The sequence below is a fragment of the Trachinotus anak genome, unplaced genomic scaffold (assembly GCF_046630095.1).
Source record: "Trachinotus anak isolate AG129_WGS33_773 ecotype Australia unplaced genomic scaffold, CSIRO_AGI_Tana_v1 ptg000015l, whole genome shotgun sequence".
NCBI classification, from domain to species: Eukaryota; Metazoa; Chordata; class Actinopteri; order Carangiformes; family Carangidae; genus Trachinotus; species Trachinotus anak.
In genome coordinates, this window is record NW_027273866.1 from 5,926,044 (window position 1) to 5,998,132 (window position 72,089).

The 72,089-nt window shown below is 39.3% G+C and overlaps 1 protein-coding gene and 1 long non-coding RNA gene across 7 annotated transcripts; one reads left to right on the forward strand and one right to left on the reverse strand.

The window, feature by feature from the left end:
• The first annotated feature begins 13,962 nt into the window (after positions 1–13,962).
• On the forward strand, positions 13,963–36,628 carry ppp2r5ca (protein phosphatase 2, regulatory subunit B', gamma a). 6 transcript variants are annotated; one of them, XM_071498988.1, is made up of 16 exons: positions 13,963–14,148; positions 14,221–14,286; positions 15,522–15,672; positions 26,381–26,580; positions 28,913–29,023; positions 29,311–29,403; positions 29,514–29,644; positions 29,736–29,795; positions 29,993–30,101; positions 30,412–30,465; positions 30,712–30,882; positions 30,982–31,109; positions 31,635–31,736; positions 31,923–31,995; positions 33,043–33,124; positions 33,984–34,123. In XM_071498988.1, exons 1-15 carry the CDS (start codon positions 14,122–14,124, stop codon positions 33,106–33,108), a joined length of 1,542 nt encoding a protein of 513 aa, XP_071355089.1. In that variant the 5' UTR covers positions 13,963–14,121; the 3' UTR covers positions 33,109–33,124; positions 33,984–34,123. The 6 variants fall into 6 exon arrangements, with proteins under 6 accessions (XP_071355089.1, XP_071355090.1, XP_071355086.1 ...); XM_071498985.1 differs by having other exon boundaries at positions 13,964–14,148; positions 33,008–33,124; positions 33,984–36,628; XM_071498989.1 differs by lacking the exons at positions 33,043–33,124; positions 33,984–34,123 and adding an exon at positions 32,379–33,001.
• An 8,921-nt stretch (positions 36,629–45,549) lies between these two features.
• LOC139633364 (uncharacterized) lies at positions 45,550–51,004 on the reverse strand. The gene is made up of 3 exons (XR_011693731.1): positions 46,417–51,004; positions 45,826–45,912; positions 45,550–45,727 (listed from the first exon to the last, which is right to left on the reverse strand). It is a non-coding gene; the product is annotated as an uncharacterized lncRNA (long non-coding RNA).
• Between the last annotated feature and the right edge of the window lie 21,085 nt (positions 51,005–72,089).

A 72,089-nucleotide genomic window follows, 5' to 3' on the forward strand; every position in this document is an offset into this window, starting at 1 on the left:
CATGGAGTGGTTACGGGATGGAAAAGTGTGCTGGCTTCAATTAAATTGCAATCAAAGTTATAATAGTGATATAACACTAAGACTACTGCAAAAGAAAAATCCTTTTTTCATACAGAAACAGAAATATTTTACTCCGGGGAGACGATGAGAATAAATAAAACCGCCCACACAACATAAACTGAAATAATCAGTCACTAGCGAATTCAATGCATCTCCTGAACTAACAGGAAATCTGTGATTCTTGTGTGATCTGAGATTAAAACAAAAAATTCACTAAAACGAGCCAATAGATCAGTGTCACCTGTGTATACTCATATCTTTTGTGTAGTACAATTCAAAATACAAATGAATAAGTAATGCTGAGAGATTGTTTCAAAGATTACTTTGTTCTTTTCTCTCTCCCGTGTGTGCACACACACAGCCAACAGTTTTTCCACACAAACCGAGAATTCATGTTTCATTTATAGAACCAGAGCAGCAGGAGTCCATAAAAACATTTGTTTAAAACATGTATGAGCTCCAGATACATTTCTTTAGACCTCTTGTCATTTGCTACAAGTTCAGTTTTTTCAAGGTGTCATGGTTTATCTCAACGTCTACAACATGCACAAGGCCATCGCTACTGTTAGTTCACCAGAAACCTTTCCGCCACTTATGCAGCCCCGACTGAGACTTTGATTCTGTCAGGATGACGGGGCAGGATATTGAGAGAAAGAGTTCAAATCAGGCAGTGCAGGGAAAGCACTGAGTATTTGCTGATTCCTCAAGAAGCTGCAGATTGGACTGGAAGGTTATCCAAGCAAGAAAATGGACTCTGGAGCGACGTGGTTGGCAGACTGAAAGACTGAAAACATGATAAATTGCTGTAGGGACAGAATTTGGAGCTGAGTAAATCAGTGTACAAATGCATACAACTTAACCATCTCTTCCTTTAGTTCAAATGGTAAATGGACTGCATCGTTTCTAGTCTTATTGGCCACTCAATGCGTCACATTCACTCACTGATACAGTGAATGTTACAGTGCAAATGTTAATATCATAACTGTCAATGATGTATCAGAGATACTTTAGCCTACAGTGGGAGTGTTACACTGTCAGTGCAACACAGGACGATACTAGACAGTGATCTGTGTTAAGACCCTGAAGCCGCAGTCGCAATTTTCCAACAACTACTGTAATATACGTATATTTTAAAGGTCTATCATTTTACAGACAGTTAGTTTCAAGTTGCAAATAAATCCATTTAAACACAACTGAGCTTCCCAAACCTGAATCTATAGTCCAGTTGCACTGCATAATGTCATACTTGTAGTTTTACACTGCCGTGACACAATTAGCCTTTGACATTCTCTTCTTTGGGCAACAGTGAGGTGCTGGACAGGAAAAAGGTCAGGATATTAAAGGTGACTAAAGGTCCCCATAACATTTTGGTCACTGAGGCTTCAGCAATTAGCAAACACATGGCAGGTAGAGCCTTTCATAAAGGAAATGGGCAGTCACTATGGATGAGCAGATTAACCTTATAAACCCCTTTAGTAAATATACCCACCTGTTTACTCAGTGAGAGCAGGTAGGGGATTGGTTTGGGAAAAAAAATGCTCAAGAGTAATGTCAGCTACCATAACAACAGAGAAAGACACTGAAACTGAATATTCCTGTTTACCTGCATGCACAGAGAGAACATGAGCTGCATGCACAGGTCACAGATACAGACACACAAAGACAGATCATTGCACAAACATGAGCAGAAATAACAATTCCACAGTGACAGTGTTAGTGCTCACAACAATGTTAATCATGCTGAAGAGAACCTGGCGGAGAAAATGTGAGGTTTTAAGGTGAGAGGAGAAGAGAGGTAAACTGGAGGGGGGAGGGTGAAGGAAAGACACACATAAACACAGACAGACAGACACACACAGACACAGCTCAGAGGTTGTCTGTTCCAGTCAGCGATCTATCTACTTTAGAGCAGTTGAACCAGAGATGAACTCAAATGGAATGAGGCATTGCAATCATCTTTATTTAATGAAGTACTCCTTGTTCAAATTATTTAAAGCAGAAAAGAAAAAGTCTATGGACACAGAGTTGGGAAATGAAACAAATTATAAAATCTTCCAATTCTTTTTTTTTAGACATTATTCTTTAATAATCAGTTTTTTGATAGTTTGTTTGTTTTTTGACTGCAGAGGTAAAATATCAATTTTTATTATGACCTCTAGGTGTATCACAATTTGCCAACATTGGACCTGTCTTTTATTTCAGGTTGGTGACATATATCATAATATATAGGATTGGATTAGCTTTCATTTACTGCTCTCAGACCAGCTGTAAAACACACACACACACACACACACATCAGAGACCACAACTAAACAAGTGTATAATTGCCTTCATGTTTTCTTGTAACTCATGAGCAGCAACTGAAATAAGGAGACATCGACCCTATGATCCTTATCTCATAACCGCAAGAAAAGATTCTGTAATAAAGAGAAAATGTTTCATGAATTATTCAGAAGCAATTTAATCATAGACAGATCATTTCTCACCAACTCAAAATATGTCTGTATCATGACAAACTGCCTTGACATAACATGACAATAAACCTCCCACCAAAATCTGGCAATCTTTTTAGGGATAATTAATTAATAATGCCTATATTATAGTGATATTAATTTAATTAAACCCTGTTTTAACACTGGTTTCCTTGTTTGGAGATTGTGGAAGGCTTATGTTTTTGGCATTCCAGTAAATCTTTACAAGTGAGTACTAGTTTTTACGGGCAGTGGCAAAAGTTGCCTCATTTAATGCTGGAATTCATTTACACAGGATATAATGCATTGGTGGTTGGCTGAGACTGCACTGCTGAGAGGACAACCCAACCACAGTGATCCTCCTACGCTGTCCAGTCACAGCTCCAATAAATACTTCATAGCTCATACTCCTCTGGAAAGCTTTTCCAGGGATTAAACAAATGTCTTGCTCTTCAGACCTTCACTGCAGCAGTTTTGTCAAGTGAAATTCACTACACCTAAAGAAAGTTTTGTTTCTATTTTAACAGTAAGCAGATTAGCTATCATTCAGGCTACTGCACAGTAAGCAGCTGTATGTAGTAAGGAGTGTTAAAAGCACGGGAGAAATCACTTTTACTGTATTAATTTCACATATATATCTGGATGAAACATAAAAGAGTTATTTTTAAACAATGCTGTTCCTACATAGCCAACATTAGCATTAACAGCATTCAAGTGTGGTGTGCCTCAGGGGTCAGTTCTGGGACCAGTTTTCTCTTCTCTTTATACATGCCTCCCCTTGGGCACATTATCCAACATGGTGTGTCTTTTCACTTTTATGCTGATGATATGTAATTGTACCTTCCAGTTAGATCCGCTGACCCTGGAATGCTGAGCTCTCAGAATGACTTCCTGTGTGAGTTTGAAAACTGGATGCAAAATAATTTTATTTAATTGAACTCAAACAAAACTGAGGTCCATGTTATTGGGTCCCAGACCATAATAAAACTAATTCTGCCATCTGTTTGTTCATCAGATCTTATCAAGCCTGTTGCAAAAAATCTTTGCCTCTTGTTTGACAGTAAGTATGTTTTGAGCAGCACACCACAAAGCTTGTATAATTGTGTTTCTATCGTCTTAGAAATATCTCTAAAATATGATCTTTTTTAACTTTTAAAGACACAGAGACTATTTTACAAGCCTTCATCTCATAATACCTGGATTACTGCAACCATCTTTTTACTTCTCTCACCCAAAAATCTATTGATCGTCTCCAGAAAGTACAAAACTCTGCTGCCAGGCTTTTAACTAGGACCAAGAGACATGACCACATCATTCCTGTTTTAGCCTCTCGACACAGACTCCCAGTACATTTTTGAATAGATTTTAAGATTTTATTGATTACTTTTAAAGCTCTCTGTGGTCTCTCTCCCAGCTATATTTTCGACCTCTTAGCTCTTAGCTCTCTTAGACCAGTACGCACCTTGGGACCTTCTGGCAAAGGTCTCCTGTCTGTTCCAGAGGCCTGGATGAAAACAAAAGGGGACAGAGCATTTGCAGTCAGGCCCCAAGGCTCTGGAACAATCTGCTCAAGGAAATCAGGAATTCATTTTCTTCATTCTGAACTTCATTTCTTTACTCACCAAGAGCTTTCTACAGAGGTGGAAAGCAACGCCAATGTTAACCGTTGTCTTGATTACATCTTTTCCTCTACTTAAGTTAGCACGCTAACCAGCCGGTCAACTCACTGTAGCCGCCAATCTGCTCTTAAGAGGGCACTGCTCAGAGGGCGTATTACAACCTCTTGTACTGTAAACGTAAAGACGAATGAAGCTCTAGTCAAGCGACAATCACCACCATCTGCTCCTGATACGACACATGTTCGATGGCAGAGAAAACGTACAAATATCCCATTTAAAAGAGACTAAGAGTCTCCAGCCACGCTGGCGGCTCTGTGAGACTGTGCTTAGAAAAAGTCATCCTCTGGAAACCATGAATATTTTGTATCAATCCATTCAATAGATGTTGAGATATTTCACCAGGTAAGTGAAAACTTTGACTTCCTGGTGTAGCTTTAGAAAAGTCAGGAAGTCACAAAAATAATTATGATTAAGCTCTGGACATCATGAATGTCTGTATAAAATGTCAATCAAATTGTTGTGTAGAGAGGTCAGTCTGGCTCAAACAGGTGGACGAATGGAGAGACCAGCACTGCCATCCATATACATGCACAAGCTACGCAGGCAATATAAATGATAATATATATATAAGAATACATATACTGTTATTATTCAAGCAAATTTTCTTTTTCCACCTTTTTCTGCCTCCAGCAACTTTTAGGACAGAAATATTCAGAGCAATCCTGAAGATCTGGTGATCCCTTCCAGCCAAATTGTACACACACACACACACACACACACTGGCAGCCATCACAACAACTGCTCTACCTAAAGGGCAGAATTCCTCCAAGAATTTTCTCACTTCTTAACTTTGCCAGAAGCATAATTTCATCTCAATTTCCTATCTCAGTAAAGTGCTGCCATACAACAATGGGCTGAGATAAAATAGTTGACTCATTTCCATAATGGCTGCAAGTAACAGTGGGACTAATTAGTGATGAATGGCAAAACAAAAAGTCTGGTTTTCTGCACATTTTTGAAATACCCTAGTAATGGCTAATTATGTGAATCCATACCTGGCAGGAATCATATTTTACATTTTTGAACCTGTGCCTTGAGCTGAGACGCAGAGCCTAAAAAATTTCATTGCAGAGATAAAAAAAAAAAAAAAAGGTTTAAAGCATGAATTAGCAAACCCCCCATTAGCAATCTACAACTCCCACACATACAGTAACATGCAATTATGTAATTACCCTCTCAAAAAGCTGTTTATTTACAAGGAGATGATTGAAGTAAAAATGCTTCACTGTTCCCCTGTTGCCGGTTTATTTCATTTAATCCTCAAAAAAACAGCCAATTCAAAGCATCATCGTTTCCATCACTCTGAGGTCCGAATGTTGAAATTTAAATTTCTACCTCTTCAGGGGGATTTGGACTTCATATCTGGAGATGGTGCCTCTCCAGACATGAATCTGCGTTTCTTTTTCTGTGCCCAGGCGAGTACATTTATAGGTCAAGTTGGCTGATATCTGATTTGAGACACGAGCCCAGCCTTTTATCAAAGTGGAAAAGCTGGCCTTTCTGTCAACCTCTGTCTCGGTCTCCAGCCGCCTGTATTCTCCAGATTAGCCCGGGCAGCTGGCTCATTTTCTGACCTGAGCAACTCACCAGCAGAGAGGAACTGAGCTGAGGCTGAGAGTGAACGCAGAGTGAGGAGGAGATAGGTTGAAGAAATGTGAATAGGACAGAGCGAGAGAAAAGACGGTGTGAGATAGTCAGCGGTGCAGAGGAGCGGAGTAAGAGCGACCACTGACCGACAGAAGGACAGAGCCTTTACTTTATCTGTCATGAAATGTGGTGATGAAAGTGAGGACGAAACACCGGAAAACCTTCTTTAAATCCACTATTGTCTCATGGTAGTGTACATCCCGCCATGTTCTCAGCAGCGTTCAAATCCATTTCTAAAACCCACAAACTTTCCTACTATTCCTACCACCTATTACAGGTGAAATATAAGGCTCTTGATCACTTGGGGCAATTAATCAGACTTAATGCAGGTTCCTCTAAAGCCACTAAAAGCTTTATACAACTTTTTTCACATCTGTACTCCCCAACACCTGTAAACAGACTTTAATGTGTAAGGTTGGCGGCGTTCCCCTTTAAGAACCTTAAAGGCAACAGTATACTTCAAACAAAGGGCTTGTCAGATGGTTGGACAGCCTGGGAAACCCCTCCCCTGACACCTCTCTGATGCAACTTTCCAAACCTGACACTCTGACAAGTAAATTTGCTTCACAGATTATCCTGCCCCTCGCTATGACAGTGAGCTTTTCACACCACCATTGATTCTGGACATAGTGTAAAGCAAAAAAAAAAAAATTAAATCAGTATCATACTATACCCACATATTTGTGAATCTTTTGGTGCAATACACATCTGGGCCTTCAGCCAGTGTGGCCAATATACAGCATGATTGTAAAGAAAAAGGACGAGGAGTGCTACACTGGCTCCAACAGCTGTAATTTTGGTAATGAATTTTGTTTAAAAAAAAAAATCAGGTGCTCTTCAAGGCAAGTGGTTGAGTGAAAATGAAAAGAAAAATACAGACTTTCCAGCTTACTCGCTGAAGAAAATCCATGGTGTTGGTTAGAGGACTGTTTGAGTTGTAACATAATACAGCATGATTGTCAGATGCCAACAGCGAAGATCATTGTTACAAACCCAGTGCAAATATGTTTCTTGGCTATGTTACCATGGAGATGCTCACCATGTTACTCTCATCCTGCAAACTAGCCTTTGGTCAGCACATCAGAGAACTATCAAACATCTAAAATAACTTTATCCAGCCAACACTTACAAACCAACACAAAGGTAGCTTGCACAGTGTGTCAGTAAGCATACAACAAATTGCCACCAAGAAAAGCACAACAATTCATTACAGCTCTGCACAGTATGAATGAATGGATGACGGCTCCTGGTCATTGCATTCGTGTAATCAATCATCAGTGACTCCAACACTGCTGTAGATTTAAATCCCTGATCCAGCTCCATGAAGAGAAACCTGCACTCACCCATTAGATGTTCACCCGCCGGGCCTAGCGCTCAGCAAAGTCATAAAAACCACTGCTCAAGTCCAGATTCCTGCTCTGCTGTTTTCTACTGAGAGTAACCAAGCCTACTATCGTTAGCCTTTGTCGTCAGTTCAGCAGTAAACTCCTCCTGTTCCCTTCTATCCTTCCTCTTTTCCTCTTCTTTCTTGCTTGTTTGTTTGGGCTTGTTAAACATTATTCTGCAAACTAACAAAAATCGACGTCCACTCACGCAAATGATCAGAAACGACCTAACGACAGGGAGCGAGTTCATTGGTCAGATTAGGATTTCCCAGCAGGCCCTACATCATAACTTTTGAGAAGAAAATTACCAAATTAGATAAATAGTAGGTAGAAATAATATATAGTTTTCATCAAACATGCAGTTTTGGAAAATTTCAATAGGAAGAATAAAAATATAAAAGACTATGACTGAAAATCATAAGTGTTGATGGCCCTCTTATAGCTACTGGTCTCCTAATTACAGTGTCTTTCCAAAATGTATGTACATGTACATTACTTCTGGTTTGATAATTAAACTTGTTGCCATGGAGGTAACAATTTCGTAGGCAGCCATACTAAATTAAAGGAGCTTTTTTTTAAAAAAAAGAACTTTGCATTGTCTTCTTGCACTGATTGGACACTGTCCGGTTAGTCTGCTTTCCACAATGGGAATAACTTGAAGTGGTGCTCTCAGAGTTTACACAAATTAGCCAACCTGTCTACCCATGCATGTAAGACAAACTTCCAGTCAGTGAACAAGCAACAACAAATTGTATATGTGGGACTGAAATATTGAGTTATCTGTGGGGCGCCAGCCAATCAATTACAGCCACTGCTGGTGGAAAGCAAAGACAAAGCAATGAAGAGTTTTACATGACACTGGCAATATTTTTTTGTAATGTGAATTTATTTACTTTTGTGTTTAAAGTCTAAATTAAAATGAATCAAACTGGGAATGCATCTTTACTTTGTTTGCAGCTAAATCTGATTATTAATTTAGAGCCTCTGAGTGTAAGACAGTCCCTCCTTCTTTCTTTCACTTTACTCCTCCACTGACAGCTGCAGCTGTGGCTGGCTTTTTTATTCCCCTTTCCTAGTTTTTTTTTTAATCATAGATAAAGGGAGGTGAAGAGAAAAAAAATAAATAAATAAAAGAAAGACCTGACCCTCACACAGAGGGGATTCAGTTACTTTGTTGACATGCCCCCCATAGCACTAGAAGGGCCTGCAGATTTCAAACTGGCTGATAAGAGCGATCCCTTCTCTTGGCGCAAACAGCAGAAGAAATATGTCTGACACAGGAACCCAGAGGTACCTGAGCCTGTGTCTTTACAACTGACAAACCAGTGTTAGAGCAAACATCACAATGAGATGACAGCTGTAGATGCTGTCTGGACTGTCGGTCTCTTCCAGCAGAAAGAGCCAGTCAAAAACAGATGACGGCAGAGAGGAGGGTTTACCCTGACCCTGTACATAAGTGTACTCAGTGCTACAGGGAAGAAGCTGGCATCTCAGGTTGCTTCATGAGGACTCTGACGCAGCCAAAGTACACTACTGTATTTGCAACAGTATCAAGCCAGTACTGTCCTGATTCTTAACTTAACTTAAAATTGTGAGTGTCTTAAAAATGTACTGTAGCTGCACATTTGTATGCATGTGTTTGCTTTCAAGGAAACAGATGCATGCTTACATGTATTGAAGGCCTAGTCCGCACATATGTGGGTATTGATTAAAATAGGGGTTTTCTTCAATTCGGCCCCCTTTTTTTAAATTCCATCCCCATGAAAATGCAAAAACTTGCTGTTAAGCGCTGGTAAGAGCATGCCAAACAACAGGCGGCATTATGACCCTAACTGTAAAGCCATGGTGGCCAGTCTGAAGCCTGAAAAAAAAGTTCTTACCAGCTCCAGGTGGGTTAACAACAATGACGTCAAAAACTCTCTTTTCCCTGTGTACACATCAACACTGAAAACAGAGTTTCTGAATATCTTCACCCTGGAAAGAGTTTAAAAGTTGTTCATGTGGACTAGGCTTATGTTTGTTGAAAGCTGAAGATCTCTACATTTGTGGTTGTCACAGAAAACCTTTTCATTACCTGAATGTGTTTGTTTGTGTTACTTTAAAACTCAATGTCCTGCCTGTGTATTGCCATTTATTGCTTTGGATGAAACCACAAATGCAGGAATGTTTTGAATAAGCAGACCTTTTGGTGAAATTTTATCTGCTTTGCATAACCAGACCTTCAAAAAACATTTAAAAAACCTGTAGCCCATACACCTTGTAAATGCTGGTCTCTTTAACTTTTCCTAATGCAGAAATAAATGAGGAGGTCAGATACTGGCACCAAAGGGGAGTGTGCGATCTGATTCTGAAAACGCCTGCAATCGCTACAGCCAAACGGAGGTGAGTATGGTGGTACGAGTCCACTGAAACAAAGTGTAACAAATCAGTGACTTGTCTGGCATCAACCAGAATGATGTGCAATGGATGGAAGATAATAAACAAACTTTGACTGTAATTTCTTTTATGTATTCTGTCTCTGAATTTCTAGCACTATACAGGGATCTATGTAAAATGAAGAAAGATAAAAAGTTTGTGTATAACCCATCTTTGTTGTCTTTTTGTAGAGACATTTATCTTGTTGTATTTCCAATGCTTAAAGGCCTTAGAGTCGTATTAACATACATTAACAAGCATTTTGTATCTTTCTTAAATGATCATAATTTAAAATATTGGTGTGTGTTATTTGAGTGAATACAAACATTACTGGTGTCAACGCTGCATTCAAAGAGTATGAGAAGAGTGTGAGTGAGAAAACACATCCTCTCTTTTGATTCTGTTATTAGTGTTAGTGTCAATATTTCAAATTTAGGCTTTAGAAAGAACTCCAAGATGTGTTTTTTAAGCTGAATGTACTTAGATGGACAGTCAGCCCACATTTTTTCGGGCTGAATGATAAAAGGTTTCTGAAAGTACAACATCTCTGTAAAAGGAAGAAACCAGGCTGCAGCACAAATGCAGAGGTTAGAGCCCAGGGAAGAGCTATCTGGGGAGTGCTCCAATACCCTAGGGAAAGTAAAAGAGGTTGAAGCTGGTGCAGCTTGAACTTTAGGTTGCAGAACACGAGGTGAGATCCACAACGGTTGGCATGAAACAGCAAGGTGACTGCAGAAAGTAGCTACAGGCAGAAAGAATACAAGGTCACCTTGGAGAAACTGGAAAGTTGAATCCCAGAGGAGGATGTTCCTGAAGCAAGCGATGCATGATGTTCTTCCAAGCCCATCAAACAAGCCATCTGCTGGGGCAAGGTGAGAGCACCAAGATGCTATCTCTGCGCTCCATCATGCTAAATATAAGCATGTCAACATCCAATTGTTGCTAATGTGCATGTTGACATGCTAATGGTAGCTTTTCCTCTAGCCAAAGGCCATGTTACATTTTTGCACCAATACCACCAATTTATTTAGTAAATGCATTATACTAAATATTTAGAATAATAATTTTAATTTAATCTGATGACGAGGATCATTTGATATAGTATAAATATCCAGAACAGCTACTAAATAGATGTTATTGCCAGACTGACTGGTGTTTCCAGGGGCAAAAATGAACATTGAAAAAAAAAAATAAAAACTCCTTCAAGTGCTTTTAAGATATGGGTAGAGATTTAGAGTTCTGGAACCAGGCTTTAAGGATGGTAAAATGATGTGGATTGAATCAAGAAACATAAGCTTAATACTGGCATAATGGACACCTCCAATATCACTAAACTCTAAACATGAATTTTCATTAGTTTTAGACATATCCTGTCATGAAATGAATTGCTAGACAGGTGGAAATTTGGTAGCACTTCATAAGAAGTTCAGTTTCATAATTTTTAAAAACATGGTATAGTTTTTAAATCACTCTCCCAGGCAATGGCAGTTCCCCTTCACAATAAAAGCAGGTAAACAAATGTGTAACTGTGAGGGTGAGTGTGACAATCAATACACATTTATGTGTTATCACTGGGGATCGTGCACCTGTGATACAACACAATGATTTCAGTCAACCAAGCCAGTCCCCCCCCACCAGTTCTCCTTTGTTCTCTCTGCCATTTTTTTTCCATTATAACAACCTGTCCATTACTCTCTCCCTTTACCCCTTTCTATTTCTCTCTCCTGGAAAAGTAAACAAGCTCTTGTTGAGCAGCCCCACTCATTAGCCCCATTGGCTGGACAGCTTTCTCATAAAACAAGCTGGTGTTATGGCAACTCACACTTCACTGACTGTGCTGCACAGGACTGGTGTAAAATAGGTTCAATGGTTGTACAGAGGTTAAAGAATTTAAACCAGAAAGCTAAAAACCCAAGGTAATGAAGAGTCAGGAGATGAGAAAATAAATATTTAAGAGAGAGTTGTTCTCAGCCTGAAGCCAAGCTTTTGGGCAGATTTATGTGAAAAACATTTGATTCATTTATTGAAGGATTGTAGGAAAACAAATCTTTCCTCACATCACTGATATTCTTCATCACACCAGCTGCCTGTAGTTTATTTATTGCATTTCTTTGTGAAGAAAGGACATATTGTGCTGTCACACACACAGTCATCCATCCACCCAACCACGTACATACACATGCACACACAGTGTTGTTGCATTCACTGCTGTTGCAGAGGCAGGAAATGAAGGGACCCATATCACCCAGTAATAACACCGTGTTGATGATGAAGCTCTGACCATGGACAGAGGCAGAGATGGAAACACAATGATTCAGAGAACAGAACACTCTCACAACCTAATCAATACACACCAGTGTACTGCATCGACAGCCAGAACAGAAAACAATCCTACTCTGTTTGTAGCCCACACATGCATTCATTGCTCATGTCAATCTGGACTTTCTTGTCCAGTCAGTCACAATAAAACATCTGTGTTCTCTGTAGATGTGAAAACATGTACCTGTCTCACAAGGACAAGTAAGATGTAGTTTCATTTCTTTTTAGGCAGAACATCATCAATTTTTCAACCTAGAGGCAGAGTTGAAGAAATCCATTCAGTCATTCCATAAAGGATCATTATCAATGTGTTGTAATCATCTTTGACATAATTTACTACAAACTCCTGAACACAAACACACAGAGGGAAGATTTATGGATTTCCTTGTCTACACCTGCATTAGGTAAATGAAAACTATTGGAACAGGAGTAAATGTTACAGTAAACTCAAATGAATACAACACTGCCACCACATGGACAGAGTTAAAAATGACAACAACATAACAAATACACACTGGAACACAAGAATCCCAGAATAACAACAGGATAACAAACATAGCCTATCCAGTTGCTGTGTTCTCTATGGAACAGCTGCAGGCAGCTCAAATAAAAGGCTTGAAAACGTACTATCCCCAGCCGGGATGGACGTTAATTTGAAGATGATGCCATGATAAAGTTTATAATTCATTAGGGAGTCTCCTCTAATGGCCTGTTTGACCATTTTCCTTGTGGTAAAGGGCCACAGGGCATCAGAACCAAATCCATTCATAAACAGTTTATTAATAACTACAAACTAGCCTTGATGGATTATTGTGGAACCCTTTATTAATTATCTTCACATTGGTAGGTGACTAACTTACCTAAGAAACCCTTTATTGTTTGTTAATGACTGACTAACATTACTACTAAAATAATTTTCTTTAATAGTCAATTGTTTGTTTAGTCTATAAAATATCAGAACATAATGGAAAATGTATGATTAGTTAACATGTTCCAATATTATTTCAACATATTCAAACTGCCATTTTGGCCTGACCAACAGACAAAAGGGTTAACTATCATAGAAAGTGGGGAAACTAGCAAATGTTTTTGGTCAGAATTACTTAAAATGTATCAATTGCGAAAAATGTTGACAATCGATCTTCTGTCAATCAATTAATTGACTAATCATCACAGCCGTAGAGGACTGGTTGGTTTCTGGGTGCCTGTGGAAATAATGAAACTGTGGGGGTCAGTAGGGGCAACAACAAACAACAAATATTTGCCTGGGGACCTCATGGGAGTAAATCCGACCTTGTAATGGTATTAGAAAGACTGATTGACCCGCTAAGTCCTATCAAGAGAAATAAATGGCTATGTCAAGCGGGGGTAAAAAGGGAAAGTCAATATACCTCATTTAAAATCGAAGTTGGCTGATATAAATTAGCTTTCGGTTAAAGCACCCAGCACTATTCTGCTCGGTGACCGTGGAAGAAAATATCCGCCATGTTGGGTTTGACTGAATTATGTAATTAGTATCAGGCTGCGTTTTTACCACCTCCAGTCACCACACATAGACTTTTTTTTTTTTTTTTTTTTTTTTTTTTGGTCTGCGGGGTCACCGAGAAGTTCACCTCCCCTCTCAAAGTCACAACTCAAATGAGCAGTAAACACCTGAAATAAGTGAGTCACCGGTGAAGCACTTCCGGACCGTGTAAACGCACCTCTGTCCTGAGTCGGGGTCACAGACCCAGGTCAGCCCGTCACCTTTGCCGCCACCCGGTCTTTTCCAGATACAACAGCGCCCTCCAGTGGCAGTCCCCCCGAGTACTACAACCGGCGCAGGACGCATCTTTCGCCCAGGCTGGAGGTGCATACAGCGGGTACCAGAAGGTGCAGACGCGGCAGTAGTAAGTTGGACGTTGACAGCGGATGTAGTCGGTGTTTTTTTTTTTTTTTTTGTTTGTTTTTTATTCAGAAAAGCGTGAGTCGTGGTCCGAGGCCACGGATGACACCTTGTTGTGGCCCAGTCACATGGTGTCTGGATGGCCGGTCGTGAAAGCCACATCAGTGTGTACAGTCAGACGTGTTAACCAGGCAGCTGCTGCCGGCGTGTGACCACAGCTTCACCGCGACCCGCTGACACCGGGGGCTTCCCATGCAAGGATGCCTCACAAGAGCAAAAAAGAGAAGGTAAAGTAGCTTTTCTTTAAGAAAGGTTATTGCATTAACTTATTTTTATCACTTAATGATGTCTCTGTTTAGGAATCATCCAAGTCCGGAAGATCTAAAAAATCTGGGAGTAAAAATGGGCCTGCAGATGTCCAAGAGGTAAGTGTTGTCACTGTCCGGAGAGAGCTTGCATTGGCCGCTCTATAAAAATATAAAATGAATATGAAAAAGTAATTTCACTAAGCTGCTCATGATGCTAATGGTATGTTGTGTACCACAGGGTACCACTCACATAACACAATGTGATGTCAGTGTAAACTTCAAAACCAAAAGTAAAATAAGTATTGAGTAATATTTACTGTTATAAGATGTATTGATGTTTTTTACTATTGTGCTTTTTAGTAAATGTATTTACTCTATTTTGGTTTGTTTTTGGTGTTAATTGGTGTCATAATGAGCAAACAGAGGTTTTCTTTTCTTTTTGCCTTTGGCTATTCAGTGTTTATATTCTCTAGAAAAGCTTCACAGCGATGATAAGAACTGACTAACTATAGCTCAAACACACATGCACATTTAATATATGACTAGCACATGTAGGGGTATTATATATGAAATATTACATTATTTTTCTTCGCCTACCTTGTTTTTAACAGTTGATTTTACACATGCTTTCTGTGACCAATTGTTGCTGTTGACAAATTCCCGAGAAACTCACTAATCATCCATTTGTTTTAACATTTAATGACCTTTTGTTCTCATAAAATGCACACAGAGTTTCTCATGTGACCTCACAGCATGATCTTATGACTTTATTTTCTCTGAAAACGCTTGCATTTGAACGCTAGCCCTCCCCATCATGCCTCGCTTTGCCCCTGAGTATAGTACTAGGCATTGTAGAGGCTATTTTTGTCCTTATTATTTCTGACGTACATCATTGATGCTGAGTGTAGTACATTGAGATTGAAAGAGACCTGATTGATTGACTGTTGGACCTGCTGTTTGTTCCCATCGACGGCTTTATCAGCTCTATCTGTGCTCAATCATTTTGTCCACTGAGGTCCATCACAAACTCTGTCAACAGATGCAGTACAGCACACCACCGGCTGCGATCAGGTTGCTTCACTGAGAATCACCTGATCTGATTCGGAAAGGAACTTGACCCTTAACCACAATATCCTCAACCCTTCTCCTCTCCTCTCCTCTCCTCTCCTCTCCTCTCCTCTCCTCTCCTCTCCTCTCCTCTCCTCTCCAATCCTCTCCTCGCCTCTCCTCTCCTCTCCTCTCTGACAGTTGAGTAAAACGATTCCTGTGTCGTTTCCATTGGGGCAGGAACTACCTTGCCCTACCCTGCTCAAGTAACGGGAGTCCTTCCTCTGCACCTCTTGTTTCTGCAGGGCTCCAATAAGAAAGTGCCTCCTGCAACTCAGCTGATGAGGGTAAAGCAGCCGGGGTCACACTCGGCCATGAAGAGGGAGAAGAGGTTCAGCACTTCCTCTTTCCCTCTCTGTGCTAACAGAGAACTACAGAAACTACCTGCACTAGCAGGTATGCCTCCTTCACTATACAGTATCTCTGTAAGGAGCTATCACTCTTCTCTTCATCCTTTCTTGAAATGCTGCTCCTCTACACTTTCCTCATCTGTAATAACACAAATACACAGATCAGCGTATACTCTTCTTCTGGAAAATGCTAAGATTGCACGTTTGGCCTATATGGATGAAGGGAATCATATTAACAATTCATAGCCTTGGTGGATCCTCATAACCGCCTTTTTAACCTTGAGGTCTTTGCTCACTACATAATTTAGAGCTAAGCAGACTGCCCAACAGCTTTATCTGTAATGCAAATGATGTGCAATCAGCTGCATCTCCAGCCTTACCTGGAGGAAACAGATATTACCCCCGGAGTGCTCGCTCATGTAAGACAACTCTGACTCAGACTGCATGGATAGACCAGAAGACAGTAGAATCTGGGTCATCCAATAATAACTCAAAAATCAAACAAAAACTGTAAACCCTGATCGGGAGAAGGAGGCATCTCAGAGTCGTATAAACACTTCAGCCTGTACTGCACTCTACCATAAGCTTACGGTATGTTATTAATGTGAAATAATACAGCCTGAGCAATCACTATGAAAAACTGTGATGGGGGATGTGGATTTGTTTTAAAGCTATTTTTGTGATGACCAATCAGTGGAGTAACCGCAATAATCATAGCAAGGCAAGCTGCCCCCACTGCCAGTGTTTTAATTTAGTATATTGATTGACTCTATTTGCGAATATCACACTGAAGCTGATTCTTAGACAAGACAGTGAGATTGAGGTTTGAACATTTACATCAATCTTTCATGGCTTCTTTGTTTACACACATCATTACAGACAGGATCTGACCCTAAGTGGTTTCCTGTAAACTAAACCCAGCTATGCTTTGCTCTCATACCTGGATGAGCCCGGTGACATGACGGAAAAACAAAAGAGATGCACAGCTCAGAGGATTTGCAAGTCATGGTAACAATCCCCCGCAATTTATGTATTCTACTCGTATATTTAAAAACAAGTTTTATTTTTGAGAGTTTTGAGAAGAAGCTGAGGGGGGAGAGAGTGTAGAGGGATAAGAAGATCCTCTCCGTGACTCTTCAATTGATGGTAGTGACCTGGAGAAACACACATGACCATGCAGAGCCTTGAATATGATCACAAATTACGCTCCTGACAGTTCATGAACTGCTATAAGATCAGACTTTATAGTTAGAAAACTAAACTATGAAAACTATCTTTTTACCTGGAAAAGCAGACACCAATACTTCAGACTTATCTCCCATACTTCTGACATATATGAACTAAACCTGAAAAATTAGACAATTAATCAGTTTGTAGATGGAAAGAGAACTGACCAGCATCTATTTTAATAATTGATTAATTGTGAAAAAAGCAAAAATGCCAAATATCACCTAGTTCCACTCTTTCCTGTAAAGGATATTTTTCATTATTTTCATACATTTTATAGACCAAAAAATTAATTGATCACTGGAAAAAAAAAAAATTGCCAGACTAATCGATGCCAAAAATAATCGTTTACTGGAAAGATCTTTAATGAGGACCTTTTGTATCGGTATCCCTGGACCTCAGGAATCTTTATTTTGTATTATTAATTATCTTTTGAAACAGGTTCAAATATTTGCACAATCACCAACATTTACTTTACAGTAGCCTTAGTTATAGAAACAGGCAACAAATAAATAAATATATCTGCTCTTCTTCAAGATAATACTACAGAGATGAATACAAAAATAAATATATCATGGAACATCACATCACAGACTAGCACTTGGAGACCAGAGTCGGTGTACAGAGGGAATACAAGAGATTTCAGGGCCGTGTTTGTAAATGGAGTTTGTTTGCGGCTGCAAGAGAAAACGTTTTTATGCAGACCGCTCAAAATGGCCATTCGGTGCCACAGGCACATCTCAACCTTTAATAAGAAGCGACCACAGAGTATCACTGGACACTTGCTGGCGTGGACACAACCTTGACAGTCGGGCCGAGCTGCCTGTCTGGTAGTCAGTGAAACATTTAGTGACGAGCTTGTGTTACACAGAGCTCTGACAGACATCACTGCCTGTGCTGCCATCTTCTGGTTGAAAATTGAATTGGTCCAGTATCTTTGACTGTCCTTTCTGTTTGTGTTAAGCTGTTGACTTCATTAGAAGGGTAAAGCTTGTGTTATTTGGTATTTTCTTACTCTCAAGAAACCTCATGAAAAGACCAAAACCAACAGTGTGTTAGTCTGTCTCTCAGTAAAAGACACAAAGTCTGCGGGACCTATATAGGAGGGCTGAGGGGGCCTTTTACCTGTCTGTGCTTAGGGGCACATTTTCTGATAATCTGTCCATGAATACTACTGTATAACAGGCTACATATAAAGATTATATTATGAGGATCAGTTTATTGTTGATTTTGTCTTTGTTAACAATAAAAAATACAGAATATTGCCAGCTAGAGTATGTTTTTTCTTTTCTTACCCAGCCTGTCCTGCTAGTAGGAAGTAAGTGACAGCTTCTCTGCAAATACAGGCACCCGTTGTCATGACTGTGGAATGTAATGGTCGAGAGCGAGAGTGAGAACAGCTTAGTTATACACTTGGCCTCTCCTCTCCTCTCCTCTGCTCTGCTCTGCTCTCCTCTCCACATTGAAATAAAGAGAAAAAAGAAGAAATAAAATAATAGATACACCTACTAAGGTAAAAAAAAAATCACCCACCAAGAAGAAATTACCTGTGAAAATAATTCAGACATATATTTTTTGGGTTACATGTGTTGTTAGTTCTGTGCACCAGGATATTATTTATATGATTTAATCATAGCATTTAGACCCCAACATTTTAACCACAATGTGGTGTATTGAGTGGTTATTTCGGATGCAGGACTACCGATCAGCGCAGCCTCTTTGGTGGACTCTTAATTATATTTTAATTAATTGTCTGACTGTGTCCATTGCTGGAAGACAGAACAGAACCTTTGTTATTAAAAGACTGTGAAAGGACTGTGAAGATGGTGTGGTGAGACCCAATGTTATGAAAACTCTGGTCGGCCTTGTGGCAGGAGTGTGGTTTCGCTCAGTGTGTCCTGTGACAAATCACATGAAACGAAGGGAAACCGCTTCATTATGTAAAGATGAAATGCAGATTATTCACCTTGGAGTGTTGAACTTGATAATGGACTTTATCGTTTCCAAAATGGATATTCACTAAAGCTTTAGTCTAAATATATATAACCTATACGATTTAAAGTGAAATATACTATGGTCTTATATGACATATAATCGTTTCATCTATTGTAAAAACAAATAGCTGGATTCAGTAGCTAACCTTACAGACACGCTGTGAATTCTGCAGAATTTTGCTGTTGTGTACCCGTACATTTAATATTCCGTCCTTTCGCTTTCATTTCCTGTTTACAGCTAATTTTTCGAAGCACAAATGTACGTCACTCAGAATAACATAATGCAGCAAATTCTGCCTTTGCCCCGAATAGTGTGTGACTCATAAAATCCTCTCAGAAAGTACATTATGCGGAGCCGCTGAAGGTGGTTGATTGTTGTTTCATTTTGTTCTTATTGGACAGCGGCATGGAACGGTCTCTTATATGTCTTTTCAAGCTGTCTCACAATCGTTTATTTGATATCAAGTTGTCATTTATATTCAGCATTACACTACACTATAGATTGACATGGTCTTTCATCTTGTGTAGTGAATAATCACGCCATAGCTTCCACTTCAATTTCTTTGGCTTTTCATCCTGGAGAGCACCAAGTCCCCAGTAGTCCTGTCCTCAGCCCCTCATGTGGTTTCTTCTCATCTCCTTCTGTTCCTCATTGAATCCAAAGATTTGAGGCCCCATCTGACCCTCTCCCCCACCTCCCTTTGATAAAGAACCAAGCAGAGATGACAGGAGGAAACAATGAGGGACTTTGAAGATTCAGCTGGGGCCTCTCTCTCTCTCTAAGCACACTCAGAGTGAGTTATTTCCAAATGCTTATCCTAAGTCAGATTATGCTGAAAACCCTGCTAATGGTTAAACTGTGGAAAAGACTTAAGTCAATCTGATCTAAGATCTGTAGCAGGGTCTGCCTTACAGAGCGTCACCAGAGACCAGTGAGTGGGGAGGAGGAGCCTGACCAAAAATTCCAGTGTATGTCCCGCCCACTGTGCATGCTCTCAGCCAATCACCCCCCCTCTCTACCAGCAGCCTTTGCCCTCATTGCTCCAGAGCAGCCTGGACTCAGCCAATCAGCTGGCTCCTTCACTGCTTACATCACTAACTAGCCAGTTCCCTCCAGCAGCAGAGCTTCATTTTCTGATCTGCTTTTGTGCTAAAATGGAGGCTGGCCTCTCGCCCTGAGTGGATCGCCTTCCTGGTTGAGGTTTAGATGTTGACATGCAATAAATCTGGAGACAGGATGGTTGTGGATGCACCTAATTCCAACGGGCCTTTTCAGCCGGTTGCTCTTATGCACTTCAGAGGTACGTAAGGACAAATTATTCTTCCTGTATTGTCCTAGGGAATTAAGGGGAGAGAGAGAGAGAGAGAGAGAGAGAGAGAGAGAGAGCTGTGTGTTGCTGTGCTCCTGTTCCCCTCCACTGGTTACTGCTTGGTTAGTCAGCATTCAGACGTTTGAGATAAGATCATCGTTTCTTTGTTTTGTTAAACAGCTCTGTTGTATGTGAAAGGGAACTGGCCAACGGTTGTTTGCAAGGCTTGTATGCATAGCTGTGAGACACGGGAGCTACATAAAAATCTGGTTTTACTAGCTAGCAGCTCTCTCTCTGCCCATCCCCCCGCCAAGCTAGTGATGTCAAAGGAAGTGAGGTCATAGCCTAGGGAAGGGTCTTCTCCTTAGTTTTTCATGTGTTTGATTGTAATTGTGTGATTCTGTAGTTATGTGTGCAAGTATTAACCTCAGCCCTCAAGGAAAAGCTTAAGAGGAATCAAATCTTGTCTGTCCCCTTCACCTCCTTCTTAGCTGCTCTACCCGACCCAGCATTTTTGTCACACTCCAGTTCATCTGGGCACAAATTGGTCATAGTGTGTAGGCTTTAGACAGCCACTGCTCTGCAGCAGGCAGCAGCCCCCTTCCCCATCTCCCCTCCCTTTCCCCTTGTTACCCTCCTGTGAGCGACATGCTCAGGCACCTTCCAGACATTTTTCTCAAAACAAGGCGCAAGAGATGAAAACCTGGATGTGTCTCCTAAGTGCAGATCTTTGTCAACAAAGCGCTGCCGTCAAGTACGACCCCAGCCATCTTTGCCACAGCAGAGCAGTAATGTTGTAGGATTACAACAGCGGGCTCGGCCTCTTAATATGTGTACAATGCACTCAGTCATGTTTGAAAGGCCCAGCCTGTTACCACTGTACTCGGGTGCAGCCCAGCGTTAGATGAAGCCTCGGGCAGTTATTGATTACACTCTATTGAGCCACAGAGGCGACTGCCTTGAATGACAACTCAGTGTTTGGGAACAATCAGACTCTCTGCCTCTTTCCTCTCATTGTGTGTCCTTATCATTATAACCCTGTTCAGACCGAATGTCCTACGTCCAGATCTTTCCAGATTGACTCTAGATAGAGTTGAGACTGATTGCAGTTTATACAAAGCATTCGAAAGTGTCTCAATTTCATGTTTTAGTGACCACTTTAGAGCGGTTTTCATTCACTTCTCACATTCAGGGAAACTGAAAGTACTATGAAACCAAAAAAAACAAAAAACATTTCTACATGGATGTGGACATGATTGTGGTGTCTCCCCCCAGGTGTAGACTTGAAAACCATCATCCATGTTTGTAATTTTTTTTTTTTTTTTTTTTTTTTTTAAGACACTTGTTTTGACACATGAATCCCAGACCAGCTCTGAATCAGAATCCACATCCCAACACCTTCCTCTGTATGTTATGGATGCATTCATGCCTGCCTGTATTAGCCATCTTCACCTTATCAGAGTTCAGTCTGTCTGTGTTTTTTTTTTTTTTTTTTTTTTTTTTTTCAATTATAATAACAAGCAATGCAAAGCACTTCTCACTTGCATTAGTCACAGGAGCCTGCAAATTACAGCTGTGAATGTGTCTCATGTGTGGCAGTAATACATACCTTCAGCTGTTTCCAAACAACAAATAGGCGATGATCCAGGAACTTTAGAGTGTACAGTTTATGCTGGATGCATTCTCAGGTGTTGCTTACAATGCAGGCAAAGCAGTTTTAATGAATGAGTGCGTGTACGCCTTCACAACTGTAACACACTGTCCCTCTACATATCTATAAATAGTAAAAGGTCAATGTTTACATTGATCATAACATGCTGTCGATAACGCAGATTGCCAAACTGGTTCTAACTCCAGACTAGCAGCTGTTCATTTGACCTATTTACAGAGAAAAGTAGAGACTGTTGTTCCAATGTGACTACAGTTATTTATTATTTTTGTTTTGCACAGGGGGGCATTAAGATAAATCTTTTTCTGTTCTCTCCAAAACACGATACTTGTGTGTGTGTGTTTGTGCATGCGCCTGCTTGTTCTCCTAAGGCTTCTGTTAGTTACATTAATAGAAGTCACATTGTACTTAACATCAATTTTGAGATCTCAACACTGGGCCTTTATCTGTTACACAACAACCCGCTGGGTATTTTAGGAGTGTACAGAAACTTTATAACACAGGCAGACAGACTTATGTAATAGGAGCAACACAAGTCTGACACGGTCAGGGGTGCAAGGCATGGCAACACATTCCAGTCCAACTTCATGTCCCAGTGCAACCAGCACAACTTACAAAATATGTTACAACACAAAAGTCATGCCAAGCAGGGAGATGGTGCACCAAGAGGTAACAAACAACTAAAACAATGAACCCTAGTTTCATTCTTTCTAGTGATGTTATTTCTTACTGTTGTTGACCTAACAAGCCTCCGTCTGAAACGTGCTATGTCCGCTTTGGATAACTGGATAATTAGCTTTTAATAATAATAATGATAAATGTCTTAGAGGAACAGCTCTCTCTCTTATGTGTTTTTAAGCAGGAGCACTGGCAGTCGCAGTGTTTTCCGGTTGTGACAGTGACAGCCCCATTGGCCGTCAAATCTTTATTGCAGTGGCCAATAATGGCGGCTCACACACTTACCCTCTCTCCTCCGGAATTCCCAACCTCTCACTGTCATCAGGATAAATTGTCCGACTTGAAACTGACACTGCAGAAGTGTAGTGTGCATGTGTGTGCGTGTGTGTCCGCGCCAAGTCTCCATTATGTCTGAATAGGATATCTCTCTTCTTACCTACAATCTGCCTGTTTGCAAGAATGTCAAGCACCTGTGTGTGTGTGTGCGTGCGCGTGTGTGTGTCCCCCTCCTCTATTCTGGCTGAGGCCTTTGTCACTCTTTGAGTATGTTCACTGAAATTAAGACATGAGCAAATAGGTTTAGCTGCTTATTATTTCCCTACAAGTGTTTGTACCAAGTTTTTCCCTCTTATTGCACACCTGCAGGACGGAATTGGCAGAAATTTATGCCAGTTTGTTTATTTGCTCATTACTTTCAGTCTAATTAAAAGAATTATATGGTTTTATAAAGCATCTTTACAGTGCTCTGTTTACCCCTATCAGTTGGATATTATTTATGAATTTTCTTTATTTGAACCCTGTGCTAAATTCATAAATCATAATTTGTCTCCAAACCTAATTTGCTTATCTCAGTAATTGGAAGCCGTCTGCCCACAGGTTACAGTACAGTCATGGAGGAAGAATGGAATTCATCTACTTTCTTTTTTACTTTGACGTAAGCCATGTGCAGATGGGTGACAGATTAAAGGAAAAACCAACATAAAGTACAACATAAATTAGTAAGGTGTTGGGCCACCAGAACAGCTAAAATGCACCTTGACATTGATTCTTCAAGTCTCTGAACTCTACTGGAGGGATGGACGCCCGTTCTTCCAATAGTTATTCGCTCTTTAGGGGTTTTGATGATGGTGGTGGAGAGCAGTGTCATCCTGGGAGAGACCACTCCCATCAGGTTTGAAATGTTTCATCATATGATAAAGGTGATCACTCACAACAACTTTGTATTGATTTGCAGTGACCCTTCCCTCTAAGGGGACAAATGGACCCAAACTATTGCAGCAAAATGCCCCCCCCCCCCACAGCATAACAGAGCCACCGGATCCCCTCACTGCAGGGGTCAAAGCATTACACCATTCTCCTGGTGTATGCCACACATGCACTCGCCCACCTGTGGAGAATGTACTGAAGGATGACTCATCTGATCATATCACTTTTTTTTCCACATCTCTGTAGTGCAGTGCCTATGGTTTTTGCACCTCTCAACTCTCGTACTGTATGTGCATGCATCTCTGTGATGAAGGGTTTATGCACTGCTACCCTACTATAATATGCCTCTCCATGTAATTGTCAACAGACCGTTCATGCTGACACAGTCTGATCACGTCCTGCATTGGCTTTCTCAGTCACCTGTGGAAGAGTTGCTCTTTTTACTTGCATATCTCACCAATGCGTGAGCATTACAGTCATTAAAAATGCACCGTCAACCACAATTTGCAACACTGTTTACTGACGCCTCTAAATGCAGATGTCAATATTCATATTGAAACGCTAGACCTTTGAGCTGTCTTTGTGACTGAAGCGCCATGTTCCAACAATGAACCCTCTTTCAAAGTCACTGAGATCTTTTCCTCTGGTCCTGCTCGCCATCTTAAAACATGCCACAGAGAACGAGTGGATGTTAATTGCTACACTGTACCATGCAGTGTGTCTTTGTGGAAGCATCTGCATTTGTTATGTTTCGCCACTCATTTATTCAGGTTTTTCCTTTAATTTGTCACTCATCTGTATGTAACTGATCCGGTTCGACTCACCCATGGCGCCAACTGAGGAGGATCCTCATGTGCCGACAGCCTCTGAGCCTCAGTGCCAGCCCATTGTTAATGCCACACCCATTACTGATTGGTAATTATGGGGTATATGAAACGCAGTCTTTACTGCACGGGAAGGATTTGTCGAGGTTTAACACAGTAGACGGTGGATAGGCTGTGCTATATATGATTTTTATGTCACAGTGATATACATTTTCTCACTTCAGTGCCTTACACCTTCTGTTGTAACTGTGGATAAACATGCACAACTTCTGTATATGGAGTTGACTTCCAGAGAATAGCAGATCATTAGAGGCACCAGTGGTTGCAGAAATATTTCAGTGTGAAGCTACTGTAGGTGTCATATTCTTTATGCATGTGTGTAGGCAACCTAAACATATAACCTAACCCTCATCCTCAAATACAGTACATACCGTATATCGGAAGGGGCATAAAGATGAGTATAGCAAACTAACCACCTGTGTTTTGTTGGTGCATTGTAAGTCACATGAGAGCAGAGACCACATGAGAGCATCTTGATCTGGCAGACCTCTTATCAGTGTCAAATGCAGCTGCTTCTGTCAGTTACATTTACCCACACCTGAAGGGATTCTATGACATCATTCATTTGCCTTTTTTTATTACAGCTCCAGGTGGGGGGATACAGAATCAAACTTCCAGCAGTCAGCCAGGGAAGGGACCCTTCTCTGCCCTGTGGTTATGAAAGGTTTCATAATGTATGGCATTTGAGATAATAATCTTTTCAAAACATGCCCCTGTATCTAATCTGTAAAAGGAAGTAGGGGCTGTTGTGAAATGTCATTCTAACTATGAATGATAAAGCTTTATTTGCATCTTGCAGAAAGAACTACTTTGCCAAAGGTGGCAGTAGCTGCTTTCCCCCCCTTAAAATGTCAAACTATTGTTTTAAAAAGTTTGCAGTATCACACAAAGCTACTCAAATACATTCACAACATTGTGTGTTTTAGGTGCACAGATCCAAAATAAAATTGACTGTGTCATAACAGCAATTAATTGGGTAGATGAGGGACAGGGAAGACGTTTCCGCAATTATGACAAGCAAAGACAACACCAAACATCATAAGAGAGAAAGAGAAACAAGCTAGATCAAAGTTGTGTCACATAACTACATAATTATGGTGTCGCTGTGTGTTATTACTGCACCACATGAGCAGGTAGGAATTTAGTAATGGTGGTATCCTCTTTATGTTGTCATGCATGAAGTGTTGACATGCAGAGATTGTTTGTTTACAACCCTGTGCTTGGGAGGAAATTAAGTGAAAAAGCAAATCCTCAAATCGCCATGGACATATAAAATGACAGACTTAAATAGCTAGGTTTGTTTTTAAGAATATTTCTTTTTTTTTTTTTTCCCCCCCTCAGCATGTGTGACTGTGACCGTTCACCTAGTTCCCAAATCCATCATCCTCCTCCATTCCCTCTCCATCGTGTTTTGTCCCCTCTCTCTGCTCTGTTGTTATCCCGCCCCGGGCTCTAACCATCTCGGCTTTTCTCTCAATGCACTTAAGTCTTCATGACTCATTTGCCAGTCTGATTCACTCTCCTGCTACCTCGTGTTACTTTTTTTTCCATCACATTGCTGCTTTAACTGTCATCCTTGACAGTTAAACCCGCCCTTTCCTTTCCCTTGTGACCCCTCGCTCTTTGAACATGGCTCCAATCTCAGAAATTCTCAGTTCGCAACATTTCATCACCACTTTGTAGCCGTGTTAGGCCTTCAAATCTCTTTCGGTTGTCCCTGGACTCTGGCCTCTCTTGTTTCCCCTTAACGTGCCTCACTTTTTTGTCTTTTTCTGTCTTTCTTTAGATGTGGCCCCCGCGGAGCAGGAGAAGCTCTTCATCCAGAAGCTACGACAGTGCTGCGTGCTTTTCGACTTCCTGTCTGACCCGCTGAGCGACCTGAAATGGAAGGAAGTGAAGCGGGCGGCGCTGAGCGAAATGGTGGAGTACATCACCCACAACAGGAATGTCATCACAGAGCCCATCTACCCGGAGGTGGTGCACATGGTCAGTAGAGCTGGATCAAAGGGGGTTTAGTTTGCGGTTAAAGCTGAAGATGAGGGTGAAGCCTGGGCTGAGAATAGGGGCAGGCTGTAGCTGCAGGACCGAGAGAAACTGGATTTGCTGATGTTTGCTTTTTCCTCTCAGGGCTGGCTTTCCTGAAGTATCAACTTCAGGTCATCTCTTCAGTCACCTTTTTTTGAAATATGTTCAATAAGTGAGCAAGCAAAAATGTCAAAGATTTGCCTCTCAAATTTGCGTATTTGATGGTTTTCTTTATAATATATGTTAGTAAAAATACATGAAGTGATGATATTGCCTTGGGCTCTGGGAAACTATAATGGTCATTTTTGACCACCAATTTCTAATATTTTATAGCCAAAACAATTGATTGATTTTTACCTCTAAATTGCCCGTAGGCGTGAATGTGAACATGACCGGCTGTTTGTCTCAATGTGTCAGTGCTGTGATAAACTGGCAACCTGTCCAAGGTGTGCCCCGCCTCTCGCCCAGAGTCAGCTGGTACCAGCCCCCCTTCGGCCCTCAAGGATAAGCGGTACAGCTAATGGATGGATGGATTAAGAAAATAATCACCAGATTAATCAATGATGATAATAATCATTAGTCGCAGTCTCTCAACCTTATCAGCCTTTGACACTTTTTGTTTGCTTTTCTTCAGATCATTGATGCACACACTTTATTTTTTAAACTAGTTGGTGAAGTCTGCTGTTGCCATTTAAAATGAAGAAGGTTAAAACCACTGGGAACCTGGAAAAATATTTTTAAGGGCATTTATTTCTTTCAAAACCTTGATAAAACAATCTGTAAGATTATTTCTACTGTGATTCAACCTCCCCCCTGTACATCAAAGCTCTTTCGTTATGAGAGGGTCTTTCCCAGCAAAGGACTTTCCACTTGCGCAAGGAGTGATTCATTTTACATTTTCAGCTGAAGCTGCAGTGGTTTGTTTGGAATCAATGCTTTTCCTTTCATTTACAGCAACTAAACTTAAAACAATATTGTCATAATGACAAATGTCCCACTTAGTACTTCACAGTCTCATGCAGAGATACAGAAATGGTGCCATAAACATGATGAAATCACTATAAACATGATGAAAACACTGAAGTTATAGAAAGCTTCTCCTCCCTTGCCGCTGTTATCTTTTCATCGTCGAAGCCATCAGCAGAATCGCCATGATCACCGTTATGACATTTCCATTGACAGGTTCTATTGTGGAGTTAATGCGCAGTCATCTCCGCAGCCTGTTCTGGGTTAAAGTGCAGTACAGCCTGGACAGTCTATCTACCTTGTAGCTTGTCTTTTCAAACAAGGCTCTCAGTGTTTTAGTAGGCCACCTGCAGTGTCCCATGATCTGCCTGGCAGGGAACAGCAGCCCACAGGGGAGTCAGTTGACACTGTGAGAGACCAGAAACACAACACACTTAGATTATTGTGGGACAAACCCTTGAAGGCCAGTTGCAAAGTTAACGTTAACTTAAAAAGAAAAGGGAATTTAGAAATACCTAAGACGGGACATTTCTTAAACATGAGGAATTATGACTAAACTTTGGTTAAATTTATTCTAGATGCTGGGATCATATTTTTCTAATGAAATTATTTATGAAAGATTTCCTCTCTGACTTTTTGAGTAGTGATAAATGAAGAAAAACTAAATCATGAAACATGACACCAACACGTGCTCCCAGTCATTAAACACAAGGGCAAGGAGCTGAATAAATTGGCTGTGCTCCTCAGATGATGCCAGCTTTTATAATCACCCTTTAAGCGAACTTTCCATAAGCAAGTGCATCTAGTATATGACTGCCTCTGGCTTTGAACTGACTCCACGTGCTTCAGACTTGACCTGGAGGAGGCTGTGCTGTACATCTTGGAAACAGAGATGCTGCTTTTACTGTATTTGTTTTAGGGAAGTGCAATGTTCATGTAAAGCAGAGAGAAACTCAACAGGGTTTATGAAAAGAATTGAAAAATCAGCGTTTTTGAAAACAATCAAGAAGCAGTGGTTTGATGCGGTTTCACTGTTGGTTTAACCGTAATTCCTGATGCTAAACATTTATCTACATGTGGGAATCTTCTGGCAGGAAGTTCAGACCATGCTGTATGTTTTTTGTTTTTTTTTAAATTTTGTTTTAAAAGAAACCCATCCTATCCTAACCCAACCCGGGTAGAGCCATAAGCTGTATTTTTTCCATTCTTAAATTAAATAACATGAACTATGGCTCAGGGTTATTGAAACAAAAGGAAGTTGACATGAGTACCGTTCTGTCCGGGGCAATAAACATTCAGGGTATCATTTTCATTTCTCCTCTTCCAGTTTGCAGTGAATATGTTCAGAACATTGCCTCCATCGTCCAACCCAACGGGAGCGGAGTTTGATCCAGAGGAAGATGAGCCCACACTTGAAGCGGCATGGCCACACCTCCAGGTTGACATTTTAATCATAGAATCATCTGCAAAACAATGAGAGGTTTATAAATGGCTCTCCTCTGAGCGTGTCTGGAACATGCAATAAAAAGAAAAGAGTTAACAGCCAGCAATCAGCATATAGCCGCACACCCAGAACTGAAGTACACAAAACAGCTGGAAAATCATGTGCTTGATTTTAGAGCATTTGTAAACTATGTCTATCCTCACTTTATAGCAATTCCCATGAATTTCTTCCCAGCATTCATTTTAATTCCTTTGTTTTCATCTTGTTTGTTTCTGTTGCAGCTCGTCTATGAATTTTTCCTTAGGTTTTTAGAATCGCCCGACTTTCAGCCTAACATAGCGAAGAAATACATCGACCAGAAATTTGTAATGCAGGTAAGAGAATAATATTTTGGCAAACTCTCAGTCTGTAGAACAGGAATAAAGAAACACAGTTTGCATGGCGACTTTCACTATACTAACATTTCGCTTTTCTTGCATTGCAGCTCCTAGAACTATTCGACAGTGAGGATCCCAGAGAGAGAGACTTCCTCAAAACCACCCTCCACAGGATCTATGGAAAGTTCCTGGGGCTGAGAGCGTACATCAGAAAACAGATCAATAACATTTTCTATAGGTCGGTGCAGTTCTCCCACCACTCTGTTTGTTTCTAATCATGTATACAAAGAGAAATGGTCAACATGACACATTCCTGTTTGTTCTCACAGGTTTATCTATGAGACAGAGCACCATAATGGTATAGCTGAACTACTGGAAATACTTGGAAGGTATGAGCCTTAACTAAAGTTACAAGCTTTGTTAAAATTTAGCTGCAATGTCTGTGTGTATTTTATGCTATTTTTATATTACATTTAGTGGTTCTTTTTTCCCCTTTTTAATTCCTTGTCAGCTATTTAATCATGCAACTCTGTTTTTCAAATGTTTTGATAATTGTTTTGTTTTTTTGTTTTTAAAATTTTTACAGCATAATCAATGGATTTGCCTTACCACTAAAAGAAGAGCACAAAATTTTCCTGTTGAAGGTTTTATTGCCTCTGCACAAAGTCAAATCACTCAGTGTCTACCATCCACAGGTAAGTTTGCTGAGCACAAAATGAAGCACAAGAAGCTTCACTTAGGGTTGTTTTTTTTTTTCCAACTGTGAAGCTGTTTTGCAAGAGAGATACAACATATACATATTTCACCTCACGTATTTAAATATTCTTGTCCAAACCTGCTTTAAGTACACTCCTACGCTTCTGCAGGTTTTGTCAAAAACTGGTATTGCATGTTCCAGCCGGTCTGTGCCTTAGGCGTCCCCTTCCATGTTACCTTTTAGTTTGCTTGTGCGTAAATTCAAATGCTTTGAAAGTTTAACGATTTCTATTTGTGTGTGTTTTGCAGCTGGCTTACTGCGTGGTGCAGTTTTTGGAAAAGGACAGCACTCTAACTGAGCCGGTATGTCAGACAAAGACGTGGTAGAATCATTTTCATTTCTTTGCTTAATACTTCTTGCTGAGACTCCTCATTTGAGGCTCAAATACGATGTAAAAAGCTGAAATTCGTGTTCGGCCTTTTTTTTTTGGACTAAATTAATCTCTCTACTAATTTTTTTACTTCTGTTTAGCCCAAAAGCTCCCCTCCATTTATCCTACCTGAGCAGTTATTCAGCTTTATCATTATCCTTATTCACCATCCCAACAGGTGGTAATGGCTCTACTAAAGTACTGGCCAAAGACTCACAGCCCCAAGGAAGTGATGTTCCTCAATGAGCTGGAGGAGATCCTGGACGTCATCGAGCCCTCTGAGTTTGTCAAGGTGCAGGAGCCTCTGTTCAGACAGCTGGCCAAGTGTGTGTCCAGCCCCCACTTCCAGGTAAATGATGGGTATTCACAACATTTCCTTCATGACTCAGGGCATTTTAAGTGCTTCAGGTGCCTGACAGGCTGAGGTGTTGTCCATTGTTTCCTGTAGGTGGCAGAGAGAGCTCTTTACTACTGGAACAATGAGTACATCATGAGTCTGATCAGCGACAACGCAGCAAAGATTCTGCCGATCATGTTCCCTGCTCTGTACCGCAACTCAAAGACCCATTGGAACAAGTAAGATACTTGAGTTTAGCATCTCCACACAGGCTGTGCTAATGTCCCTTTTAACATACTGTATGTACTTCACACTGCATGGAACACCAGTCTTAACACGATGCCCAACAAAATAGCTCATATAGTGACAAATCAAGTGTGTGTAGAGGTGTGCATATAGATAGGGTTTGGTCACAGAATGTGCATTTAAGCACCTCATCAGATTTATTTATCATAATGAATTTCTAGAAGGTCGCTTCACATAACCTCTAATTCCTATCTGTTTTCAGATTTTAGTGCCCAACACAAGACTTGGAAAGAATAGTTGAACATTTCAACTCGAGCTGCTTTACATTAGAAATAAAATGTGTCACAATCAACAGTTGAAAGCTTCATATTTTTGTCAGCGAGTGTCAGTCTTTGATATTAATTGAGGTTTGATGCTGAGGGGCTAAACAGGCCATGACAGTAATGTTGCTTTTGTTTAAAAAAAAATTGACTCTTGACCAACTGCTTGTGTCTGCGTGCGTGTGTGTGTCTCCACAGGACCATCCACGGCCTCATCTACAACGCTCTGAAGCTTTTCATGGAGATGAATCAGAAGCTCTTTGATGATTGCACACAGCAGTTCAGGGCTGAGAAAAACAAGTAGGCAGCAACACAGACAGACTCTTTCTCCCACTCAATGAAATCTTTTTTTAAAACATAATGTCTGATTGACACATAATTGCAGTCGTCCTGAAAGACTGCAGCTGAATTGTTGTGTTGGATTTCACATTTACTCAGTGGAGTGGAACAGATTAATGACAGGAGGTTTGGCGCTTTGTTTAACAGAGAGAAGGCGAAGTCAAAAGAACGTGAAGAGGCTTGGATCAAGATCGAGAACCTCGCCAAGTCAAATCCACAGGTGAGCATTGTGTGCAATCCTTTAAACACATCTGCCCCTCCCCACTACTAAAGTGTGTGTGTGTGTGTGTGTGTGTGTGTGTGTGTGTGTGTGTGTGTGTGTGTGTGTGTGTGTGTGTAGGACTAGTATAATATGAAGTAAGTGTCTTGTGTTTCCTGTTGCTGAATTGTAGTTCCCTTTCCATCTTATCCCATTTAGGTTTGCTTTGACTGTGTTGGTTAGTTGGTAACATTTTGACGAATGCTCTAAACATGTGCTTAGTTGTGGTGCATGATTTCTGTAGTATGACAGAATCCCTGAAAGACTCAAGAGTAACTTACTTTTTATATTTCTCCTTTCCCTTTCCTAAAATTGACTTTATTATTACACTGACATTATTTAAGGAGTAGTTCAACATTTCAGGAAATACACTTTGTGTCAGTGTAGGCTTTTAACAAAGCCTCACTTTGTTGCTGACTGTTTGATGACCAACTTTGATTACCACTCTCATGTCTGTACAGTTATTATAAAACTACAGATACCACTGGTTAGCTTAGCTTATCGAAAAGACTACTGGCTCTGTCCAAGCAAAAAAAAGTAATTGGCAAAATGTCAAACTATTCTTGTGCAACAAAATAATTGAAAAACATTTTTTTTTTTACCCAAACAGTTCAGTCAATGTCAGCAATTTACCATAAAAGATTTAGTTTGGAATTGATTGATTGATTGATTGATTTACATTCCAGTGTCCCAGCAACTGGCAATCTCTTAACATCATTTAAGAAGCATGTTGCATAATCACCACTTGCTCTAATTCCAAATAAATCAGTTTTTATGTTTTTAGTCATCACTATTCCTACACCTCAACTAAAACACATTACCCTAATAATTATAATAGATCAGTTGCTTATTTCAATTCATTCAGATCCTCTTGATTCATTCTACTTTGCATGCGACTGAAAGTCTTCTCTCCATCCTTTTTGTGTTTTTCTTTTTTTTTTTTTGTTTCTGTTTCCCTTTCTTTTCAACATAGTTCTCTATGTATGTTGATTCCTCTGACCTCAATAGTCCTGTAGCAATGGAGACGGATGTCCCTTTGATAGAAGATGTTCAGAGGTTAAAAAAGACAGTTGAGGAGGGCGCGACTCAGGTAAACCTGACTTTCTCTCTGTCTCTGCTCATCTTTCCTCTTATAGTCACTCCATACACTGACAGATTTGTGTATTACCAAAGTTTGCAAAGTCTTCTAACTGAAGCTACTTGCACTATAGTAATTATCACTGGATAAATTGTGTATTAAATATAGTCTTTGTTTTCTTTTTTTATTTTATGTTATTTGTTTATTTATTTATTTATTTATTTAATCTACTTTCCAAAAGATGCAGGAACAAACAAATCTGGACTAAACTCTGGAATCAAGAGCTTTCTGTTTAGAGTGTTTACTTCCCCTTGCATGATGTCTAAGTAGTAAGGAGCCCAAAGTGTTTAGTGTTTTATACACACAAATAAGTAATTGATAAGTCAGTGAATGATCATTAATAGATTGCAAAAATATATACAATATATATGAATGAACAAATTATTTAAAATAACTTGGTTTATCATTCTGAAACATACATGATAACTGGTGACAACATCACTGTCTGGAAAACTGTCATTATGAATCACTGCCATTATGAAATAAAAAGTGACATGATTTCAAAGTGGCATTTTCAGTGATATAATTTTTTTTAAGACATAATACTGAACACTTTGGTGCTCCTACATTTAGTGCAGTTATTGCTGTTTTAATATTTTGCCTCATACGTTAACTCAGTCAGTCTTGGTTTTCCTCTGTTAATTAGATTTTGATGTATGTAACTGAATTGTGCTCCAGCTGTTGTTGTGCTTCATCACAAAGATAAGATCAGAACAGAGACAATTGGACATGTTGACAAAAGATGATGACATCAAATGTTATAAATATGCCTACATTTTTTTTTCTCCCGTCGTCCTTCTCCATCTGACAGTTGCAGCATGACCAGCGGAAAGAGCGGCCCATGGTGCGACGTAAATCTGAGTTGCCTCAGGATATCTACACCACAAAAGCCTTGGAGTCCCACCGCAGAGCTGAAGACATGTTGACCACCCACGATGGACTCTAGGTCCCGCCACCTGCCGGCTCTTGGTTCAACTGCCCCCTCTACCCTTGACAGCCATGGACATCCTTTTGGCCCAGGCTCCAGAATTACACTGGCGACCCAGACTGGGCTCTCATCCCTCTTTCCACCATCAGTTTACCCAGAATCCTTAGTTCTCCTTCATTCCTACTGCCACAGTGCAGAAGCCCTGTATCCACCTCCCTCAGATTTCTGCTTTCTCAGGTTTATTTCTTTATTTGACGAGGAGCGGGAGTGTGTTTTGTGTGTCTTTTAGCCCTCGCCACATTCAGTGTGTTCTCCCATTGTTTTCCCTTCGGTTCCACTCACCTGGTTCCTTCATTCCTTCTTGCAAACTTGTTCACAAAGGATCGGACATGGTTACATAGGAACTGACTGACTCACTGTCTAAGGATCGTCTCTTGGTCTCTGCTTGGTTTTCTTTTCTGTCAAAGGGAACAAAAACAGAAACTGTTGGTCAAATGAAAGACAAGACTTTCCTGTCACGTGTTGTATGTTTTCTTTATTTTTTTTGCTCAATCTAATGGACATCTTATCAGTGCCAAGACTGTTGTGCTCTTTATGTTTATTTTGTTTTCATGTTGTTATCTGTGACTTTAACAGGGACACTTGCCTTTGTTTCTGGTCACTGGTGTTTGAATTTTTTTTTTTTTTTTTTTTTTTTTCAGTTTAGCACACTTAAGACCAAACTGAGGCCTGTCCTTAGCCTTGCAACGTCCAGGAAAGATGGCAAGGAAAGAGGAAGTTGTCCTGTGGACATCTGACACTTTCCATTTTATTGTTTTGTGCCATATGCCGCTCTTTTATATGCTTGCTTCCTTATGTTCATCGGCAATATTTGAAAACCAGACCATAGTGATGCCTAGACAGTTCAAACAATGGTACTCACTGTGTTTGAGTTCAGTAGATGAGGATGAACCTGAACGACAGTTGTATGTAAGTTGCAGTATACTGGGCTTTCTAACATGTAAATAATGGCTACATGCTGAATAGAAAGACTGAGAGCACAGCTGTGCGATGTTCAAGGTGTGTGTTGGGTTATATATACTGTAAAATAAATAGGGATGATCTGTGTAAAGGAAATATAATCAGATGATCTTTTTTTTTTACTGTGAGAGGAGGCACAGATCTGTACTGTCACACACATTTGTGTGTTTTAACACCTAAAAACTCTACTCACTGATGGTTTCTGGCAGCCATTACTAAGTTAGGACCGCTTCTCAGTATGTTTATTTTTAAAGAGCATGAAGGTATATTGGTATTGTTCGCTATAAAGATTTTAAAATCCTCATTATTAATTAAAAATACAATTAATTTATTATCAAACATAAGACCTGGTGACCTCAGTAGCTATTAACATACTGACACGATTAATACTGAAATTATTTGATGAGAGCTACCAAAAAACCTTAAATTCAAATTTAAAGGTGTGGCATGTTTGTGTTGCTACCATTGCTGAATTCAGTCGTCTGGTTTGCAGGTTATGCATATTGTACACTTCTCAGTGAGGAAGTTGTTTGAGCTTGGAAAGTATCTTCCAGTCAGTACCATTGTTTAAACTGAGGAGGTCTGCTAGATTTCTTCATATTTGACGTGTTGTATTTCTTTGTCTTGTCTCTGGAGGTTAATAGCGTGGATGTCAGGTTTTGGATTTTTTTTTTCTTTTTTTTTTTTTTTCTGGCCATTCAGAAAGCCCAGCGCTGAAACAGACTGGTATCAAATGGCCACGAAAATGCCAGATGCTGAAAATAAACTGACATTGTGACTTGGCTTGTTAACTGTATTAATACTGTATTTGCTTGAATGCAAAAAGATGTAAATTAAAACTACCATGTCAAACATGTACCTTTTACCCTGGAGGAATGCCATTCACCAAACCGATTTCTGTTGTTGAGGTCATTGCGTTTATGAAACAGTCCTGCTTGCTGGGAGAGATGTTTTATGGATTTTATGAGTTTGAGTCAGAGATGTTAGAGGTTTATTTTAGTGCTGAAAACAACAAGTCATTCACGATAACAAAGAGATGATTTAAAAATGATTTGGTGGCTTGTTCTTTCTGCAGGATCTTTGCAGATCTTTTAATTTTAACATATTATTTCCAAAACATGATAACTTAAAGTGTCCTTTTGTATGTGACCTGTACTATATGATTCATTTAATATTGTATATATGATTTACCTTGTTTCATGTAGTGTTATATATCTAGATTAATTTTGTACAAATTGTCCCTCTGTACAGAATAAAACATCGATAGCAAGTGAAAGAAGTCAATCTGGCACATACCGTTTTATTTCTCCTGTTTTGGCTATACGTCCAGTGACACAAGAATTTAGAAAATGTAATTATTTTTCTTATTGAAATCTGCAAAGTTTCCTCTCACCTCTAAATAACTGAGAAATGTTCAACCCCAATGTGTGCTCCTATCACTGTCTTTAGTGGTGTACAACTATATAGAATGAATAAAGAGATTATTTGAATATATATTTTCAACTATGCATCCATTTTGGCTTTACTGATCTGAAAGGGCACACATCTTAAATGAGACGTAGAATATATAAACGAATTAATCTGCTGTAACAAGGATTAAAGAGGCTCGTATTACCACTAATGTTTGGGCTCCTGGAGACCCTGCGTCCTCTTTAACAGCCCATACTTAAATACACATGAGACAATCAGAATTTCTGCTATTGGAGTATTATGAGTTTCTTCATGAGAGGGGTCTAATGACCCTAAACATAATGTGGGATAAAATACTGTACAGTCTTTGTCTCTAATACCGTTCTGGCAAACAGAGGCTATATGTACAGGTATTTGTTTATGCTTATACTTTTCATTTAGCATATAAAACAGGAAAAAGACTACTTTTCCCTGATTTCTGTATATCTGAAGAAATCATTTTCAGCATTACCACTTTTCTTTTAATATTTGGGTTTTAGTGACATACAAATAAAGGTAAGGGTAATAAAAGGGGGGAAAAAAAAAGTATATTTATTTTTACACATTAAGCCATTGGGTTTGTGAGCCCCTCCTCCCACCCACCCTCCAAAATGAGGAAGTAAAGCTGACTGAACTCTATCCAAACTGTTCTGATTATATGCACCCTGTATTATATGTATGTACAATATATGTAACCTGGTTCGATACATTGGTAATGTTAATAGCGGTGGATTGTTTTGAACACAAGGGGGAGCCAGATAGTTGTGAATGAATATTTACTGGTGGTGGTTTGTAGTTACTAACAGTGGTCTATTATAACATGCAGAGAGTAACATTGGCAACTCCACTTCCACCTTCAGTGCCTGATCTGTAAATGTATCTAAAAATGATCTGGAATCCAGTAATCAGCAACATGAAAATCATCCATTTGTCAACCAAAGCTCAAATTTACACAATAATCAGTCCATCACATACACCGCAATTACAATGTCTGTCTCGCCGGCTTTCCAGCAGCATGTCAGCATGTCAGCATGACGAATGCTTCTGCGACAGCAACGTGAACCATCAGTGTCTGCTCGTGCAGATTTCTTTCCCAGCAACTTCAGAAAAACATCACATCAACAACAACCAGTTTACCACACAAAGCTTGATTTTAAACTGTAAAGTTTAAACTGCAAAAAACTGTACAGCATAATTTTGCACATTGCTTGGTTTACAGTTTTTATTTATCATCATAGCCATTGTCTTGAATAGATTTTTTGTTCATATGTGAGAAGCACCGAAGCACAGCTGAAATGATCAGTCATCTAATCAACTTACAAAACATACTGATAATTGATTCGTTGTTGTTTCAGATTCGAGCAAAAATGCCAAACATTCTGTGATTTCACCTTCACATTAATGATGATTTGTTGCTTTTTTTTGTCATATGTAACTATCTGAATACTGAAACTGAATATCTTTTGGTTTTGAATCGAAATGTGAAGACTTTGAAGCCATTTTCACTGTTTTTTATAGACAACATGATTGAACAGTTAATCAAGAAATTGATCAGCAGGTTAATCAAATACTAAAAATAATCATTAGTTGCAGCCCTGCAACCTATTGAATTAAAGTAAACTGCTGCATACTCTTAACATTTGCAGACAGGAAGAGATTGTTCAATGCACACAATCAATTTAATTCAAATCATTATTAGAGACTTAATCGTTCTTCTGCATTGAGCCGATTACATTTGAGAAAGTGATGAGAGAGTGCAAAGCTTCTTCGTAGGGAGAGACGCAGGGGAAAAAAGGGGTCAACCTTCTCTGTTGAAACACGTGCTTTATGGATTACTTCCTGTTTCAGTAATGAGTGTTTTTGTTTTGATGTCGTCAGCCTTGTATTCCTGTAACAGTTGGTTGTTGTAGCTTATCTCCCTGTGCACAGAGAGTATTAAATCTTGATGTTACACAAGGTGATGGTGAAGCTATGAGTCACAAAGCACTGGTGAGCGGAAGGCCAATTGTAAACAAGCATATTTGTTTTCGGAAGGGGATGATTTCAGGGAAACCAAACATTTGTCATTTCCCCAAGGCATTTCCGCAAGATCTGTTGCTTTGTCCTGATCTGACACTGCTGAGGGAAATAACCCTGCAATACACCGTTGGTTTGAAGCCCCAGTGTCATAAACTCACTTCTTTTTTACTCCATTAAAAAAAAGGTAAGTGATGTCAAGAGCAGATGAGACTTTCTGAATGCGGCACTGCAAATGTCTGCATCAACTGTCTGCAGAATCATTAATAGATTATCTATCTTTTTCCCCAATTTATTCAGCATATGATCAGAATATTGTGGTCTGACGAGTGAATGTTAAGGAACAAACACAGCTCACATCAGCCCAGACTTCTTCATGCCTTCGTGCTCTTTAATTCGGACTGACTACAGAAATGTCCTATTTTGGAATAAAGCACAAGGCTTTCAGTTTTTCGGCAAATTGTCCAGGATGCTGAGGCCAGGCTCATAACTGTAAACAGAGAAAAAAGATTGCATTGTGCCATTTTAACCACATTGCAATGGCCCCGATTTCTTTTCAAAGGATAATCAGTCAAATTCTTTATTTGCCTTGTCAACAAACCCCATGAAAAGAGCGAAACCAACGATGAAGTGACCCAACTAACAAGTACTGCCTGTGTATCTCTGTATCGAAAACACGTCAACAAGCCAAGTGCACCAAATGTGTATTAATACACAGTATAAAAAAAGTCCCCCAAAAATGCAGTATTTACCCTTGTTTGACTTTGTTAAACCTGACAGTGCCAAGTTATTTCTGGAACTTTTTTAAAAATATTGGGCTTGGGCCTGAGTGCTACAGACAGACTGGGGTAGTTGGAGAGCACTGAGATGGAGTAATGTACTGTCTTGGTCTTTTCATTTGATTTGGGGGGCAGGGGTGGGGGCAGTTCACAGCTGCATCGGAAAGAGGAACGACAGCAGCTGGAGTAAGAAGCTTGCATATGAAGTTATAGTATATTTCTCCTGCCTAAAGTCACTTCTCGCTTCTCGTTCACAACAAATGAAAATGAGTGATGCACATTTTTCGGTTTGAATTCTATGCTTACCACCTCAGGTGTAAACAGGGTTTGTGTCAGCCATAATATGAACTCTACAGAGGTTACTTAATGGCACTAAACGTTGCTGCCAACATTTACTCATTCTTTCCTCTTAGAGTCATCCTCCCAGTGTTTCATTTTAGAGTTCAAGGTTCGCCCATGAAAATGACGCTTCCATTCACCTTTCTACTTTCTGTGACAATGGAAGTTCCATGGTTAAGCAGTACAGTGAAACAGTTGTTCGGTTAAAGCTTCTTTCATGCCCATTCCTTGTGCTTTTTTTTTCTATATACATATAAATCTGCACTGTGTCTGAAGATTTAATGATACATGAATATATTGAAAAGATGAATGAATAAAAGTTTCCCATGTTCCATTACTAAATGACTGAAAATTCTTATTTAATTTGGTTTACAGACTAACAGTTTTATGGTGGGTTTAGTTTAACATGTGTGTCTTAAATTAGTGTGTGACCAAATTATATACAAATAATGCACTTTCTGTTTTAGTGTTTGTAGCATTAACCATATGATTGTATTAGTTTTATCTAACCACGTAAGTCCCATTCAGGCTATAAGGGAGCTGTGGCAGAGACAGCAGCATAAAAACTGAAGGCAAAACAATACAAAATCAGACAGCAAAAAATGAAAAATAAATAAATAAATAAATAAATACTAAAAAGGTTATAATATTGGAGTAAGCCTATGAGTAAGCCAAGAACAGATGCATTGTGTATATTATATGTGTAGGGTGTAGGTGTTGAAATCCAAAAAAACATGTCACTGACTGCAGAAAGCAGTGTATTAGTAATACAACACAAGAAGATTATATGATATAAAAGTTGAAATTTTGTGATTTAAATTGTTGTAATTTATATATGTTGTATGTATGTCAACGTAATACCATAGTGTGACACCGAATGTGTTTAGGTAATGCTCCTTGATGCTCCTCTGCACCCTGTTAGACAATCAGACGTGCTACCACAGCTGCCAATCTGCTCTAAGTAGAACACTTTAATGTGCCGTGACCTCAGTAATAATGAAAGATTATCAAAGCAATTTCTCCCTCTCTGGCGTTACGCATATTAACCATGACCCAAAGTGAACCTGCAGTGAGGGTGTCATTCTGTTAGCTTTTCAAGCGTCTCTGCTCAGGACAGGACTGTTAGAAACTGGCTCATGTGGGTCACGACTGTGATGTCTGTTTCCCTCGACATCTATTTGGTAACGTAACCCAGCATGACCTATTACCTGATCTGTGCTGCACTTGGACATCTGCCAGCATGAATGTTGGAGGAGAACTGGAGTGTCCTTGCAGACAAACGACGCCACTTTTATGACACTAAAGTCATACTGCAATTGTAATTTTGTGCATATTAATAGGCTGAAAAGACATAGGTGCCATGAAAAGCCAAAAAAAAACTACGGATGTTGCTATACTACCTTACATCGTCAAGGAATGTAACATTACACAAACTGACTTTGGTGTACGTGTAATATGTTGGGTAAACAAAGGCGATACCGAAATGAATTCTTGCCGATCCAGGTCAGAGACCAGCCTGCTCTCTCAAATCCCACAGCATCTCCTGGGCTCGTGTATCGCAGTGTACTGCTGCCAAGCTGTCCTCACCTGACCTACCTGACTCAGAGGTGGCTCAGAGCCAAGACTGACAGACTGCTGGAAGGGAAACCTGCCACCATCTGGAACATCACAGGCTGCCAGAAACAGTCACGGCCGGACAAAATGTTACATCCCCTCGCTTTTGTGTGAGGTCCGGTATCTGCGAGTGCCTTTCGTGGAGGAGATAAAAGCTCAGGCCTGCTGCTAAATGGCACTTTCAACCTTTTGTGATAAAAGAGGGAAAGAGTATCTAACTATGGAATCTATCTAGATGTTTATTGTTGTATCTTACACACTCTGCATCTGGGAGGTTCCAAACAAACAGGTGCAGCAGCCTGGAAGCACAGTTTGCCTGCATCAGAAGCCGCACTGCGTGTGACAGCAGTAAGGTGCCCACATATTTGAGAGGAGGTAGCGTATAAATTTATTTCCACTGGATTAAAGGCCGATAATCCCAAACGTTTTAAAGGTCGATTTGTGTCCAGCCAACAGTCAAAAAACCCAGAGATACTGAATTTACAATACAGTTTTTCTCAATCGCTTTGACGCAGTTCACAGATCAGAAACGTCTTTCTCACAACTCTTAATGCAGTTCTCATAACACTAAATCAATCAAACACAAAAACAATCAAAACTTTGTTCACGTGTGACGTGACATGCAAAGTCAGTAATCACTTCAATATTGTCACCAATGAATAAAAACTTCTTACCAGTGCTTCAAGACTTCCATGCTGCATATAATGAAGTTTTAATAAAAGACTGACTGGCTAGAGTAATGTAAGAGTGAAAAAATTTTCACAACATTCAAAACACAACAAAGAAATCAGAATGATCTACTCTAACTATGAGAAAGGCTGAGTCCAACTCAATGTGAGTCAGTTTACAGTGGCATCCATCGGAGATGAAAACATGTATGCAACTGACTAATTGCTACTTCAGCATTACTGTATAATACGTATCATTGCAATGTATTACATAAGCATACTGCAGCCACCCATTTACTGCACTGCATTGTAGGAATGGATGGTTATCACTGTACTGCAATACAGCCCACTGCAAAAACCTATCCTCTTTTACTGTGTTGTAAGGTGCCCTTGAGTGCCTTGAAAGGCGCATTTAATTTAAATGTATTATTATTATTATTATTATTATTATTATTATAATTACTAAAAAAATATCTCTGTACTATACTGCACACCCACGCTGTTTTTATGGTAATCTTCCACAGAGTGGAAATGGAAATTTCCGAATTATATAACTCATATATGTTTATTTTTTCAAAATGTTACATCTTGCTACATCTCTCAGCAGATTACTATACTATACTGTCACTTAAGAACATGTATGGAAATGTATATACATACAAACATATGGAAGACAGAAGAGCTTTGGATTTAGAACACAGTAGCCTATTTCCAAAAATTTACTATAATGAAAACAGTGTTTGGCATTTGATGCAAATACTTAATTTTGAGATGTGTTTTATAATATTTTCAATGCAGTACTTCATTTTCCAGCAGATATGTGGCACTTTGTGTGATAAATTTTAGAATTTGTGTGTGCATTTGTAAATTCAAACAATATAATTTTAAAGAAAGCAAGATGATAAGCATGGAACTATGCATTGAAAAATAGACAAAGAAAAATATGCAATAAAACTTTCAAAATTCTCAAAAATTCAAAATTCACACTACACACACACACACACTATATATGTATATATATATACTTATACATATATCTGACGAAGGTACAAAGTGTTTTCATGAGTTGTTACAGTAAGATGAGAAATGCATCAACACAATGAGAAAACATCTTCAGTGGTGCAATGTGTGTGGGCACAATGGAAGTTTGTACAGACACAATGAGAAATGCTAATGTGTCGGGAAATGATGAACTGTTTCGAGAACTGCATTAAGAGTAGTGAGAATTATGTGTGAATTGCATCAAAGCTATTGAGAAAAAACACTTATAATGAGATAAGAAAAAGAGACAAATTTTGATAAGCTGGTTCTTGATAAATTTTTCAGATGAACCACTAATCAATCAATCGATTTAGCCTTGATAAGGGTCACGCAATTTGCAAGGCCAGAAATGTCTAACTCTGCAGAAGGCTGCATACTGTATAATGTAAAAGTCCATGTGAATTAACCCAGTGATATCAGAGAGTGTGCACCAGGAGCCACAGGTCATGGTGGCTTATGTATATTTTATGTCTTTTGTGTGTGTTACTCTCTTATTCAACCTCTTCTCTTGTTTTCTTTATCAAATTTTAATAGGCATCTTTCTCAAGTGGAGTTTCCCCATGTGTTTCACGATAGATAGATGCTACACAGTGAGAGTGTGAGCACAAATCAAATGAAAGGTATAGTGCAAATTCACCCTGCACTTTCATGTCCGTAACTTGCCCTCTGAGTTTTGTTTTGTTTTTTTGTTTTTTTTGTTTTTTTGAGTAAACATTTAATCTTACACCATTTCATCCTGCTTCTCTCTTGAGCTACGGTGAGATGCTTCACTCCAAAGGTGACAGCAGAAAGAGATTTGTCACATATCGCTGACCTATACCAGGACAAGCTCTTGTTCTAATAATAGATACTTAGAGTCTCATCCTAACTTTAAAAATCTACACTGAAGCAGAAGCTATGTTGTTTCCGTCAGTTGTGCTCTTTAATTCAGAGGTCTGTAGACCATCAACTAAATGCACGGCAGGGCCAGCAAAGCATTAAAAAAAGCATCACAACAATTACATGTTATGATGGAGGATGGTTCTGAGTTAGGACAGATCTTTTGAAGCACTTCGATGCTTCCCACGAGCAGCAGACAAATTGCAGCTTTTCGTTTCACAATCCACTCTGTCTGAGGTACTGCCTGACTGTATTTTTGGGGAAAGACAGTGATGTTTATATGGCTCGTATTCCTTCAGTTTCTGGACTGAAAACCATGTGATGTAGGGAACTAAAAGAGAAATTGATGTTGTCATAAAGACTTATTGTAAGCTACCTCTGAATGTCTTTATGTCTGAGTAATGAAACCAGATACCATCTCTGGACACCACTGACATTTCTTGAATGTGTAATGACATATTTGAGTAGGGCATCAGACATCTGGAAGATCTTTTGAGAATTTGACATTGTCTGGCAATGACTCCAATGAAACCTGAAAATGTTTGTGCACCCGACTTTTGTGCACCCCTCTGAAAAAAATAATCCACTGATAACATGTAGCGTGGCAGTTTACTGATCTCAGAAGCCTTCGTGAGATGCAGCTAGACATTTGAGGTTAGGATGAAGTCCTGCCTTGATCCTACAGGGGGAGGTGTTACTCTGCAGGGGCTGGGGCACGAGCCTGGGACGCATGGAAGATGAGAGATGGAGGAAAAGGGCAGCTGAGGTGAGTGGTGGGGTGGCAGCCGCAGCCTAAAGCTTTGCCACAGCCCCCGCAGGGTAATCTAATCAGCTGTTTCAGAGACTCTCGCGGCCCTGCATCTCTCTCTTTCTCATTTTCTGGGAATGGAGAAGAGCTTATTCCTCATTTTCAAGTGATGTGCCTCATCTCATTATCTTCAATCAGGAATGTAGAGGTTTGAAAACAACTGATAAACACAGGGGAGATTTTCTTTTTTTTTTTCCTGCAGGATGACGTAGTTTAGTGTATCTGATTTGTGGTTGGTTTTAATTTTTGCTTGTCTTGTGGGTAACATTGCTCTTCATATGAGGGATTCTACCTACTTCAGATGATGTTAATATTCTACTGTTTTCTTGCTTCTAGACCACATCTCTGTGTGATGAATGCTATTTGTGTGCAGTACTCTATTCAAAGTTGCTAGTGCTTGTCTATAGTGCAATTTAATATGAATCAATTCACTTGCCAGACATTCATTCAAACATTTACCATAAATGTTTAGTTAGAACCCAGTTTATTTTGGAGATGTCTGTACTGACTTAGCTGCAAAGCATAAAAAAAATCTCCTTCTGTTGTTGGATCGTGCAGCTGTTAACATGACTCACTTGATCAGACCGGAAAGTTGTGTTTGTGTTCGACAAACAACACACAATGTGCTTAATTAATTACATGCGGATAGTTTTATATAACAAGTTATGGGTGAAATTTGGATTTGGATTTGGATTTGGATTCTGTTTGAATGGATCAAATTTGAGGTTCAACGAACCTTAAGATCAGAATGGACTTCTGTCAGAACGCGTCCACGAAAAATGTAACACTTTGAGGTCTCTGCTGGCACATCCCGAAAACAAGACCCTCCCATAGAGGAAGACTTAAGTGGTGTCTGACATCAAATGCAATAACTCTAAAGAATAGAATGGCAACGACCATGGACAAGAGACAGCGTGGACTGGGTGGAGGGTCATACGTCACCGACCAGGAGTCAGTGGACGTGCCAGAGAAAGGCCAAGGTCGACATCTGCATCCGACACCAGAGTGGTAACGCTGAAAACAGTACACATTCTGGTCACAACTTTTGACAAATGTAAGGGAACCTTAAGGTGTTTATGTAGCATTGACGTGTTAAAAAAAAGGATACCTACTCTCAAAAATCAGTACTGATACTGGCTTCAAGAATTCAGCATCTGTTGAGCAACAGTTAAAAGCTCTGGAACAAGCTAAAACCACCTCTGAAACACAAATACAGGGCATATTTAACACAAACTTGGCGATGTCAGTCAGTACTGTCACACTGTACTTGCTGCAACATACATTCAGTTGCCAGTTTTTAAGGTAGATCTGGTCCTGCAATAAATCCTACTGTAATTAAGGTTATAATCAGAAGTGTTAAGGTCTTTTACTTAATTAAAAGCAGCAATATCAGTGCAGAAATGCTGTAAATTATACTTAAAAGAAGTAAAAGGTCCCATTAAGCAGAATGGCACGTTTCAGAATAATGTATTTTATATAACTGGATTAATAATTACTGATGCCTTAATTTGTACACCGCTTTAATACTGCAGCTGGTAAAGGTGGAGCTAAGTTAAATTATTTTAACACTGCTGTGGTTTATGAATTTTATGAATTTTCCCTTAGATATCAATAGCGTGTACAGCACCACAAGCCCCCCCAGTTTAATCAACACCTCTCTGAAAGGCAGGATTTATAGCAGGGTTCATTTTAGCTTTCTGTACCTGATAATCCGTCACCTGAGTGTATCTCCAACACAGATTTTCCAACATGGCGGGATATTTAAACGGCTGCTGCCCCGCTCACTCTTTTGCGTTGCTAGGATACTACTACGCTGCTTATGCACCTTATGATGAAACACACCTTAAAGGGGACGTCGCTTCAGGACGGTTTTGTCGGGAAAACATTCACCTGTTTGGTACGTACGCCTCACATCTGCTCTCAACCACAAACCATCGCTTCTGGTAGGTAGTTGAGCTGTCCAGCCCGGTTGTGGACCTAGCCATACCGACCGCTGATCTGCCACTGCTTCACGTCAGCAAGCTAAGTACTGGCAAAGTCTTTCAACTTTCTGGTAGTAGCTGCTAATGCTAACGTACAGCCGGCTGTGAGTTGATGTGTGCTTTGACATTACTGCCAAAATCAATTACCTAGGAGGCAACAGGCTTGTTTATTTGCTTTGGTTTTAACTGTGAATTAACTAATTTCTCGTTGTGGCTGAGATTAGGTTTCTGTTGCTTGTTGTTTGGCACGCATTTTATGATGCTCTCATGCTGCTGATTAGTGGTGATATTTCAACAGTGTTTTGACTGTTGTGGCCTGATTGAGCACATTGGTCCTGTTTATACTAAAATTCTGGGTCTCTAGAGGAGGGTAATATCACAACTTTGACTAAGTGCACATATGACTTCTTCTGCTACTCCTAGTTACATAGGAAACTCAACATGTCTTCTGAGTATAGGACATATGGACAGGTATGTTTATAAAATATATACTTTCATAATCTGCTAAGAATCAGTGAAATATTTCAACTCAAAATGTGAGTTTTGAGAAACTTGGGGATGTCCCGGACTGCAGAGCTCACATGCACACATGCCAATGCCAACTTTAAGCTTAAAATCATCACTCCCAAATGTTTGCTTTGATGAACTTTGGTCAGAGCTAAATGTTGCCAAAATCGACTCTGTATGTATTTATTTTCCCACGATATATCTGTTCCATGGGACAGACTGAACTTGTATCACAACTGTACAATGCTTAAAGCTACAAAGTTTCTGTCTTAGTGGTGATGTATTCCCAAATCGGTGGCTCAAAAATGTGAAGGATGATCTTTCTGCAAAAATAAATACACTTTCATGCATTGAAACATTGATCTTTAAGGAAACCAGCCAGGAGATGCGTCATGTCACACAGAAAACACCACGTACTGAATAAGTGTAACTGTATAGTCTGATGACGAGATGAGATGCATCAGGATCTGGGTGGCTTATCACATTCGCTAAACAATTTCCTTCGGGAAACTGTGCAGTGTAATAAAGACTTTTTCAGGAAATAGACCATCTTGAGATTTTTCAGCTTCACGTTCTGCTCCTAAAAGACATCAAGGATCTTTTCTTCGATTGTGATTTACTAATTCAGGCTAACGTGCTGTTATTATTCTAAAAATATTCCTGTTTATTATCATTTACCTAATCTGGCTCTTTAAATGCAGTTGAGGATTTATTTGTTAAACTTGGATAAAGTTATCTTGAAAAACAGTCCACTTCTGCTGAAACTACGATCAGCATTCATATGATGGGCTGAGTGCTGATCATTTGATTTCAGGTACATGAAGGGGGTGTGTTGGGAACCCTCTCATTTCTAGACCCAACAAATCCAGACTCGTGTCAAATCATCAACACTGTAATCTGGATAATCCATGTACAATGGCATAATTGTTTCCACGGATACTTCAGTCTGTTTGTGGAGGCCCAGCAGTGTACATTTGCTTAGAAATGGTATTATTTTTAGGTACGAGCTCTGAGACAATTGAGTTTAGATACAGTATAAAATAGAAACATAGTGAAATAAAAGACTAAGATGTGTTTTTATCTATTTTACTATCAGATTTGTTATGATTGCATGAAATGTACTGCGTGATGAAACATGAAGTAAAAAAGGCTTAGCAAAGCTAAATCCTCAACAAATGAATGTTTTAGTTTGCCCCAAGGGTTCATGCTCTGTGGCAATAATCAAGGCATCTATCCTTCAAATCGGAGCACAACAAATTAGAACAAATTAGAAACACATTTCTCTGAATGGTGTTTACAAGCATCCTGAATGTAATTTTTTTCATTTTGTGCACACAAGTCACTCAGGAGAACGTGACACACTAAATCGCAACAAAAATAGAAAAATAGAGTGGGTGGGTAACTCACTGTTGGGTTGATGTAGAGGTTAACTCAGAGCACATAAAACAGAGCAGACAAGATTAATCCTGCTAATCAACTTTAGGCTAGTTAGTACTACTGTTGTCAAAAGGAGACCATGCCATCTGCAACTTGATGGTAGCAGTTAGAGGAGCTACTTGTATGTTTTGCAGCATTATAGCAGCTGTTTACTTACCAAAGAATAAAGATATGATCAATGATTTTAGAAGACATGTTAATATGTGAAGTAACATCCATTAAAGGTCAGACAGTGGAATGTGTATAATCTTACAAATACCTTGGGACAGTTATTGGCTGTCCCAAGGTATTTTTATCTTTTATCTTTTTCTCTGGTGTCATGGTTTGGAAATCTATCTTTAAAGAGAAGGAATTCTCTCAATCTAATTGTTAAGCAGTAAAATGATTGGTGAGTCACATCTTAACCTGGCATCCCTGTACACCAGACAGTTACAGCAGATAGCTGGCTCAATTTTAAATGATCACTCACACCCTTTGAACAGTGAATTTCAGCTTTTTCCTTCTGGATGAAGGTTCATAGTCCCAAAGTGCAGAACAAAACGATATAAAGAGAGCTTTGTTCCAGCAGCCATCATTCACATGAATAAGTTGTAGTTACACTGCATAGAAACAATGTTATTTTATTTATTTGTATGTTATATAATTTTTTTTTGTCTGTGCTGTGTGTTGAATGTGTATGTGTAAAACTGATGATACTTTTTATTGCAAACCAAAATTTACAGAGTAAAGTAACCTACCTACCCACCTACCAGTCTAGAAGAAGTGTTGCGAGTTCAGCATCGAACTTCATTCCTTTACTCACCAAGAACAACGCCAATATTAACTCTTTTTTTCCCCTTCTATTTCTATCACTTCATTTCTTCTGCTGAAGTTAGCATGCTAACCCCGTCTTGTCACTTTTTAGATACCGATATTTCCAATAAAACTGTTATCGTTTGGATGCTTTTCTGTTAATGTTGTCAGACAAACAATGGAACAAGTTTGAAATCGTGACTGAAACTCAGCCCATTAAGACAACAAGTTAACTTCCAAGCCATTCACATGCTGTGGCTCCGCACTGCTAAAATCCAGATTTTTATAACCATGATGTCATCTGACAAAATCACTATACACATCAATTATGAGTTTCAATTATAAGAGTGTTTTGCGATTTTGGATACAAATAGTTGTTAATGATATTTGGTTTCTCACATTGCGTGCAGACACCATCTGGATAACAAACTAACAAACAGCTGCTCTGCTTCTCTGTCACTCACTAAACAGACACGAGAGAGGGCATTACTGACAACTCTCTTCTAAGTAGACAAGGTTTGTCCAAAAAGTTGATAGATTTGTTGCCAAGTGCTTCATTGAAATGTCTGTTGTCACTAACAAATGTGACAAATATGTTGAGCTGGCAACACTGCACACCTGACATTATTAGATTATGTTAAACCTACAATAATTGATTTTTATTTGTTCGCACCAATTCATTTTGAAAAACTCCAATTCAGTCACATTATCCAGTCACATGGCATTCGGCTGACCAGTGGTGGAAATATGATCACTCAACTCATTTGGCGTGCTCTGCTGTTGCAGTCCAGCCAAAAAGAAAAAAAAAGGAATTAAGAGCAAATTGAAAATTTCATCAGTTAATTCTGGGAATCTGTGATGGGCATTTTTCAGCATTTTTCATTTGGCAGTTTTCAAATGCAACATTTGCTTGTTACAGCCACTGAGGGTTTGCTGCTGTTCTTTCTTTCCCACGTTTGATAGTTAACTGAATATCTGTTTGGGCAAAACAAGCATTTCAAAATATCACTTTGGGCTCTGGTATTTTTTCATTGTTGCCTAATATTTTATAGACAAAATGATTAATTGATTGAGAAAATCATCTGGCGATTAATTGATCATGAACAAACATCTCTTTATGTGATTAATTGGTAATATGTAGACAATTGACAAATAGTCTTTTCTCTGAAAAACACCTCTTAAAACAACTGATGGATAATTTCACCAAAACATCTTACACTGTTGAACTAAGTGGGCACTGTTAGCTTGAACCCACCCTATTTATGACCTCTCACACTGGACAAAACGTTCTGGCAGACAGGATGGATTGTTGTTTACATCATTTTTAGCACTCTTTACACTACAGGACAAAAATCCCAGGAGACACAGACCCTCATAGTGCATTCGTAGTCGTTTACACCGTGTCTTGCCCATTCTGATGTTTACATCAGTGGTAACTGAACCTCTCTGCACTGTCTGCAAGGTTTAACACTTTGCTTTATTTATGCTTGATTTACAGCCTAGAAGAGTGAGCTGTTTGGAGAAACATGGAGGTAGACCTTATGAAATGTACATTTGAGATGGCTTAACATGGACAATATTTACATTATTTACAACAATGTTTGTCCTTTAACATACTACATATGTAACTATATGGCTGAATGGGATATGATTCATATGCTGTAATGATGGCATTTACTGTATGACCTTGTATGGACACATTGCTGCGATCATGAAACTAAAGAACCACACCTAACAGTGTAAAAGGCTTTTACTAGACAGTTTCCCACAGAATAAATCATACGTACATAGATTTTGCACTGTGCTTGACAGTACAGTTATAGTGAAACAGCTTTACACATTTAACACATTAAGAAATTACAATTTAAATTAATACTGTTTATGTGTGATAACAAAATTTGTTGTCAGATTTTCTCTGTTTTACATTCCAGTCTATAGATATTGTGGTGACTGCATCCTGTTTAGGGCCCCTAACACTCTTCAGCCATTCAGGCAAGTGATGTAAAGTGATTGAGGTTCAGCCAGATGAAAGAAAATGGCACAACATAAAAGGTGTTTTATGTTGTGGGGGTACCATCGCATTGAAGATTCTTGCGACCTTTCTCCTTAATGATTTTTTTTTTTCTTTTTACCATCCACTTTGACTGCAAAAGTCTTAAAAGATTAGATGCTTTTTGCAACTTACTTGCAGACCATATTCCATTCAGTCATGACTCAGACTATATGAGAATATTGGTAAGAATATTTTAATTTACTATGTCAACAACAAAATCAATATTAACAACAATAAAGGCAGCTAGCTAATAGTTTGAGACAGGGTAAGACCAATTAACGTTAAATACAGTTAATCGATTAATAGATCATGGAATTAAATGTTTTCACCATCAGTCACGGCAGGCAGCAGAGTTTTTAGTGCTGTACCAATCCTTGGCCTCATGTTACCTTACATGAACATGCTTTCAAATAAATCCACATGGTGAAGTATACAGATTGTACGTTTGGGGAAAAGAGTAGGCTACTCAGAATAGAGTTGAACTATCACAGTAGGTATCTGTTGTTGTGACATGTTCAATGGAAAGGTTATACTTTTTTTTATTGTAAGAAAATAATTTATCCCCATTATGTTATAATTCTGATGAAGCTTTCTGCATACATTTAATTTGCTGAATGAAATCTAAAAAACTCAAAAGTACTTTTTATCAGTAGTAGTAGCAGAAATGATCAACCTATTCGTTGACATTTTCTGCAGTTAAGTTTAGCAGCGATTGAGAAAATGTCCAACATACTAACTAATGCTTATCTGGCAAACACTTCCCCCCCACAAGCAACCTGTTTTTCTGACATTTCCTCTTTTATTGTGTTCATGTCTCCCACTGATCTCTCCATATGGTAAATAAGTTTGAGTCACTGCACATGTTCTGTACTCAGCCCCTCACATATCTCCCACATCTCCTCCATCAAATTCCAGTCTGAGATGAAAGTGAATGTTAAAGGAGAGCATATTTGAAAGTTACTGATGGTCGCTGATCAAAAATGTTTAAATCTGTAATCATACTGAGGCTTGCAAACTTTACAAGGCATCCGTGCGACACATCTGTGTAATTTTAATGCATACCGCTTAATGAATATTGCTTGTATGTGGGAGTTTAATGACTTGAGCTTTAATTAACACGTTCATGAGAAGGCAAGATGTTCACACTGACACCTCAGTAATCACCATTTTGTGGAATTATATACATCCACATCCGACACGGCGTGGCATACAGACAAGTGAAGAAAGTTGAACTGAAAGCTGGGGTCACCCTTCATGACCTGCAGTTTGTTCTGAATATGAGGACGTGGGTTAATTTGTGCGTTTTATGAGGTGCGAAAGGGTACCGTTTTCTTTTATGAGTCAAATATCCTAGAAATTTGAATCAAATTTGAGGCAGCTAATGATGGGAAAGATGAAAAGTTAATTCATCACCAACTGTCCTTTTTAGTGTTGTATATAGTTATTAAATGTTTATAAAGCTCTTTGAAGAAAGCTTTTCAGGCAGCACAGATACACACATTCTTTACTACAATTGCCTGAACCTGGGCGATAAACTCATATATCCACAGTCACAGAAAACATATATCTCCAGTGTTTATAAGTTAAGGTCTTGGTCCAGTGCAAACAGAAACATGCAGAAAGTCATTATGACTACTTACATATTACTGGCAGTTTACACTTGGAGCTTGTTCAGAAAAAAGACTGCATGTAACAGACAAACAAGCCTTGTGGGTGGTATAGAGACTGGGAAAATTCATGATAGCAATTCCTCTACAGCCTGACATTTAGTCCTTGGTGTTTTGTATGTTGATGTCAAAGTAATGAGAACAACTGGCAGTAAACTGCTCATAAAATTCAGCTTGTTCTTAGACAGCTGTTGGATATGACGCTGTGAGCAAATACCTGCGCACTCATAGTGTCTCCAGGTGTGGTTGTTATTGTCCACACATCTGGTGCAGACAGTGATACCTTATGCATAAATGTGCAAAGTGAATATGGTTGTAAAAAGCATTAGTGATGCATTTGTAATTGTACCAAAAGCTGCACATCACACTATACTTCTATTTGTTTAATTGTATACGACATATTCCCTGCTTTGGTTCGGACTGAAATTTGTTTCGATTTTGTACATGTATACATGTTCCCTAGGGTAGCAACTAATGATAATTCTGATAATGGGACAATCTGCCAGTTACTTTGACCAAAGTTAGTTGTAGGTTGCTAGTTGTTCGGTTTTTCTTCAGAGATCCTTTTTTTGTTTGTTTTTTTGCATACTGGAAGTGACAGAGGGCGTAGAAAAGTAGTCGAGGCACAGCAGCTGTGATGTGTCGATTAGGGGAGCGAATGTGAAGAAACGTCAGCTCTTCTGCGGAGTTGATACGTATTGACGTGGCGTATCCTGATTTAGGATGTGTGTGCAATGGCTTTTTTTGCTGTTTAGATAATGGCATACTTAGAGTTCAGTGGTTAGTGCGGTCACAGCAAGAAGATTCTGGGTTTCATTCTGCTGGCTGGTTGTTGCCTTTCTGTGCTTGTCTCCTTGGTTTCTTTTGGTTAGTCTGGCCTCTTGCCACTGTATAACAAAGATATGCAGGTCAGTGGAAAACTCTAAATTGCCCATTGGTTGGTGTAAATGTGATTGTACCTGCCCATGTGTTACTTACATATATTGTGATTCAAAGTTAGTCAAGGACTAGCTATTTCATTTAGTTTTAGTTATTCAATTTAAACGCTGCAGATAGATAACACAGTTGGCTGTATTCAAATCCCACTTTGCCAAATAACATTCTCATCTTGGCAGCAATCACTGCAACCTAAATGTCAGCATATACTTCTCTTGAAAACTCTGCCTCTTGGATTTTTTAAAGCTCCATTCTGTTTTTCCTTGTAAATCAAACTATAGAATCAGTGGGCATCAATCATACTCATTTAGATTTTGTTTTGCCAAACTTCCTTTTCCTTTAGAGTTACCAAACAATCAGAATAAGAATAGGTGTGTCATAGTGTGTAAATCAATTCCACATGGTCCCTTTTGCGGACAGAGGAATGTTTCATGAATGAGATAAGTTAAGTGTTTTAAGATGCTGTATGTTTATATGATGTGGAATGAAGGATTTTTTATTTTCTATTTTTATTTTAGCATGAGGTTGCAACATGAGAAAATGTGAAAAAGGTTTGACATGGCAAACTATTCTCTATAGAAGATTCTCCACCATACAGATAATATTAACAATAACAGTATAGTGTATTAACCAAAAACATTGTGGATTTCATCTATAACTTGTTCACTGATCACCACAATTGTTGTCTGTGCAATTAAAATTTCTTCTTTTAGCCTTTTTGCACCGTAGTCTGTGCTTTATATAAATTTCTCTGATAATCCATTTAAATCCCTTTAGACAAGTTATTTTTAAGATTTGATAAGGCTACAAGTGACTGTCACTGCCAAGCTATAGTATAGTGCCCACAAAAATGAAAATGTTGTTCAAAGTCTTCATCATCCCAGACATGCAAGGCTATCCGTAAATGCTGGAGGATGTGTGGTGCTTCAGAATTCAAATTAAGTTCACAGCAGCAAAGCTGCCTCTCTATGCAATGGAGCCATCACTAGAACAGCAGGGGTATTGAACAGACATTCACTCTAATTATAAATCAACCTCTTGCTGCTCAGCCTGCTCAGATAGCTCACACTGCTCTCTCTCTGTCTCTCTCTCTCACTCTCCGTCTCTCTCCCTCTTTCTTTCTCTCTCGCCCACGTCTACCCGCAGCCAAATACTTTGGTTCATCTAAGGTAAATCTGCACTGGGTAAACAATCATCACCATAGGGGATGCAACCTAGACCAGTCTGAAGAGGTCTTTGGAAGGAACAAGTGTCCTCCTGTCTAAAAATGGACACTTTGTCAAACATTTATCTAACATTTTTATATATTTTTATTGTAAAATTACACTTGACTGTAAATTCATCAAAACTACTTACTCACTCTTCAAGGTGAACATGCAGCTGGGGACACACTTGTCCATCCTTAGACACTTAAATGACAGCACTTATTTGTCAGAGCTTGTCAGACTCTAACTTTAATTGGTCCAAGTTGCACCTAGTAAGGCTCAGCAGTAACTGCTTTTAGGTGAGGTTGAGTCTTCTGAATGACCAACTTATGTTGTATTCAGATCTCACAATGTCACATTAGTACATTTTACAGAAAGTCTGAATTGAAACATTAATTTAATTTTTAAATAATTTTTGTAATTTTTTTGCACAAGATGAAAATTTTGACGAGTTGGTGGCGCTGGATATAAATTCAGGGCACCAAATTTGGACTGATTATTTGGAGAGCATGAATGTCTGCACCAAATTTCTCAGCAATCCATCCAATAGTTGTTGAGATATTTCAATCTGGACAAGATTATTGGAGCAGCCAACCCAGTGGCCAACATTACCATATGTAGATTGCTGCTGTCTTTCTAAAAACGTGTACAAAACATTATGCGTCATAGAATAATCCCTGCTGGTATAAACATTAATCTAATTTTTTATTTATTTATTTTGCAGTATGTATTTGCAGAGCTTTACCATTGACTCGGCTTCATTTCATCTCCTGCAATTTTGAAGGTATTAATGGGGCACTATGTCAAGTTCTAAAGTGATTGTGCTAATGCACTGTGACGCCCTGTCCTCTGACCTGAAGGTGTAGAGCTGTAACCAGGTCATGATCCCTCTTACCTCAGTGATCATGCCTGTTGTGGCTGATGCCAGTGTCTGATAAATTCTGCATCTCGAGTAAATCTGTCTGACAAACATCAGGTGTGCGAAGTGATGTGCCTCCTTTAAATAACAAATCATATGCTGGCCTCAAAAACAATTCCTAATGAATTTTCTATGTGCTACTGTCTATGACTGTCACTTATTGCCTTAAATAGGAGTTGTGCGGTTGCTGTTTGTCTAATGGCTAATCTGGTTGGCAGTTTGTAGAAATTTGCAGCAACTCAGCTGCAGTAAAGATCAGGACAGGAGGAGTGCTTTGGGACACCTTCAGTTATTGATGACAAGCAGACTGTAGATAGAAAAGTCACATTAGTCAGTGATACATTATCCAAGCCCCAGGAGTCTGTATAACCTTTGAAACCGCAGCTTAAGTAAACAAGCTTTGCTGAACAATTAAGTCAAAACCAAAACACCACCGACAAACCAACCACACTCAATTGTTGATGTGTGTAATATGTTTTTCAACAGGTACAGGAAATCAGGATGGCACGTTGCCTCTCCTGTTGCCCCAATCACACCCTGAGGTGAAATGAGTCCAGAAGGGTGTGGGGGGCCCTGCATTGTAGTGGCTGAGCTTAGGAAGGATTTAAACACTACTACTTAGCGGCTCTTAACCTCACTGAACTCTTTGGGACTAATACAGATCCTGTTGTGCTAGAGAATTACATTAAGCCCCTGCTTTGAACCCAGGCCCCAGTGAGCACATGGACTGGAGCATTTATGGTAGATTTTTCAGCTCTGTGCTCCCTAACTTGGTAGGTGAGCTAGCACTTACTAGATCACACCCTGATACCATATTTGCTGCTGATGCTGGATTGGGATTAATTGTTGGAGATGGGCCACATATAATAACTGGGCTTTTAACATTTTGATATTAAGGAAGCTTTTCAGGTCAGGGTTTATTGCCAGTAACCAGTCACTTAAATTCTAAATCTAGAGATGACAAATGAGAAAAGCACAAAAATAATTTGTGCACATCAGTTGTTGTGTCTAGTTGCCTCATTGTCTTCTTTATCTCTGTAGTTATCTCTGTATTCATACAATCTAAACTGTTAACCTCAGTTTCATCCTATAAATGTCCTGGTCTCACCTCACTCAGTTGTGACTGAACAGAGTGGAGCTTGTGCTGCAGGCACGTTTGCTCGTCTCCAAAGTGATCTGGAGCTATTTTATGGGTTTCACTTCTCTCCAAACACAGACTGGCAAGATCTTAGAAAAATAACAGGCAACATTACACTAAATAATTTAAAACTGTGTCAAACACAACCAGCTTATTTTCCTCTGATTCCTTAATTCACAAGCACAGTGTGACACACACAGATTTTCACATCATTTTTTACACCTTTTTGAATTTTCCACATTTTTTTCCTCCAACAAATTTACCACATAACCATTAAATTGTACAAACACCATCACACCTTATAGGCAGGTCAGCAGTAGGCTTGAGTTTGACTGGTGGTAAATGGGGAAAACCGTTTGATAGGTCTGATCTAAAGCTGCTTTTGTCCCCCTGTTGTAAATTGACATGTCCCCTGCCAAATTTTGCAATACAATTGGGGAGGATGGGACATCAACAGGCCAAAGTTTGAACAACACTTGCTTTACTGCTTGAGACACCTCATGGATGATGGGATTTACTCTTAATGTAAGTTTCCCTCCATTTAAAAATGTAGTGTGCGTCATGTGAATGGTTGACTTTCACTGTGAGTTTATACTAGAAGTCTACAACTAGAAGTTTGTCAAATTCATGTGCTGAAGGGTAAAGGTTTCTTTGTAGTCACGTGTGATTTTGTGAGATCACAACTAGTTAAACTTGAAGCCTCCGCAGCATAGTGACTAAGAGTGGTTTCTTGTGTCTGGTAGTTAAACTCTTGAAATGAAATATTGATAGATTTTTGACTCTCGTAGATGAATAAAATGTTTTTGTGAAGAAACCATATCGGATACATATTACTTTTTAATACAGACTGTTTGTATATGTGTTAAACATGTCTTGAGGGGATCTTTAACAACTGCATAAATAATTTCTCTGGTCAGTCACAGACTGGTACTGTAGTCTTTCTGTTACCTAGCGGCTAAGATATGCAGTTCTCTGAACAGTGCTGAACCATACAAGTAACAATTATGATAATAATCTTACAAAGTTATAGAACCATAGTCAGCAATGCCATATAAAAACTTATATGGGTAGCAAAAGATTTACGGGACCGTAAAAAATAAGGGGATAAATTTCAGCCTTGTTTCCTCAGGCAGATCATTCCATTGCTGAGGATCTCAAGCTACATACATATGGGACGTAAATACAGCAAAGAGTGAGGCCACAGAGAGCCATAAACTTATTCCGAAAACATCTGGGAGCCAATGTAAGGAGGTTAAAACAGCGGTGATGTTGTCACATCTCGTAGCTGACTGTCCATATATGTTCATCAGAATGTAACTTTATCATTCAGTAGGCCGGCACTATAAATCTAATAGATTATTAGTGACACATTAGTTGAATACCAACGTTGGAAAAAACAAAACACAAGCAAGACGAAATAAGTCAACTAGAAATATTTCCCCTCTGCTCCTTTTTTTCATCACAGTTACAGCCATATTAAATGGACAGACCTCAGTTTTTGGTTACATAACAAATTTCTCTGCTTTACAGAAAAGAAATGTCAATTTCATGAATAATACTTAGCTTAAATAAATTTGGCAATAAAAGAAGGGCTTACATATTTTATGCCAATAAGATTATATTTTCAAATGACAGCTGTATGAGCTGAATTCCTTCTCAAATGGTCGCATACCATGGAAATGTAGAAGATTTAATGTAATTTTATTAACTCCATGGCAAATAATTCAAAGAGGTTAGACTGAACTGTAACAGACGTCTTTGGAGTACTGGCTGTGAAACAGCCACTGCATTATACCAGGACCAGTGTTATTTCAACTGAACTTTAGTGAGTCACTGTGTTGTCAACCCTTCTTTGATGCTTCCAGTAAAAGTATCTTGACTAGTCCCAAGCCTGTACTGGAAATGCATCACTTCTTCTACAATGTAAGCTGAGACATGACTGATGCAACAGCAAATCACAAAAGCATGCCCCTTTTCAAAAAGCCTCAGCCTTCTTGCAAATCCTGATAATTTCCTCTAGACAGTATAAACGATTAGTCATGAGTTAGACCTGTATGTGAAATTTACTGTAATTATTCACAAAGCAGATGAAAAAAACCTGGGTCACCCAAGTGAATGCATATTTTTTACAACCAAATGTCTCTGTAAATTTTTCTCTCAAGTTGATAAGTGTATTCTTTTTTGCATCGGCTGTTGAAAATGGATTTGCATAGTTCTTTATTTGTTCTTCTTTAGTCCTGTAGTTTTCTAAACTCACCTCACAAATGAAAACCTGAGCATTTTTGGGTGAAAGGCTAATGCGAAAATCAACCGTGGGCTCTCATTCACTCAGGCTCTTTGCTGGTTATTGCAAGGAGCTCCTGGGCTGACATTCAAAGGTTGTTTTTCTGGCGAGGGAAAGCTGTTTTAGGTTAAATGCCCCCCCTCCTGATTCTTGGAGGGGTCCATACTGTAGGCTATAGAAAGAGGCCCTCACTGCATAGTTTTTGGAAACCCTGGGGAATAGCTCAAAGTAAATGCAAGAGACATGACAGAGAACATTGGCTGGAACATAGAAAAGCAATTTTCTATCAATTTGTAGCAAGTGTCGGCATTTAGGAGGACAGTGCTTGGAGTGTTTTAGTGCTTTTTAAGCAACATCTTATGACATAAATATGAGCAGAAACATTAATCTGTAGAAAGAGAGCAAGGTCTAACATAATCAAGTTAACAAATATGCTGGCCCTCACACTTGCAGAGCACGTAGGAGCCCTCCGCATACGTCCTGCTTCTCATTATGCTCACTTACATGCTTCTCATTATGTTCAGGCCGTCCTCCCCCCAGGCCTATAGCCTTTTAGCCATTTATGTGTCAACAGAATTACCACGGAGCAGCGTCTTCGTCTCAGATGAACATTTTCTCCTCCTTCAGCCCTCTGTTCTGCTCTGATGTGTAACTCTATATGCGATCCTTTCCTGATCTTTGATGAGCCCTAAAGGTTTCCCTTTGCTGCCTTCATATTCATTGTAAACCTCAAATAGATTACAGGACAGAATTGTCAGAAAAGATCAAGGCTGAGTTTTTGACTTGTGTATCGTTGTGTAAAAATAGCAAAAATTTGTTTCATGTTGAAGATGTGATGCATTCAGTATGGTTGAAATTCAGCCTTCTCTCCTGTCTGCTGCCTTCCAAAAAACTGTGGCTAATCTCAAGGCAGCGAGTGTACGAGTCTGTCCTCAGCTGAACTTTGGGTGGATGAAACTGCAAATACACAGCTGAGTCCTGCCGCTGCCTAGCCTCTCTCTCTCTCTCTTTCTCTCTCTCTCTCCCCTTGTCTCTCTCTGCTCAGCATTAGCTTGCTTTGCTCCATTGCCTCCTGCCTGCTCACAGCATGTCAACAAGTAAGATTTGAGATGCGACTGTGTCAAGTTGGACTTGTGTCAGGTCTAAATATGTGAGAGAAATGTCATTTGGAATTCACAGCAGAGGAAGGAGACACGGAGCTGCAGACGGAGATGCACAGGGATACAGTCAATCAAGAGACACACATGCATGCTGATACAGATGCGCGCGCACACACACACACACACACACACACACACACACACACACACACACTGACGCACACCCATGTTGTATAAACAGTAGGCAAAGTTATCCGGTCATCTCACTCCTAATGAAAAGTGCACTGATGACATGGATGTAAAATAGGGGCTTTATTTCCGTGGCAACCGGTGCAATGGAAGGAGCAGGAATACCAAAAATACTGCATTGCGTCATAACATTAAATCCCAGTGACTTGTGTTTTCATGGCCACAGCCATCTTCACACTACTCCTGAATGAAGTCCAAAACAAGGATGACGATACTGACGATCCCCAAAAGTGATTTAGCCCGCAGCTTCACAAGCCACCAGCAAAATCAAAATAATCTGTTCAACCCCCTCGAGTGCAAAAGGCCATGGGCACACATTACAGCACAGGAAGTTGATGCTTCTCATCAGTGATTCGCAGCCTTTGCTGTGTAATTCTTGAGGAGGAAAAGGAGTTTAAAGCAATGATCAACAAAAAATAAGGACATAGAATATAATTATCTAAATGGCAGGTAATTAAAATATCTTCTTCACATCTTAACATCATGGAAACGATAAACTATGTTTAGTTAATATTGTTTAATATAGATTTTCCAAAATATGAGTAAAGGACTTCAAAGGAATTTTAAATCGAAAGCAACTGGACTTGGTTATTTGTCTAGGAAAACGTTTCACCTCTCATCCAAGAGGCTTCATCAGTTCATGCCCGCATCTGACCAGGCTGGGACAACGTTTTCCTAGACAAATAACCATGTCCAGTCGCTTTCGATTTAAAATTCCTTTGAGATACTATGACCTGGACAAATGAGAATATTCACAAGCTTATGAGTAAAGGACATTTGGCTGCTATATACAATATTTCTCTAATATTATATCTTATCAATGTTGTCCTGATGAGATGTGCCATGTTAGCCAATAACAAAGATATAGATGAACTATGTTTTAATAATCAACTATTTTGAATACACATTTGTGATTTTTTTTTTTTTTTTTTTTTGTAGCAGCAATGCAAAGCAGTTTTCAGGTGTTGCACAATAGCTGACTCTTGCACACAGAATGAAACACTACAAGATGGCAAACGCACTGAACAATGAAATAGCAACTGTTAGTGAGTAAAGTAAATAACACTTGAAGTAAACGATCTCCTATTTTCTGATTTCCGTCCTATACATTTGTATGTGCACATGATTCAAAGCAGAAGAGTAAGAGGAGAGGTGGCACTGTCAATAAAAACGAACCTGGGCTAGGTCCAAAATCACTGTCTTGTTCACTCATTCAATAGTCCCTATATCATAGGCACTCAGTAGTTTCATCTGTAGTGAGCAGGAAATAAAGATTGATTTTGAACACTTATGAATTATTATTATTGTGTGCCATTACTATCAGGTGTGGGAATTTTAGTTAAGAGGCTGACATGAACCTGAACCGGACTGCAACACTCAGCCACAGTCAAACAGATTCTGCTGGCCACCTCAGAAACACAGGAGGTCATTGGACATGATCTTGTATAGCTTGTATTTGTTTTCCATGAGCGGCAGAGTGGTTCAGTTTTTATGAGTCTTGCAGAAGGCAACAGAAACAATGAAAAGTAATTTGTTGCCACAACAATGTTTGCAGCTGTGGCTCCTTCACTACGGATAAGAAATGTAAGGTCTGAGGGGATTTAAAAAAAAAAAAAGCATCAAAATGATTTATGACCTATCTACTTACTTCATTACAAATAAAAGCAACACTTTAAATGTATTGCATTAAATTACACCTGGCAGACTCTGGCTGAGATCTGATCAGTGTGAGCCAGACTACCTCTGGAGGTCTGGCAGGACTGGTCACATTCTGACCACACTTTAAATTCAAATAGCACCTTAATACCAGGTGTAACTGTGGTCAGGCCAGGTTTTCCTATCTTTTCATTTCTTCTTCTCATCTGTGGTATAAGTCACCATGTCATGACCATATATGGCTTGTCTTTGTTTTATCTTGTTTTTTAAAAGTATCTGTCCTGGTTGACAGATATGTTTCTTCTGTATCATAAATTGTCAGTGTGCTTTGGTTAAAAGAGGAGGCACAATGGCCATTTTTTGAAGTTGAAATGTGATTCATTGACGCACAGTAACAGCACTGAGTCTGCTGTGTAAAAATATAATATATATGTGTATGAAATGTATAATCACACTCAAAGAAACTAAATACTCTCCAAGGAACTAACAACTTTCTGACACAATATATACATATAACACCTGCCTCTACATCTCCTCCTGAGTGATCATATAAGCAAATTCAAATTGTTACAATACTCAGTCGTACCTGTGAGTAAGATAAAACTCATCCAATCAAATTTTAATCAAAATCAAGCAGGCACATACAGTGGCCATTACCACAAAACTATATTTTTTTTAAGAATTAGGAATTTTTGGGGTTGCCACTTTAGACTTTCTTACCCCAAAAACAAAATAAATGTAGGGCTCAATAAGTTGTGAAAAAGATTGCCCCTTACTTTGAATTCACTAATCCACAATTATTCAGTAGTGTGCAGTTCAAACTTCTTAGTTTGCATGTTTCCTTATGGCTCTTTTTTTCCCCTTCCAGACAGCTCTAACACATTGGCTGGTACGTAGGTAGGTGTTTACTCCTTAAAAAACCTCTCACCTCCCCCACAAACACATTAAATATGGAATCACAAATTGAAAGTGAACTTGTGTTGACTCCTTATGTAACCAGACTGTCTGGATGTGATGATCTGAACAAAAAGTTTCTCTGTACTGTGTAGGAGGCTGAGGACATCGACAACAGCTTTTGCCAGACTGAAACTCATGTTTGGAGAAGTTTTTTTTTTTTTTTCACCTCACTCTCTTTTGTAAGACATACTGTAGAGCAAAGTCTTGTCAGAGATGCGCTACATGCCTTGTTGTCTTACAGCTCATAGGTTGTTGAGTCAATTTATTGGCTGGACTGTCAGTGCAATCAGTGTGCTTATGTTTGTGTGTTGGAGAGTGGCAGTCGCAGCGAGCAACAGGTATTGCAGATGTATGCTGCTGAAAAGGAGAAAATAACAGAGACTTTTTCCAGCAGTGTCCATATGGTATATCTGTAGCTATTGTAGCTGCATGTGTAACACCTTGCAAATCCCTTTTTAGTATGACCTATGTTTATCATTTCCTGACAAGTAACCTCTTGCGGGTGTGTGAATAATTACTTTTTTCTCTCAGAAGCAAAGCTACAAGTAGCGTAATGTTATTGTACCGCAAAATCTCAAGGGGTCTGATTTTGACATTCACTGGTGCCTCTGTTCATATACTCATCTCCTACCAACAGTCACATTCAGTCTCTTGAACCCATGTGGTCATCTTTCACTAAAATTCAATTAAAATAAGTGGTGTTTATATGCCGAAACTTAACCATACCTTAACCCATACCTTAACCATGAAGATAGGTAGACTGTAAATGCTCCAATTCATCATTTTTGTCATATGACTTTTGAAAGTTCTGACAAATTATATTGTTCTGATGATATGATTGAGAAATCAGCAAATGCTCAAAGGGTAATTTTGAAAAATGACCTGTTATCATTTAGGTGGGAAGATGTGTTGAATTCAAATCATCTTCATCAAAAGTGGGGAGAGAAACAGACTTAACTGTGTCTATTGATACTTTATTCTTAAGAGCCCCGTGCTAATTTCCTCTGGGTTTTGTGTGCACCGTTGGCATCCTTCCCTCTTGACCATACAAGCATCTTTTAGTAGACTCTTTGCTTGTTTTCTTTCCCAGTTATCTCTCCTTTCAAAGCCTTGGCTGAACATGGGTCCTCTTAACCTCACTTTTATTGCTCCTAAGCCCTTATCCAAAACACCTCGCCCTTTGCCTTATTGGCAATTTACTATACAAACAAAATGTGTTCCACTGCTGCTCAAAGTCTTAAACCATATTGTTCTCATTTTCTTTTACATTTTGGATGAATCAGGCTCTGGTCTCATTCATTCTGGATGTCTACCATGTAGAGATCTGCCTAACCTACGCTTATAAACTTCACTATTGCTATATCTTATGCATGCATGTCCCTCCTTTACTAGAGCATTCAGTAGATCACAGTCACCTAATTACAGCACACAGCGTCCTTAGAAAATGAGAACACCGAAGCGACGAATGCAGTGTCCTTAAAAAACGTGCCACATAGCCTCTCTCACTTTCAGTCTCTCTTGAAGTTGTGTCTCTGTCACTCTTGCTTCTCATACTTGCTCTAACTCAATCTCTCTCTCCCTCCCTCTCTCTCTCTGAAACGGGACCTGAAATGACCAGCACACGTTCCCACTGGGGGGCTCAGACTGATTCAAGTGGGAGCTGCTGCAGAGCTTCACATTTCTTGTCTTAATATGTCCAGGCAGATGAAAGAGGGAGCAAAGCAAACTGATGGCATAGACCAGTGCTGCATTTTCATTCCTTTGAAATGGAAGTGTGATGCCAGGATTCACCAGGGGGTCTTACAAAGCCAAGGCAATAATGAAGAGGAGAGTTATGGGGGAGGGAGGAGGTGTGTAGTTGCAGATTGAGGAGAGAGAGGTGAAAATAAGGAAAACGAGACGGATGGGGGAGGGAGATAGAGGAAAAAAAACGAAAGGCATCACTCGGGACTGCAGATGACGCTAAATGAAGTAATGTGCAACAACAGTCTGTAACGTGAAAATCCTTGTAATTCCTGGCTTTATTTTATAGCCCTTTAAAAATAACATCATGAAATCTTTGGAAACAACTCTGGAGGAGACGATTTCTCTCCCTCCACATTGAGGGTAAATACATTTGAATTAAACACCTGCAATCAGACAATTGAAAAGCAGCTGGAGTCACAGTAAATTGTCCCATTTTGTGACGGGTCATTAAATGCTGCTATTTAGTTGTACTGAACATGAGAAAAAAATTGGCACAGCAGTCCAAATGTCTGCAGCATGTAAAACATCTTTTTCAATCCCTCCGCCCACACACCGTCATGTTATAGCAAGCCCTAATTCTGTTAAACCTGAAACATATTATTATCTCCAGCTTGCTAACATTCAAATGAGCCTTTTGAGCAGCATTAGAGCTGTATTTATTGTACTCTGTTTCCACTGTAATCTAGACATAAATATGTCGGGCATGACACAAATAGAACTCTACTGTTGTGTAGAAAATGTATGTTTGTGCTTTTTTCCTTATCTGGGTGTTTAGGTTTTAAACTGCTAAGATTAATAAGGAACACACAACATCGCCCTTTCCAGTCATGTGTTCATGCCTGTGACTGACATCAAGAACCATGTCTGTCTCACATAGCTATACTTATCATTGAAGAGATCTAAAGAAGTCCCCATGGGATGCACAACTGTGACCCTATAGTTAAAAGAATTTTTAAAAAAAGATGATTTTTCACAATGTCTTTAAAGTAAATAACAATTTCTTTTTAATAAAAATCCAAAAAAAAAAAATTACAGGTTCAGCTGGACAGTGTAACTAACACAAACTTGCATAAACAAGCTCACTGATATCTTTCATATTTAAATTCTCATTTTCAGATTCTCATGAACACTGAGTTAGTCATCACTTATGTAATAAATGTCATAAGATTAACATCAATCAAATTCTAGTGAAAGGAAAAATGCATGAATGCATTTATGGAGATAATTAAAAGTCTTGAAGTTTAGAGAGAATCTGATCATTTCCTTGTAAAATTTGCAGTACATGCTGTGCCCGACTTGATCACTTGGGATTTAATTTCAAGTCTGTACAGCTCACCAGCCACCATAGCTTCTCAAAGGGTACAGTCAGTTGAAGATTGTGCAATCAGCAACAGAGTTAACTGAAAATCATTCATCAATCAGTTATAGAGTAGGATAGTATAGTTAGCAAATACAACAAAAACAAGAGAAATAAATTTGAGCGGAGCTGAAATATCTTGATGTAGAATAATGTTATGTAAGGTACAATTAAATAGTCTGCACTGATGCATAGCATATGAATTTGACAGAGCTGTGTGCTATAAGTGTTTCAGCATTTATTAGGTGGATAATTTCTCAAATTAATCACAATGTCACAAAAAATCCTGGACTCTGTATTCTGTACTGATTGATCAGTGACTTACAGATTAGAAAATATTTCATATGAAAAACCTATTCACAAATGATTGCATTTCAGTTAATAATCCACTGAGTCTAGACAAGCTAATCACGTTTTACAGAGCATCTTAGTTAATGCTATCCTTCAGTTCTTTAACCCACTGTGCCCTCGGTTTGACTGAAGATCTCAGCCATCAGTGTTTTGCTTCACCTTCCTCTCCAGCATCACAAATGCTGCCAGTTGATGTTTGTCCCACTGCTTTAGCGGTATCCCGCAGAGACAACTCAGGGCAGAAAACACATCCTATTAAACACTGTTGAGTGCACAATGACCTTATGAGGACAGCAGTGCTTTGATTCTCCTCCTAGGGATTTGGTTTTTGGTCAACACACAAACCCCACATTAACCTTTTCTGCTCTTCAAACGTGTACACACAAGAAATCCAACACATTCTGAATTAATTAATACAGAAACACACCTCACAACTGGCTGGTTTACATTACTGGCAAACTGGACTGCAGCAGCGTTCCTGCAAACAGATTTATGTATAAATCCCTTTGCACTGCAGCAGAATATCCAACAAATAGTTAAGGTTTCACAAAAATCTATGGTGAAATTAAACTATGTCCTGTAATGCAGACAAAATTCAGTTTTAAAGACACCAGCTACTTTCACTTCATTATCAAAACTACAGCCTACAGATGATCAAACATCACACAATAGTGTCAGTAAAGGAAATTGTTCACAGCAGCTGTGGACAATTCAGACGGTAAGAGATGGAGAGAATGAGAGACAGAGGGAGAGAGAGTGTGTGTCTGTGTATGTGTGTGCGTGTCAGAGGTTTTCTCACTCACCCTATCTTGCCACCATCTGTCCTGAGGACTGGCATCAATGACTGTACAGACGGTCACTCTCTAATAAGCTCAAACAGGCAGCAGTGAAAGAAGCCACATGAGGACATCCTCCGACACACTCACCATCATCATTACTCAGGGAGTGCAAATAAGGGCAACTGGAAATAAGGGCTAAGTTGTGTGAAGACTTGCCAGGGACCCCGCAAATTACACGCAGTATATCGGACAAATTCTTGTGAATATTTTTGCAAATATTTTTTGCATTTTTCTTCCCAAGAGAAATGAAACAAGATGATCATTATATTATGCTTGCTGCTTTTCACATCATGTCTGCCCAAACATCAATCTAAAGAGACGAACAAGAAATGCCAAGTTCAAAAAACAGAATTATCCTACACTGAGTTTCCCATATTGTTGAGAAGATGTAAAAAACCACAATCGTTAGAGCCTCATTTCAGCTTTGATGCAGCAATGTTATAAAGTAAAGGAATCACGAATAAAAATATCACATCAGAAACCTGCAAACCAAGTCCAAGCCAAAATCGTAGTTTCAGACCTGCAGCTACCGCCCAACTTTCCCCACCTATAGGCCTCCTTCACAGCAGACATTTGTCATACCAGGAAATGCACGTGTTACCTTAACAATCGCTCTGTTCGATTTAAGTGTCCCAGTAAGCCTTGACAGTGTGAACTTGAGCATGTGCAAAACCAGGACCCCGAAACTAAAGCAGCTGTGTGGAATTCAGCCACCATCCACTTATCATTTGCACCTGTGCCATACCTGCTGTGACATGTCGAAAAGTAACGGCAGCAGAAATTTAGAGCTGCAGGTGTTGACACGCATATGTGCACCACCTAAAGGTAAGGATTGTAATAGTTCCCACAGTTTTTGACACTTGTGCCGCTGACTGGCGGTGAGTGTTGCGGTGGGCTCAGACAGAGCAGCAAGCTGATTTGCATCTTGCCTTATGCAAAAGAATTTGGCCCCTGGCGGCTTTGTGCAGTCTGGGGTTATTCAATCCAGACAGCACAATATAGCAGCTGTGCTGTATGCACCCACGACAGCTCAGACTGACTGAACTCACAACTTACTCCACATGTGTCTCCTTTGTCTTTTATGTTTATGATGTAGACTTAAAACCCAGAGATAAGCACAAAGTTGCTGAATAATTTCAAATCACGTGTCTTAGCTTCAATTCACACCACCTAGAGCAAATTTTCATCTAATTAAAAAGTTGTGATTTTCAGTATATAAACATGCCACACATCAAGTTAGTTTTGTGTTCTGTCTAAACACACCTTTCACAGCTGCAGTTTCTTTTTATAGCTGTCTTTTAAAATGTTTTTATGTATTTGCATCATCCTTTACAAGAAATGCTCGCCTCCATCATACCAACGAGAGATCATGTGTCTGTTTTCTTGAGACTCAGACACGTGTTCCTTTGCTGACAGTTACCTTGCCATCGAAACTTCTGCAGGATTTATTTTTGTAACGCTGTTGTGAACCCTACGGCTGCAGTGCAGACATCACAATGCCATCAAAGTCACTGATTGTACCGTCTGATTGTACCGGTGTCAGCGATACCTTGACAGTCATGCAGAAGATACACATAGCTTTTGTAGTTCTCTCAGACCAGGTGGATATTTAGCAGCACTTACATATTTCAAAATCCTTTACTCTCTTTTCAAAGTAGTCTTTCAACAAGTCGCTTCTGAGGGAACGTGTGGAAATAGTGAGTTTAACAGCTTCACATACTGCTGCTTGTTAGGCAGTTCCCAATCAGTTGTGCCTGTTGTGCTGACAGTGAATCAAATGTCCAAACTAACATGCTTCTTTGAATCCTATCTCTTGCAATGTGACTCAGATGAAGCAGATTGTTATAACATGTTAGTCCACCGCTTATTGGCTCGTAAGTTGCTGAGACACAAACAGCCCTCAGGGCGTGCAACGGCAGTTCATTCAAGTTGAGCGTGAACACTAGTGCTCTTTGATTTAGATGGGGTCGTGGAAGGTGGTGGAGGATGGGGAAGAGGTTTGATTTTTATCCTCTATTCTGTTCAGCACAAAGCGAAAGATATCAGTAACTTGAAAGAGAAGGAGCCAGCATTGAAACTTATCATAAATCTGTTTTGTGGGTTAGTCTTTATGATATTCCATCAGTTGCGGTCTCTGGAAACCCGCCACCACAATAAGTAAGCAGCAGAAAAAGGGCTGTTTTCCCAGATCTGCATTGTCCTCAGATGAACCTGGAGCTGCTGCCAAGAATCCAGCAGAGTTTATAGGAGGTAAAAGTAAGCAGGTTAGAATACAACTCTGGTTTTCAGCCGCAACAACAAAAGAGTAATTCCTCAAAGCAAATTTAGGCACAGCGGGTGAGCCTCTTTTTTTTTCCATCAAAACACTTCTGTTTTCTCTCTGTGAGAACATAAAGAGAGTTTAGATAATAGAGTGTTAATACAGTTTCAGTGCAGGGGAAAAAAAGGAGGAGTAAGGATGGAGGAGGGAGAAGCTGCCTCAAAGTGAAAGAATGGCAGGACAAACAGATGACATATACATTAAAATGTCTACCAGAAAAGAAAACGCCAGAATGAGGAATGACGAGTCAGCTGCGGAACTCATTACAACTCCAACAGTCATGTCTCTGACTCCCAATCTAAATGAGCTGCCCTCATAAAGAGGCAGTCTGTCATCACATGCAGGAATAGTAATAATGAAGCATACCAGACACATTGTAAAGTCAGACGTTATGTTCGTATGAAGTCTGGTCGCTGTGTACACACACTTGAGCAAGCTGAATAGTATTTGATTTGCAGGTAAATATAAGATTAATGGGGATTTGTCGGTTAAACATTCAGTCTATAAAAGGTCAAAAAATACAGAAAAATGTCCATGACGGTTTCCCAGAGCACACACTGATGTCTCGAAATCACTTGTTCTGTCTGACCTACAATCAAACCAAAAACTTACAATGATATAAAACCACAATATGCGACAATTTCTCACATTTGAGAAGCTTAAGTAAGTGAAGATTTGGCACTTTAGCTTGATGAATGACTTAAAAGATTTACCAGTTTGGTGTTTTTGATATTGTAGTCACCTGACTAATTTATTAACCAAATAATCAATTCAGCAATAATTAGTAATAAAGCTATTGGTACAGAAAGGAGTCCTGATAAGATATGTCCGGTTTTCATCCAAATGTAGCTCAAATTGTAACTGGGTGTCCAGAAAACTGGCCAAAGAAAACGTGAATGTATCCACTAACAGCTTGTGACACTAATTCTACGAATAAACCACTGGAGAAAAAGGGGGCACAACAAAATGACGTAATTAAAAGATAGAAATATGCCATTTCTGTTTGTTTTGTGTAATAATTTGATGAACATCCCATCGCGTCATGCCTTCAGTATATGTGCTAAACCTTTTGCCATTGCCTCTTGTTATATTTTGCTTTTATCCATACACTAACTTCTCCACCTCTGTATCCATATCCATATATATATTACTTACTGATAGGTATATGTAGTACTTTTATTAATCTCAAAGGACAACACAAAACCAAAATCAGAAAGTAAGAACAATACAAAACAAAAGAAATCTGACATTAGGGCCTATCTTTTCTTAGTATCTTATCTCTAATCTTAGTAAGTTGTTTCTTATATTATTATATATGTATATGGTATCATGGAAAATGTTCTACTTTAGTTTAGCATTTTGGGTTCAGCTTGTGAATTCATGTTGCCTTACGGACCGAGACAGAGATCGAAACTTTTTTTGACTCTCCAGCGTCTGTTTTCTGCGTCATCACGACATCTGTGGACTGCAGACAAATGGCACCTCCCCTACATGTCTGGCTCACAGCCACCATGTAGTCAAATATGACATGGATTTACTGTAACAGGAGATTAGGGCTTAACCAATGTACTGTAAGGTCACTAGAAAGCTTTTGTGGAATAATAGCATAGCATAATGGCATTTCAGAAAGTAGCAGGCTGGTTCTTTAAGTTGCCTTATCCATGTAAGCACTGTATCATTTTTATTTTTATGATACCACCACATTTGATATTACCTATTAAATAATAGATAATAATAAATAAAGTCAGCACATATTTCACTTGCAGTAAGTAGTGGGAAGTATCATTAATGTCACAATGGCAGCAGTAGCAGCAGTAATAGAAGTAATGACTATAATTTTCATCTTAGTCATAGTTTTGATTCAATTTAATCACTGTAATT

Excerpts from the sequence above, each read along its gene's own strand:
- ppp2r5ca (XM_071498985.1), top strand. The coding sequence starts at position 14,122 with ATGCCTCACAAGAGCAAAAAAGAGAAG. Across the intron at positions 29,404-29,513 it reads ACCAGAAATTTGTAATGCAG|CTCCTAGAACTATTCGACAG; the intron begins GTAAGAGAATAA and ends CTTGCATTGCAG. Across the intron at positions 30,466-30,711 it reads ACAGCACTCTAACTGAGCCG|GTGGTAATGGCTCTACTAAA; the intron begins GTATGTCAGACA and ends CCATCCCAACAG.